The sequence below is a fragment of the Dermacentor variabilis genome, chromosome 1 (assembly GCF_050947875.1).
Source record: "Dermacentor variabilis isolate Ectoservices chromosome 1, ASM5094787v1, whole genome shotgun sequence".
NCBI classification, from domain to species: domain Eukaryota; kingdom Metazoa; phylum Arthropoda; class Arachnida; order Ixodida; family Ixodidae; genus Dermacentor; species Dermacentor variabilis.
The window spans coordinates 37836772-37908579 of record NC_134568.1 but is presented as its reverse complement, the minus strand read 5'-3'; the positions used below and the strand labels follow the sequence as shown (position 1 = coordinate 37908579).

General features: G+C 45.0%; 3 protein-coding genes across 4 annotated transcripts in view; all 3 read left to right on the top strand.

Annotated features, from left to right (window-relative positions):
* Positions 1 to 17404: 17404 nt before the first annotated feature.
* On the top strand, positions 17405 to 32529 carry LOC142576567 (uncharacterized). Its single transcript, XM_075686746.1, has 6 exons — positions 17405 to 17792; positions 21080 to 21159; positions 22439 to 22549; positions 26163 to 26270; positions 31120 to 31245; positions 32414 to 32529. Exons 1-5 carry the CDS (start codon positions 17692 to 17694, stop codon positions 31224 to 31226), a joined length of 507 nt encoding a protein of 168 aa, XP_075542861.1. The 5' UTR covers positions 17405 to 17691; the 3' UTR covers positions 31227 to 31245; positions 32414 to 32529.
* Positions 32530 to 50875: 18346 nt separating this feature from the next.
* On the top strand, positions 50876 to 64074 carry LOC142576557 (defensin). 2 transcript variants are annotated; one of them, XM_075686732.1, is made up of 4 exons: positions 50876 to 50960; positions 52466 to 52545; positions 54913 to 54972; positions 63632 to 64074. In XM_075686732.1, exons 2-4 carry the CDS (start codon positions 52503 to 52505, stop codon positions 63751 to 63753), a joined length of 225 nt encoding a protein of 74 aa, XP_075542847.1. In that variant the 5' UTR covers positions 50876 to 50960; positions 52466 to 52502; the 3' UTR covers positions 63754 to 64074. The 2 variants fall into 2 exon arrangements, with proteins under 2 accessions (XP_075542847.1, XP_075542853.1); XM_075686738.1 differs by having other exon boundaries at positions 50951 to 51036.
* A 5164-nt stretch (positions 64075 to 69238) lies between these two features.
* The window catches only part of LOC142570918 (uncharacterized), a 17293-nt gene continuing 14723 nt past the window's right edge, over positions 69239 to 71808 (top strand). The window contains exon 1 of the mRNA XM_075679219.1: positions 69239 to 69515. Within this exon, the coding sequence (XP_075535334.1) occupies positions 69427 to 69515 (89 nt within the window). The 5' untranslated portion in view covers positions 69239 to 69426. The remainder of the gene's footprint in view (positions 69516 to 71808) is intronic.

Below are 71808 nucleotides of genomic sequence, written 5' to 3'. Positions count from 1 at the left end.
CTGTATTTCAGAAGCAGTAAAGCAGAATATTGCGACACTTTGGACGACAAAATGAGAGAGGCGTAGAGAGAGAGAGAGAGAGAGAGAGAGAGAGAGAGAGAGAGAGAGAGAGAGAGAGAGAGAGAGAGAGAGAGAGAGAGAGAATGCCTGTCGTAAAAACCAAATTGGCACTCAGTCAGAGCGCTGCAAAAGCATACTTTATGCACTCACGCTTCATTCATTACAGGCCCTGCCAAGCAAGCCAACAAACCCCGCACACAGCGCAACTAAAATGCCATTGTCGGAACTGACTTTATTTCGTTTTGCCAGTTGAGAACGAGCCCCTATGCTTTACAGCTGCATTCGGTTCGTCTAGAGATAGTGCATGACACGATTGTCCGGGAAGATGAAACGGAGAGCCCAAGTCTTGCGGCACCCGGAGTACGATGAGAAGAACCATATGGTACTCCCTTAAACATTCCCCTACTGTTTTGTGCAAGAAATACTTTTAGTATATACAATTTACAGGTATCGTTTGTGGACATTTCAAACAAGAAAGAGCAACAGATAGAAGTAAAGGCCGAGAGGATAACCAACGGATAGGCTGCCTTTACTGGGAAAGGGAAAAAGATATAAAAGCTGACACAAAACTATGGTAATGAAGGTATGTAGGAACAATATTGAGTTTTTTTTTTGTGGAGGCGTAGACTATAATTAGAGCATCGGGTTTCCATTTCAACGAAGATTAGTAAGTATACCGGTGTGCTTTAGGAAGACGTGACTAAAGGTGCATTGTTGGGCTCTCTATAAAACAAGTAATTAAATTTTTGTGCTACGCCTAATTACGTAATTTGGAATGATTTATTAAGGAGAAACTCGAACCAAAGAAAAAAAAGATCTAAACGAGAAGGTTGCCGATCCTTCTGCAGAAAACGTCAAACTTACGGCGTTTTAGGCATTATTTTTTCTCATCCGCGGCGAATCCGGGTGACCCATGCTGTGGGCGCGTGAAGGTCATCGTTTTTCCGTCATTGGTCTTCCGAGGTCGGCCCGCGAGCAATGAGGCAGTCGATGTTCTAAACGTGAGCACATTTTTTGCATGCCTGAAGTGTTAGACCAGGTAATGTATGCGGGAACCAGATAAAGCGCGACACCATCGTGCGATGATGCAGCGCTGAAACAGTCACGCAGGAGCAACATCTCCTGCAAGCATACTTACAGGGGTGCTTGAAACGGAACGTAGAAGGGAGCACGACGATGATGATGATAATGATGATGAGGATCAAAACTTTCTTCAGTGGCCTTCAAAACTTATGGTTTGTCTCCCTATTCCGGGAATCCGCTTGATCTTGCAGTCGCTTTTGCCCTTTCGCAGCGCCCGCTGAACTTCCGGGTCTACGCTGGACCGCATTTCTACCCATCGCTCAATTGCCGGTTTTTCTTTTTTTTTTCTATTTCCGTGTTGTTCTTGATATGCCCACCCTGTGTGGTATAGGTCCGCCTCTAGGCCACAGTGTGCGCATTGTGGCTCACAGTCTTTTGGGTAGATTGCGTGCATTCTTTTTGGGCTTGAGCACGTGTTTGTTTACATTCATCTCAGTGCTATTTCTGTTCCCTTGTCTATCTCTTTACCCGGTGGCGCGTGTTTCCTTTCGCCCAGCCGGTAGCGCTGCAGGATTTCTCAGCGTGTTGTCAGCATGTTTGAGTAGTTGCGCTCATCCGTGTGTTGGGGTGCCCGGGGTAGGAGTGCTTGGCCTGCAGCATGTGCGCCTGCGTTCCCGGTCCTGTTGTCCAGCAGAGTGATGCGCTGGTGTCCATATGAGACTTGCTTGTCTTGCGGCTTCCTTGATGTCCTTCAGAATCCTGATGGCTGCCCGCCCTATCGCGCCCCTGGTGTAGTTCCTGCACGCTTCTTGCGAGTCCGTTATGATATATGTGTGTTTGTGTGTGGTTATAGCGCGCTCAATGGCTGCCTCCTCTGCATGGATTGGGTCTCTGCACCTGACCGATGCGTTGTTTCCGAGGTTGTCATCCGAATCTATCACTGCTGTCGTCATGATGCCTCTAACCGGCCCTGCCGCGTCTTTGTAGAGGGTTTTGCTGTCATTCTTCCGTTGTTTTTTTGTGGATATATAGCTCTGGCCGCTCTTCGTCCGTGGCGTACCGGGTACGTTGTTGTGGGCTTTATTTGCCAGATGTTGTCCAGCTATTCGGGGTCCTCATATTGGTCTTGCGTTGTGCTTATATAAGGAAGTTTGAGTCTGTCCAACACTGCTCTGCCTGCCCTGCTGTTGGCTAGGCGGCGTTTCTGTGATGCTAGGTGCGTTTCGGTTACTTAATACCGCGTATTGTGAATTCCCAGCTTAATTGGCTTCTCTGCTGACGCGCTGATCGGAATGCGAGGGCTCTCTTGTATGCCTTCCTTACCATAGCGTTTATTTTCTCCTTGTCTACTTTTTTTTCCATCTAAGGTATGACGCGCGTACACAATTCTACTGATTACGAATGCTTGTATTAGTTTCAGAGTGTCTTTCTCTTCAATGCGTCTTCTCTTGTTGATGATTCTGCTTATTATTTTGCTACACGTTGTGCCTTTTCTGTTACGTCTCTTATTACTGCTTGATTATTGTCGTTCGCAATAGCCAAACCCAGGACTTTAGCCCTTGGATCCTTTCTGAATTCTCGTGCTCTTAAGCCACACCTCGATGAGGCAGCCGTTTCTCACTTTGCTGAACATGAACAGTTCTGATTTGTTTGGGGTGCATGTCATCCCGCACTCTTCCGAGTACCCCGGGACCGTGTTCACTGCTTCCTGCAATCGGTGTTGTATTTCTCGTTCGTTGCCTCTGTTCCTCCATATTGAAATATCGTCAGCGTAGAGGGCATGCTTGATGCCCTCTATAGCGTGGAGTTTCTATGGGAGCTCCAGCATTGCTATGTAAAATAGCATTGGGGATACTACTGCGTCTCGTGAGGTTCCCCTGTTGCCCATGTTTATGTTTGTTGTAGCCAGGAGAGAAGAGCGAGACCTCCGAACGAGGAGTCACATAACCACACGTTTAATAGTCTCTCAGACGTGTTGTATCTAAAGAAGAAGAAAAAGCACGCGCTGCCTGATCGCTGACGCCGCGCCGTCACGGGAAGCTATCTCGCCGTGCTTTCACCAGATGGCAGCATCTACAACATCTCCCCTCTAGAGCAAGCGAAGTTCGCTGCAGCAGGCGGCTTCACGCACCTCCTACTTCTGGTATACATGTGGGAAGTGTCTTGGAAACACGAAAGAGCGTCTGCAGCACCTCTACTGATGCTGGCACTTTCCGCGTTAATGTTAAGAGGAGGATACTGAACTAGCTGGGTCCTATTCCTGCGTAGAGCACCAGTGTCGATGTTAACCCTGTAGGACCGAGGCTCATCGGCTGGGCCTTGTACGTCTGTCAACCAGACGCCGTCTCCGTAGAAAAGCTCAGGCAGGTCGCAGACTCCATGACGTCTGTTGATGTCTTTCCTTTGACGTTTCCAGTATTGTTCTTCAATGTTCCGAAGGCTCTGCTGATACGGCAGTTGGGGTGTCTGCTTGGTGGAACTAAGATGAAGCGTGGTTCTTAGCCGACGATCCATAAGTAGTTCCGCAGGGCTATACCCATTCTTCTAAGGAGACGACCTGTAAGCTAAAAGGGCCAGGTAAGGGCCTTTGGTCTTTGTCATGGACGTCTTGATGATTTTTACCGCAGCCTCAGGGAGTCCTTTACTATGAGGATAGTGAGGGCTAGGTTAATATGCACGAAACCACAGTCTTGAAGGTAGAGTGAAAACTCAGTCGACGAAAACTGCGAGCCATTGTTGTAAACCACTTCCTCAGGAATTTCGTGGCGTACAAAAAATGACTTGCAGTGGTTGACTACAGCTGCGGACTAGACCTTCTCCAGGAGAACTAGTTCAGGGTGTCCTGAATAATACTCAGCAGCTATCAACCACCACCGGCCCAGTTCAACGCGTTGTCAGACTCTTTCTGGAAATTCAGAGCTTTTTCATCATCATCATCATCATCATCATCATCATCATCATCATCATCATCCTGGTTACGCCCACTGCAGGGCAAAGGCCTCTGCCATACTTCTCCAACTACCCCAGTCATGTACTAATTGTGGCCATGTCGTCCCTGCAAACTTCTTAATCTCATCCGCCCACCTAACTTTCTGCCGCCCCTGCTACGCTTCCCTTCCCTTGGGATCCAGTCCGTAACCCTTAATGACCATCGGTTATCTTCCCCCCTCATTACATGTCCTGCCCATGCCCCCATTTCTTTTTCTTGATTTCAACTAAGGTGCCATTAACTCGCGTTTGTTCATTCACCCAATCTGCTCTTTTCTTATCCCTTAACGTTACACCCATCAGTCTTCTTTCCATAGCTTGTTGCGTCGTCCTGAATTTAAGAAGAACCCTTTTCGTGAGCCTCCAGGTTTCTGCCCCGTAGGTGAGTACTGGTAAGACACAGCTATTAAACACTTTTCTTTTGAGGAATAATGGCAACCTGCTGTTCATGATCTCAGAATGCCTGCCAAATGCACCACAGCCCATTCTTATTCTTCTGGTTATTTCCGTCTCATGATCCGGATCCGCGCTCACTGCCTGCCCTAAGTAGATGTATTCCCTTACCACTTCCAATGCCTCGCTACCTATTGTAAATTGCTGTTCTCTTCCGAGACTGTTAAACATTACTTTAGTTTTCTGCAGATTAATTTTTAGACCCACTCTTCTGCTTTGAGTTTCCAGGTCAGTGAGCATGCATTGCAATTGGTCCCCTGAGTTACTAAGCAAGGCAATATCATCAGCGAATCGCAAGTTACTAAAGTATTCTCCATTAACTCTTATCCCCATTTCTTCCCAATCCAGGTCTCTGAATACCTCCTGTAAACATGATGTGAATAGCATTGGAGAGATCGTATCTCCTTGTCTGACGCCTTTCTTTATTGGGATTTTGTTGCTTTCTGTTGCTGTTGCCGCTATAGATATCTTTCAGTATTTTTACATACGGCTCGTCTATACCCTGATTGCGCAATGCCTCCATGACTGCTGAGGTTTCGACTAAATGAATCGCTTTCTCGTAATAAATGAAAGCTATATATAAAGGTTGGTTATATTCCGCACATTTTTCTATCACCTGATTGATAGTGTGAATGTGGTCTATTGTTGAGTAGCTTTTACGGAATCTTGCCTGGTCCTTTGCTTGACGGAAGTCTAAGGTGTTCCTGATTCTATTTGCAATTATCTTAGTAAATACCTTGTAGGCAAGGGAGAGTAAGCTGATCGGTCTATAATTTTTCAAGTCTTTGGCGTCCCCTTTCTTATGGATTAGGATTATGTTAGTGTTCTTCCAAGATTCCGATACGCTCGAAGTCATGAGGCATTGCGTATACAGGGTGGCCAGTTTCTCTAGAACAATCTGACCACCATCCTTCAACAAATCAGCTGTTACCTGATCCTCTCCAGCTGCCTTCCCCCTTTGCATAGCTCCTAAGGCTTTCTTTACTTCTTCTGGCGTTACCTGTGGGATTACGAATTCCTCTAGGCTATTCTCTCTTCCATTATCGCCGTGGGTGCCACTGGTACTGTATAAATCTGTATAGAACTGCTCAGCCACTTGAACTATCTCATCCATATTAGTAATGATATTGCCGGCTTTGTCTCTTAACGCATACATCTGATTCTTGCCGATTCCTAGTTTCTTCTTCCCTGCTTTTAGGCTTCCTCCGTTCCTGAGAGCATGTTCAATGCTATCCGTATTATACTTCCTTATGTCAGCTGTCTTACACTTGTTGATTAACTTCGAAAGTTCTGCCAGTTCTATTCTAGCTGTAGGGTTAGAGGCTTTCATACATTGGCGTTTCTTGATCAGGTCTTTCGTCTCCTGCGATAGCTTACTGGTGTACCGTCTAACGGAGTTACCAGCGACTTCTATTGCACACTCCTTAATAATGCCCACAAGATTGTCGTTCATTGCTTCAACACTAAGGTCCTCTTCCTGAGTTAAAGCCGAATACCTCTTGATCTAGAATTCCTCTTTTTTCCCGCTTACCGCTAACTCATTGAAAGGCTTCTTATGTACCAGTTTCTTCCGTTCCCTCCTCAGGTCTAGGCTAATTCGAGTTCTTACCATCCTATGGTCACTGCAGCGCACCTTGCTGAGCACGTCCACATTTTGTATGATGCCAGGGTTAGCGCAGAGTATGAAGTCTATCTCATTTCTAGTCTCGCCGTTCGGGCTCCTCCATGTCCACTTTCGGCTATTCCGCTTGCGGAAGAAGGCATTCATTATCCGCACATGATTCTGTTCCGCAAACTCTACTAATAACTCTCCCCTGCTATTCCTAGTGCCTATGCCATATTCCCCCACTGTCTTGTCTCCAGCCTGCTTCTTGCCTACCTTGGCATTGAAGTCGCCCATTAGTACAGTGTATTTTGTATTGACTTTACCCATCGCCGATTCCATGTCTTCATAGAAGCTTTCGACTTCCTGGTCATCATTACTGGGTGTAGGGGCGTAGACCTGTACAACCTTCATTTTGTACCTCTTATGAAGTTTCACAAGACCTGCCACCTTCTCGTTAATGCTATTGAATTCCTGTATGTTACCAGCTATATTCTTATTAATCAGGAATCCGACTCCTATTTCTCGTAGCACAGGACGTGCCCGCTTTTTAGCACTGTATATGCTTCTTTTGGCCTCCCAACTTCACTGAGCCCTATTATATCCCATTTACTGCCCTCTAATTCCTCCAATAGCACTGCTATACTCGCCTCACTGGATAACGTTCTAGCGTTAAACGTTGCCAAGTTCATATTTCAATGACGGCCTGTCCGGAGCCAGGGATTCTTAGCACCCTCTGCTGTGTCGCAGGTCTGACCGCCGCCGTGGTCAGTTACTTCACAGCTGCTGCGGACTGAGGGCTGGGGTTTGACTGTTGTGTTCATATAGGAGGTTGTGGCCAAGTACTACACCAGGGTGGCCAATCCTGCTCTGATGAGGGAGTGCATTACCGGTTCTGGTCACCGGGTTCAGGCCACACTCCAGGCCTGTGAATGCAATTTTATCAACACGCGGATTTTTTTAATGCAGTGGAAAATTGCGCGGCACCCGGATTCGAACCACGGAACTCTCGCATGCGAGGCGGGTGTTCTACCTCTACGCCACCGCGGAGCTTATTAGAGGCATTTTTCTGCTAACTCTTGTTTCGACTAATTGCTGACATTGCTTCACCAGGGACCTGACGGTAGCTCCTATAATAGGCCACCAGACATAATCTCTGGCTCCAGCAAGTGTCTTTGTTATGCTGAAGTGGCATTCATGTAAGAGTCATAGGACTTCTCTTTGGCAAGAAGCAGAGACGACAATTCGAATGGTGGAGACGAGTAATTGGTTCTCCAAAGTGAGCTGGTGTGTATGCTCGCAGAAGGACTTTAGGTCCGCTGATAAATCTCGCCTGGAGGGCCATTCTTTCTGCTCAACCGGCGAAGGTCTGCACAAAGACTGTGTGTTGAGATACCTTTAACCGAAGGCAGTGTTTCTTCATGGGAATAGATGTTTTCAAATAGCGCACGAAAGTTTCCACATTTTCTTCGAGCTTTGTCTCCTGTTTTTCGCAGAGGCGCTCTGGAAAGAGTGTCTGCGCTTAGAAGGTCTTTGTCTGGAACGCATGTACTCTCGTACTGGTATCGCGCTATTCTCATCTTTAGCCTCTGCAAACTGGGCGTCAGGTCGTCAAGGCTCTTAGAATTGAAGATGGGAACCAAGGGCTGTGATCTGTCCCCAGCTTGAACAGCTTGCGGGCAAGGTAATCGCTGAACGTGTCCCATGCCCAAACTAAAGCAAGAGCCTCTTTCTCGATTTCAGCATAACACTTCTAAGTATCTGAAAGTAACCTTGAGGTATAAATAATTACAAAAAACTTGCCTGTAGTTTGCTTCTGCCCGATTAATGCGCTAAGTCCGAAGGACGTGACTTCTGCAGTGACGATTGCTTTTCTTGATGGATCGTAAACCGAAAGGACAAGGCGAGACGAGAGTACCGACTTCCATCTGTGGAACGCCTGTTGTTGTGGAGCATCCCAAGAGAAATCTTGTGTCTTTGACAGCAAAAGAGCAAGTGGCTGCAGGATCTCAGAGAGATTGGGAACGAATCCGGCGAGGTATGTTGCCATGCAGGGAATTCTCTGCAGCTCGGTCCTATTTCTTAGGCTCTCTATTTTCAATAGCTTCAACCAGTGTCCAAGGAATATAAGGCAATGGACATTAAAGAAGCATTTGCTTTCGTTCAGTGTCACTCGAGCCTTGACGAGTAGCTGAAGGACATTGCTGAGTGACTTGACTTGTTGTGCTCATGCTCGTTCGAACCCCAGATAAGGATGTCGTCCATGTGACAGAAAGCCCTGTTGACGCCCTGTAAAATGGATGAGATCTGTTTCTGAAAGTGATCAAGTGCAGGCCCAATTCTAAACGGTAACCGGTTGAAGTAGAAGCCCCCAAAAAGCGAGATGAATGTTGTGAGGTTTTTAGTATCTCAACAGAGCGGAATTTGCCAAAATCCAGAGTTAGCGTTCACTTTAGAGAACGTGAAGAAGGCAGATAGTGTGCTCCACAGAGGGGATAGGATGTCATTCTCTCAGAATGTGGCAATTCAGTTCTGTGAAGTCCACGTAGATTCTCACGTCTCCGAAGGGCTTTGGGACGACTGCCATTGGTGCACACCATTCAGTCGGGTCATGAACAGGTTATATGACGCTGATTTTCTGCATTATTTGTAGTTCCATGTTTTTTTTCGTATAAAAAATCGGGATTCACTTTGGAGAACTCAGCGCGAAAGGGTTCGCTCCTGCTTGCAGTTGAGTGTTCTCTCTACAGGTTGCCGAGTGCCTGGAACAACGCTGGAAATTCTTCTCAGCAATGGCGTATACAAATATCAAGATCTGGCGTTCTTTGATTGCTGGCTTGCCTAGAAACAAAGTGCGGACCTCACCTAGGACGTAGACATCCTGAGTAGTCGTACGGTCACGGTAGATGAACTCGAGTTGTGCCACTCCTGCGACAGGAAAAATTTTTCCATCTGGAACATGTAACTGGTGAGGAGGAGCTGAAAAAAAAAGCTCTGTCTTTGAGTGTCTGGAATATTTGCTTTGGGAGGACGGTTTCGTCGGCGCCTGTGTCAATTTTGAAGTGTACAGGCGGACTTTGAACCAAGACTGTTGCCTCTCACGGTCCAGCATCCGACGTCTTGATTGCCCCGAGGAATCCTGCTCCTAAAGTTACTTGTTGGGTTTCAACACAATCGAGGCTCCACGACATGCATACGGAGGCGTAATGACCCTTTTTTCGGCAATTCCTGCAGAGTTCCGAGCATGCTGGGTAGAGAGTGCGAGGACCACACCAACGGCACGGTTTCTGAACGCTGTTTTTACGAGAAGATGATGACGGCTTGTTTTAGCTGCGGGAATAGCTGCCCCTTTTGTCATGTTTAGAAGTACGCCAACTGGTTTGGGGACCGGATGCAACTTTGTTCAGAGATGGCACTTCCTTGTGGAGCTTGGCTTGTTGCTGATGGTCGCACTCGAGAGCATTTTGAAGAGTGAGGTCTGCGTCGAGCTGTAGCCTGGCGGATAGCTGCTCATTTTTTATTCCAACTACCAGGCGGTTGCGCACGAACTCTTCTCGAAGAGAGGCGAAGTCGCAATCTTTCGAAAGTGTGTGAAGTGCAGCACCGAAATCTTCGGCCGACTCACCGCCTTATTGCACTCTGGTGTTCAATCTGGCTCGTTCAAAGATAACATTGCGTCGCGGGATTTGTTGAACTGCTCTACAAGTTCATTGAATTTCTTGGAATTCTCTTCAGAGAGAGCAAAGGTAGCGTTGATTTCTTCGGCTTGCTCGCCCATGATGTAGAGCAGCGTGTCTACGTGATGTTTCTCGGGCTTCACGCACAACGTTGAAGAGGTGTGAAACGTTCAAATCTTTGTTTCCACTTCGGCCACTTGTGCGGCGAAGAAAAGTTGAAGGCGCTCGGTGGTTGAATTACGAATGACGCCATGGCCTCGAATGTTAGGCAGTCGCGTTGCTTGAGTTCCGAGATGTGCATATAGGGAGCGGCCCATTGGCGTTTCCTTGCTGGCGTCATCCTTCGCACCGAGGATGGCTAGGAGTCGATGTCCGCTAGTAGCACCTGTCCTTCCAACACCATGTTGGAGTCAGGAGGGAAGAGCGAGACGGCCAGATGAGGAGACACATAACCACACGTTGAATAGTCTCTCAGACGTGTTCTATCTAAAGCAGAAGGAAAAGCACCCGATGCCAGATCGCCGGCAACGCGCCGTCACGGGTTATCATCTCTCCCTGCTTTCACCAGATGGCAGCATCTAGAAGAGAAAACGTGATACTTTCACTTGTCTGGGTGCGGTAATGGAAAAGTTCGGGCAGCTGAATACGTAATAAAAATTACTAACATATATAATTGTTACGGCGAGATGTTTAGAAAATGGGCCTGCTTACACCATTTAAAGGAGGTACAAAGCGTGCCACAACAAAGATGCAGGACTACCTCGTTCTCTTTATTGTCCGCTGCACTTGAACTGCTTGTCCTACATTCGCAGGATAACTGACTCGTAACACTAACGTCTGGCGACGAGAACACCGACTCAGCGCAGGTTAACAAGGGCTGCGTGGGAAATGTACCACACAAACTATAAAGAAGTGCCAGGGGCATGACATGGCCTGAGGCCATCAACGTGCACAAGTGTGTGCGGGGATGAGCAAAAGGAGGACGAACGCGTCAGTGGAGTGATTTCATAAGTGGCATTGGTCACTTGGCGGCACACATGATATGGTTTGGTGCAGGGAAAGAGCAGCTTTTCGGAAAGGCCGGCACGTCGTGCTGGGCACCACGGGAATGCAAGCGATTCATGAGGGAGAAATTGGGTGGTCGTGCGGTGGCTAATATAGTGGGACTGTTGGCGCATCTGGGACTCAAAAATGTGAGTGCGGGCAACTTGACGTACATGGTCGGCACAGGCAAATAGTTTCTTGAGCATCATTCAGTAGTAGCTAGGGCACCCAGAGGAAGACACCAGGGCGTCCATGTGCAATGTAGGGTTTCAAACGTATGAGAGAAAAAAATGGTGAATGACCAGCGATCTCATGCCTGGAACTATTGTACGCAAATGTAGCGAAAGGCAACGCAACGTCTCAATCTTGGTGGTCAGCGGACGCATACATTGCCAGGATATCGATAAGCGTTCGCTTTAGGCACTCCATAAAGCCATTGGCCTTTTGATGGTAGGTCATAGTCAACTTGTGTTTTATCGAGCAAGATATTAAAATACCGTCGCTCACTTTCGAAAGGAAATGTTTGCCCCGGACGGCTAGGAGTCGCCGAGGAGCCCCCGCACTGGAATATGATGCTATGAAAGTGCCGTTGCGACAAAACCGCCGAAAGCGTCTTTATTACATGTATGGCCCTGATCAACAAATAAGAGAAAGCAAGCTATGTCGCTGTAACCTCATTTGTAAGTACAAAGTGTTTGTAGCCTATTGTCTCTATGCCCACTTTCTCTGAGCGATTTCGGAGCTCATTTCTGGCTGAGTAGTACGTCATTGCTACGGTCCAATCAGCAAGTTTTTCAGCTCCTCCATTCTCTAATTCATTTCGTCATGACAGCTTCACGTGTGTTTTGTGTAAACAAAACAATTCGGCAGTACTTGCCTCACAATGACTGTTGACGGTAATGCGTTAAGCATTGAATCAATATAGCGGAACAGTGTGTTGTCACCGTCAAAAGGAGCTATGTATAAGGCGTGTACTGCTGCTGGACTCCACTTTCAGGCTTCCCTAGGAACACTCGGCGCCATCTAGCGGCGTCGCCGTGAAGCCTGCGCGTGGCCTCCGAAATGCATGACCCGCCGGTACTTGCGAACGCTGAGAAATGCCCCATGGCGGGCAGCCCGGACTCCTCTGTCGCGCTTCTTTCTAGACACGGTACGCCATCTAGTGGCGCTAGCGAGAAGTCCGTACGGGGCCTCTGAGACGAGAAGCTTGGCGTGCCGGTGCCTACGAACAATGAGAATTGTTCGAGACGTAATTTTGGGCTAGTTGGTTCATATCGGTAGTAACATAGCGCGAGAGAACACAAGGGACCAGACGAAGAAGAACGACACACATAGAGCGCGCACTAACAACTGAAGGTTTATTCACTGGATGCGCAGAATAAGTACTGGCAGAACACGAATAAACAGAATATAGGAAGATATAAGACACATCAAAGAGCATCACATGGTAAAGCCTACTATGCGTGAAGAACGGTTCCTGTAAGGAATCTGACGTCTTTCTCTGAGAATATGACGAACAGCTTGCTGACACAAGAATCACCCAGTTCTTTTTATCTCTAAGGCTTCAACGCTCTCCCTTGTTAGCTATCTGTTGATTTTAATATGACGCTAATTTGAACAATACCACGATGGCCAGGTAGAATTTCCTGATCACAATAAAAAAGAAAGGGTAGATATTGATTCATGAGGTTTAATGTCCCAAATCAAGACTGTGGTTTTGAGTTGTACCGCAATGGGCATCTCGGGATTAATTTTCACAGCCAGCGGTCCTTTTATCGCGTACCTAAGTATACAAGAGGCGTTCTTGCAATTCACCCTCATGAACATGCGGTCACTGTAGACGACAATCGAAGCCGCGATCACGTGCTCCATAGCAGAACGTCATAGCCACTCAACTATACGGCGGTAATGTGGTTAAAGAAATGGGACAGCACAAGATAGAAGAGATACAGATGTGAAAAACAAATGTTAATATAGATCATACGAGAAGGAAAAGTTCATTATGAAGAATAGCAAATAAGTCTTAGTATAAAAGCGTGCAAAGTGGAAAAGCTAGTAATTTATTTCTATCAGAAAAAAGAAAGAAATGAAAATGACCAATATATTATGAAAGTGATTTTTGAATTAACGTAAACAAAAATTGCCAGGTTCCTAGCAAATCATCGGTAAGAGCTATTTACCAAGTGATTTTTGTAGTTCGGGTAGGCCAGCACAGGACTCTGAGAATTGTCGAATCTCTTTTCACTGCCACCCGCTGATTTAAACTGCAATAATCATCACCCTGCAACTACATCACATCGAACCAAGGTACATCCTGACTGCGTAGGTTCTTTCTGGCGTTCGTGCTTACGGGAAGATGTCTTGTCTTTTATGGAATTTTGTGTTAGGTTTCATTGATCACTCTACCTTACTTAACGAATGACGCCCATGCTCATTGTACTTTTCTTACTCGCCAGGGCGCACCGGCTAAGAAGACAGCCGATTTCGGTTGCACTTAATGTGACATAGATGGTAATAGCAATTGGCTATAGGGTACAGATTTCCGGTGAATAAAGGAAGGACCCCATTATCGCTGCTGTACGTATATCACAATTACACTTTTCCCGCAATACCTGTTTATGGAAATACTGACTAGGTGCGTTTCATTGAGCTTGAGTTTCTGCGAAATGGATGCGCCTGCAGAAATGTTGTGCAGGAGGGAGCTGGACGTCCTAACGATAGCGCTTTTCTTTTCATTATTGTCACTCTTTCACAACAAGCACACTCGTTAAGCAAATATATTCTTAATGCTCTGGTTGTATAAGCGACTGCCATCGAATGGCTGGCTTACTAGAAGAATGCAAGAAATAAAATAGAAAAGAATAAATCAATGAAAATTTTAAAGACAGAAAAGCGCTCGTTTGCTTCGCTTTGGTCGCATAATAAGGAATCTCAGTAGGCCGAAAAAAATAATACCCAGACCCAACCCACGGTGCTTCTAATAAGCCGTGAGCTGCTGTCGCACATTTTTACTGCGGTAGCAGTGAAGAGCTGGAACCTGGCCGGCCTGTTCTTCCTTTCCGTTACGCCGATGACGGTCGTTATTGCGTCGCTGTTTCCAGGGCACCTCGTTTCTCTGAGCTTTAATCTTGCTACAGGGCGAAGAAAAATCAGACTTTGGCACCTGAGACTATAATGGATGCGCCTGCAGAAATGTTATGCAGTACGGAGCTTGACGTGGTAACCATAGCGCTTTTCTATTCATTATTGCTGCTCTTTGACAACAAACACACTCGTTGAGCAAATATATTCGTACTGTTCTGCTGGTATAAGCGACTGCCTTCGATTCCCTGGCTTACTTTCTTAAAAATGCCTTCGACAAGCAAGGTCGTTTAAAAAAGATGCCCATTAAGGTTTATCAGGTCGTGCACTGCAAGCCTCAAGCAAGAACGAATGCTCTTTGCACGCAGGGCGAATGACCTAACGCTCATGCCTGACTGCGAGCGCTTCCGACACTGCATTATCGCGCACCTTTGGTGCTTTGTAATTAGTATGGGGTGTATGCTGGTCGCACAGACAGTGAGAGTGGAAGCGCCGGTGCATGTATTTCGGAGCCAAGAACAGGCACTAGTGCAGCCGACAAGGACTATGTTTGCGTTGTAAAGAAGTTTTTTCTTCTTGAGAATATGGTGGTGTCCGCTGTGAAAGCCTGCTGCTGTCGCAGTAAATTAGCAGAAAACAGCATGAATCGGTCAAGTCTGCTTGATATTTTTTGCCAGAGCTGCAGGGAATATTTCAAGAATGTTTCAGTAGGAAATGCACCTCACATCCTATTTACTTCGCGTTAACACGACTTTTTTATGCAAGCCGTATGCTCGGTCGCGGCATTCTCTAACGCCTCCGCCCACCGCCTAGGAATAGCCGCCACCCCAGCGTGCGAGCGCTGCGGCGAAGAGGAAACCATCGGGCTTATTCTGTGCCAGGCCACATTATTGTGCACAGCGATGGCACACGTCTACCGCTGTGCTTAGCAAGTTCAACGACTGAAGTCTGTTGAAAGAGACAGCCTTCCAACGTAGACGTCACTCTGTATGCAACAAGAAGACTGTTAAAGCACGGTTGTGTTTTTGCACTATACTGGGATTAATTAACGTATAATAGCACCTCCTACTTTTTATCTCTCGTCTCCTCTTCCCTTCTTTCTAACCCCCTTTTCCCAAACCCACGTGCAGGGTTACGAACGGGAGACTTGCTTCTGGTTAACCTGCCTGCCTTTTCTATATCTCTTTCTATCTCGCAAGTACAGAGCGTAAATGAAAATTCAGGCTAATTAGAACGATTTCAGAAAGTCAAAGGGTCCGGTGTCCCACATCGGCAGCGTGGCTAATAATAAGATCATCGTTTTGGTGCCTAAAACCCCAGAACCTATTCGTTTAAAGTCATTGGGGATTTTCACACACTGGCATTTTCACAGCTATAACAAGGACGGCACTCTTTGAATAACATTTCCTTTTCTCAGGTCATTCTGAGCGTGTTACGGTGTCATGTATAGTTTTTTTTTGTGACGGCACGGCTTCTGTTTCATTGTTACACATTTATTTTAGAGGAAGTCACCCATTCTGTGAACCGGTCGCTATGTGAATCTTGGAATAAATGTTGCGACGCTCTTCAAATGGTACCATATTATGCAATAAGTGCTACACAGAAGAGGGAAGAATCGAACTTTTGCATAAGTCAATACAGCGGTTCGCGCTACTCAGCACACGATCAGTGGTTCCTGCTTTCAACAGAGTAAGTTCCTCGAGCCGTCTCTTCCGGCATTTTGCTGTTTCGTTTTCCGACTGACATCATCTTGTCAAGACTGCAGTTTACACAGGAATGGATAGTCTCTATTTATTCTCTTCTCCGCCAGCGCAGAAGCAAAAGCATGCTCGCCTTCCAGTGCTGTTTCGCCCAATTACAGGCCATTTCGCACATAAAGTAGAACAGACGGCTCAAAAAAGAAAATACATACGCATGCGTGCCCAGGAAACCATTCTTGAGCAATGTTTCTTTCTGGTGTCACTTTCACGCTATCGAAATTGAAAGAAGAGAACGCTTCTGGTCTTCTTTTCGCTGGGGCAAGAATCTCATTCCAACTCGTCACGGGCACAAAAAAATGTGCCCGAAATGAAACGTGGGTCATGTACACGTCGGAGGAACTGCTGCGAACAAATCGCGCATAGGAATAACGTTCAAGACTACTGCTCGGAGGCCTGAGAAATGCGATTTTTTGCGGCAGCACGTATTTTCATTGACAAGATCCGTTGAATGCACATACACTGTGATCGGGAACGCGAGCGCGTTGCTCGTGTTTGTTCTGGGAACAAGCCGTTAAAGCGCCAGGCGCTTCGGGTCACGACGCGTGCGGCAAGTCTTGACCTGGTTGATGCCGGCTACTGATCGTTGCTATGAAGAGCGCCGCACAAAAAGCGTTGTGGTTGGAGGAAAGAGCGTACATTTATTGGCTCCTTCCCATTAATAGCATCGCGCCAACCAGGAAAGAGCGCGTCTCGAAAGGTTCGGCTCCCGAGAACAGGGTTTTGTCACCAGTGCGTGTGCCAGTGGCTATGTTCTCGCAGCATACGGCGCGAACCGGAAGGAAGAAACATCCAAAGAAAAGCGAAGAAGAAAAGGAATGGAGCAAAAGAAAAACAAACTCAAACAGGGGGTTGGGGGGCACTCGTATTCGGAAGACGACACCAGCTGCACGCATTGTGACTGCTCTCGGCGAGCATTGAAATCTCCTTAGTGTGTGTGTGTCTTCATTCTGCCTTCGCCTGAAAGGCCTGCCAGGGGACAGTTTGAACTGTCAATGAGCGAAGTGCAGCAGAAAATAAACTCGCATCTACGTCCGGAAACAATGCCGGCTCGACGAATGGTCCTATTGAGGCACGAGAGCGGTCGTATTTCGTTAGTGATTTACGGTGGCTGCCATCAGGCAAGTACTTTCCTTGCGCGGTATTTGAACGCGCCATGCTTAAAGTAAAAAAATAAAAAAAGAGAAAAAAGCAATACACAAAGCAAACCAAGTAGTAGTACAAAGCAGATAAAGTGAGACCCGTGTCGTCTAGTTGGACATCTTTTTTCTGTCCCACGGAGTTTTCTTCGATACGTTTCCTCTTGTTGACGGCGTATGCTGCACACAAGAGAACACGATGACGGTAGCAGGCCTGAGATGTACACTCGAACGGCTGTGCTCGCAGGTAGTGAGATGGAGAGAGAGAGAGAGAGAGGAAGAGAGAGATGTCGAGCAGACTGGATGAAGGGAAATATGATGAAGGCTTGAAATTTCCGCATAGGAGATCGCATAAATCACTTAACAGGGCGCACAAGCAGTAACAAAGTTTGTCTGAAGTGGGCTGTATAGTAGAAGCGAATCGCCAAAAAAAGAGATAGACGCGCAAGTAATGTAAAATAAGAGAATGGCTAAAATAAAAAGCGCAAAACCTACAGAGTGAAATTACACTGACGCTAGCTCTTCTACTTTGCCAGTTGCACGAGCGCTTCGCATAGTTTGCCTTGCGGTACGCGGCGTGCGAGTTGGTTCGGGACTCCCGCGAAAAGAGGCCCGTATTTCTAGCTTACCATTGGCTCTCCTCCTCCCCTCCTCCTTTTCCTCTCGCCATCGTGTTCGTCGCTCGTCGTGGTGCCTGCGCCCGTCGCGAGCACGAACAAAAGGCACCATCTCTTCTCGCGAGCCTCGACCTAACGCACTGGGAGAGAGTGCACGAAATTGCCCGTATATATTCGCATAGCCAGAGGTGGGAATCGCAACCGTGACACTCCAAACCCTCCGCGACCGCCCACCGCTCTCAGGCAAGCATGGAGCCGACAGCGAGAGCAGGATTGATCCACGTCCTTCTCGCACTGTCCTGCGCTACGCTCGCCTTGGCCGGCGGCTACTATCCAGGCAAGAAGAGCCGGTACGTACATGAGCACCGTTTTGGCCTTGTGGGATGCACATGTGTTCGAGTCAATTAGGCAGCGTTCCCGCGTTGCAGTGTGCAGTACGTGTTAGGTCAGCCATTCGTGTACAGTTCGTGCTGCGTGTGTTCTGTTCGTTTTCCTCGTGCTGGCAGATGCTCACAGATCAATGTTAAAGACGTAAGAGGCCTTCGGCATGTTTCCAGAAAGGCACGTGGCTTGCACAAGTGGCGCTTACTACAAGTTTACGCGACATTAACGAAAGTGGCGCATCGAAGCGTTTCACCTGAACTCTAATTTGAGTGTACCGTAAGCGAGTTCGCGTTGTGTTATCTTGAGAAGTGGTTCATAAATGCAGAGATAAGAGCCAGGAATTTTTCTCAATACTCAATAGGAAACACTGCGCAGAACGTGGAAATGTAGCGTGAAGCTTAGAATGCGATAGACGTCAGAGGCGAATGGCGCTAAACGTTTACGGAAAATGACGAAAACGCTCAAAATTGGTTTCATTGAATTTAACATATTGTAACTTACAATTTATACTGTTGTAGCCGACTTCTTAGGACGCTGTAGGGACCTTTAGGTCATTTCAGTTTGCGGTAAACTTTACGAAGTGCGGTGACCGTCAGTGGGTGCTTTGCCGCATTCACGTAGCTAATGTTTAATGTTAAAATAGCACAAATAGAAAAGTAAGAATGCCAGTGTCTCCAGAATGTAAGATTTTCTTCAATGCGCCTAGCACTTTGAGGACGCGAAAAGCATGCGCATTTCAGTGGGTCATAGGCTTCCTGGCAGGAAAACAGTGAGCGGAGAGTAATAAAGAAAATAAATTCACGCAAGATTAGTATATTTTACTGTCAAGACAAACCCCAAAGAATGCCAAAATTTTTATATTGTAGGGTTTAGGCCCTTGAATATTAAGAAAACAGACAAAATAGGTCATAGCGATTAGAGCAGCAGCAAAATTACGCCTTCATAGCGAGGCGCCACTTTGGAACAAATGCGAAAATTAACATAAATTACGGGGTTTTACATGTCAAATGCACGTTGGGATTATGAGTCACGCTATAGTGGAACACTCCGGATCAATTCTGACCCCCCGGAGTTCCCCCTTTAATGTGCGCATAAATTTTAATACATGAGCAGTTTTGCATTTCCCCTCCATCGAAATGAGGCCGCCGTGGTCGGGATCGAACCCGCAACCTCGAGCATAGCAGAGCGACACGAAAACTGCTAAGCTACCGCGACGGGTTTTTAAAATCGTTCTCCATAGGAAGTGCTTTAGTCAATGCACACCAAGTGGCAGGTCGTGTAAGCAGAAAAAAAGAAAAAAACGATTCGCGGAAACAATTTTTCGTTCATTTACGTAATTCCTGGTGGCATTAATGATAATTTGACCGAAAAATACTAGAGTTACCAACAGCCATGGCATGGTAAATATAGAACTATACGGGGCTGACATCCCTTCGGTGGAAGTGCACCAGACGCTTGCCAGATTGCAACTGACACCGAATGGCAAGAACACTTGATCTATCGTTAGACATTTGATTTTTGACGTTAGTCAGAAATAACGCGCCTGAAATGCCTGGTTTGACGTTCACTCACAGTGTAATCAATGCACACCGTGCTGATCGTGCACTGCCGCCGCAGGAGGGTTTAGCCTGGCGTTCGAATCCGGCGGCTGCTGTGCCTGGGGATCTTTTGCATTGTCACTGGGGTATGGCACCACACGCCCAGCTAATAAGCGTCGCTAAGGAATGCCACAGAAAGATATCAAGCTTTTTTGCTTGCTATGTAGGCCCCTTTGGAAACACAAGTGTTGCAGGCAGGCGTGCAGCAGACCCGTCTTTGAGATCGAGAAGAGCGTCCCTCTAATGAAGGTAGCTCGGCGCGACCTCAGAATGTGTTCGATGGTTGCTGTCTCGTTGCAAGAGCGAAGACGAGGGTGCGCTGCGTCTTATAACCATGCTTCTGTGCAGGGAGATCATTACAAGATGCAGTAGTGAGGTCTCCTTTCGAGAAAACCGCTTGGTTGCGCAGGGGTCATGTGGGGGCACCCAAAAAAGAGCCGAAAACGAGCCCACGTGTGTACATTTGTAAATTGGTTACTCCTCGGGAAGTTGGCCTCAGGTGTATGTCAGACTTCTACGCATGCAAGAGCACCATAATCGTCATTTCCAGCGATACCAATGCACAGCTGGATGTTATGCATTACCGTAAATTCAGTACTTGCCACTCGTCACCGTCAAAGCACCTCGAAGAAATTTGTAACTACGAAAATGTAACCATGAGCACATGCAAGAACCATGTTAGGTGCCTGCTATTGCGAAAATTTACCTCGAAATGAAATAGAACATTTAGTTGTCATCACTTCATACTTCCACCTAGTCCAAGTGACGTCCTTGAATGCTACGATGACAATGTTTTTATGTGGCACTGAGCCTATTCTCTAAGCATTAGCGAAATGTTTTCTTTGATTCTGCCGGTAACTTTAATGTTTTTTTTGCGTAACTTGCATATTTAATGATTTTTAATGCAATATCTCGCCTTGCAGTTGACATTATAGTGGGCCGAACCTACTTGCAATCAGGTGAAGCTAATGGATTGGTTAGACCCAACAAATGAAGGTATACGTGCTTCCCTAGCTACGATGATAAAAATATATTTCCTTGTTTCACCAGATCTAGGTCTCTGCTTAAGGTCCATGAGGAAGAATATTCCCACAACTGTATTTAGGATACCGTTTTGTGCAGCGAGAAGTGTGCAGCGACAAATGGCTCGCCGATTCTCTCTGCACATAAGTTTAAAAAGTTATTTAAAAAGTGAGTTTATAGGCTGATAAAGCGCCCTGCTACGCCTCACGTCATCTCACCCCTAAAGAAGAAGCTGCTCGGGCACTGAAACGTCGGGTCAGTAAAATTAAAAGAAAATTTCGTTCCAGTTTCTTTTTTCTTCATTTAACTTGTTACTAACTAGGCAGATATCTGCCGAATTCTTACCCTTGGAGTACAGTAGTAGCTTTACGGGCTTTTAAGGTCTGCAAGTGAACACGCTGGTTACACGTTAGCGCATACTACTACACGCATAAGTCATCGAACACTTTACCGTATACGGCAAGTGTTGAACGAAAAAAAAAATAAGCGAGGTTTTTTAAATTTTCATTGTTGCCTGCAGTTATCTAAACAAGGGCTTAAACACGATTAAGGTGAAATAAAGCAAAATTATAACGCCTTCTTTATCTTGGTCGCTAAGAGGTATGCGTATTTTTTCTTTACTTCCACTGTAGCGGAGGTGGCCAACACCAGCAACAACAACAAGTCAAAATGCCCCCAATAACAAGAACATGGCACATGACATCTGTGTCCGGTAAGCGGATAATTATCATATGTCCAGTGTATTTTGATTGTCGGGTAAGCAGAACATTTCAGGACCATCATACTTTCGTAAGAGAAGGGAAAGGGTTAGTTGCATTAAATTCACGATTGCTGAAATTCATCAGGAAGCCAAATTTTCTTATTTTCATGGCAAACATGTTTGTCCTCAACGCCAGTTGCTATGCTCTTTTCCGAGTATTTGGAATAAACGGCCAATTTACTAGTGGGACCAGCGAAAAATAATTTGTACGTAGCTGCACGAGACTTTCCTATGAGCTCTGAGCAGCTTGAGTTTCTATTCCTAAAAGCTTCACCAAAATCACCATTGATTTAGATGCTAAAACGTGCAAATATATTTAAGCTTATCCCAAAGCGGCTCTCGTGATAGAGCAAATGGGCTACGTAGAGTCCCTGGGTAGGTGACAAAGCTAAGCAAGCTGCAGTAAAAGCAAAAATGAAATTGTGCTTTTGAGGGGAAAAAAAGGGGGGCGGGTGCTAAACGGAGGGAATCACAGGGAAGACATAGCATTGCGCCTTTCTTGCTACCCTGCACTGATATGCGTTGTTTTGGGAGATTAAGGGAAAAGAAAAGTTAAGTAATAAAACCAGAGAGAGAGAATACGCGAGGGGCGTACACACAAGGCAGCGCTCACTAGGCGTTAAATGATGGGACTGTGGACCGGAACGCCGCAACACTATAGTAGTTTTCTGCTTAAACGTCGCTAGAAACTAGGGCCCCAAGGTAGACCTGTGCAAACAGTCATGTATGCATAAACAATGGACATTGGCGTAGAATTTCGCATCCTAGAATGAGGACCGCTAACAAAGGCTCTTTTGCTGAGCACGAGTTGGAGGTCTAGCTGGTTGAACATTCTTTGGGCCGCCAGGCAATATAGATAGAAAAAACACAACTTGAAAACGCACGCTATGCGGGCGTTATGTTACTGTATGCCTTGCCGTTCTGCCCAAAGAAAGTATGCCTGCTATAGACACGCACGGCCCAGACAGTTGTACGCGGAGCCAGAACGCATTCTTATCAGAAGTAAACAAGCATTAATGAGAACAATACTTAGTGGCAGGTGCCACTGAACTGACCGCTACTGTACAAGCCCTGCTCTCATGGTGACCAATCATTACCCTAACAAATTCTCTATTGCACACGGTGCTCTGTGGCATATAGCTTTAAATGAAGTAGAATGCAATCGTGTTATGGTAGTTCCGGTTTGTCGCGCCCAACGCACAGCTTTCGATTTGGTCATGCGCGTATGCAGATTGCAGCCTGGAGCGATGCCAGCAGATCTGCGAAGAGCACTACGGCGCCACCAAGCTCGACGTGACCGGGCGTTGCGACGGTGACGGCTGCAACTGCGAGTATCGTGAACGTAAGAAAAAAGTGCTCATTCCTCGTGGCAAAGACACCGGCTTTCCTGTTTCTGACGTGGCTTCCTTCCTATTAGTGAGCACGCTAGAGAGGATAGATTTCTGAGACTCACTGCACCTGTTAAGCAACTAATCGCAATTTCTATACCCCTCTATGCTACGGAACATATAACGCTTCAGGAATACTACCGACCTTGGATGACAGTGATTTGCACAATGAATGCGTCTCTTGTCAAATGCCGCCGAATTTTATCAGAGACAAGAAAACCGTCCTATTCAAGGCGCATAATACTGTATAAGGTTTAAGGCATTAGCGTCAGCTATGTTATTGAGGTGGCTACTTTTGGCATTCCGAATGACGCACAAGGCGATTCGTTAAAATACGGGTTTCATTAACATTTATAGTTATATTCCAAGCTACAAATACAAGCAGTTAAGCGGCCAAAGGTACGAAAAGTGAGATGACGGCAAAAGGCTGGTGCGTGCTTCTAGCTTTGACCAACAGCGGAGGCGCCATGACTTTGGTGTCCTGCTGCTGAGCACAAGGTCGTACGCGTGCTTCGAGTCCAATTTAAACAACAACCAGGTGAGCAAATTAATCCGGCGCCTTTCTTTACGGCGTCTCTCTTCAAGCCCCAGTGCTTGTTCGGGACGTCAAACCTCATCAATCAATCACCATTTACCTTTTGTTCGCGCGAGTGGGCGAATTCCCTCACTCTAATTTTATTGCTCTCACCATGCCGTCCGCTCCACTAGCGAGTTTTTATATGCCTACTTTTTTTGTTACGGCGTGACACCAGCCGCTTCGGCGTTCCCATCCATTCGTGTTGTGCGGTGGCTCGCTGAATGACTGTCCGCTTGCTCTGCTGAGTTGCGAGTAAAGTGAGGAAGAAACCGGACGCCGCTTGAATGTCTTTGTCGTGCCCGGTGCTTGGTAAAAGTGGTGCGCTGATCATTCGTGAGATACGACTTTGAGGTACGGCAACGAGGCGTGTGACCAAAGTCTTTTTTGGGAGAAAGGAAGATGAGGTGGAGGTAAACCCTTCACGAAACCCGGCTGACGAGTTTTGCAGACACGACTGTCACGTTCTCGTCACAGTACACCACTGTCATTTCCATAGTTTACGTGCGATGCGCAAGAAAAGATGAAAATACCGCGCAGAATTAACTAACACTGGACAAAAACAGAGGAGCCTCAATCTCGGAGCTAGCGTGTTGAAGCAAGCTTTTTTGCCTATTATTAGTCATTTCGAATGTCTGTCTTCGTATGACCTTTTTGCCGTGCCAAGAATGGCCTTTTTTGGAGTTCTCATTTCGTTTTGGGGGGGGGGGGGTTCAAGGGATCTGCGTGGCATCTCACTGCTACTTTCTGAGTACTTTCGTCGAAATAAGAGGCTTTCCAGTGCACGTAGAACGATAAAAGACTTCGAAATAAAACTTGGAGCAAAAAATCCGAGAACACCTAAGCACTTATGAGTTATGAGTGCGAAAGCATTACCGTCGAATTCAACGGCGCTGAGCACTTCTTCGAGGTTTGTGCTGCGAATAATGTACCATAGCGGTAGTGCTGCCCGAGCCAGCAAGCAGCAGCAGCTTGCAGTGCCAACACCCCATGCAACATCTGGTGCGCAACGCTGCAGCAGGTGTTCCCTACCGAGGCGTTCCCGAGCCTGCTCTGCCAACACCTCCTAGATAGCACAAGGCCTGTGCACTTCGATCCATGATGTCATGCTACCTTGCCCGACTGCCATAGAATATAATGGGGATGCTCCCGAGTAAGCAGCGGTGATTTTGACGGCCCCACTTTCCTCACACTGGGCTTGACATTAGAAATTTCGGCCCAAGTAACATGACGTCATAGAGCAGAGTGCGCAGGCCCACCATCGCTCTGCTTCGTCGAGGCACGCTCATGACGTAGCGTCGCATAGAGTGACAATGCGAGTTTAGATGCCTTTCGCTGCTACAGACGACAGGCGCGGGCTTTCTTGCTCAGTGAGCCATTTGACGCTTTCTCATCAAAAGATGCATCAAGGTAGCCCATAGCTATGTACGGAGCAGTAATAGCGCATAATTAGCCCAAAATGGTCGAAATTAAGCCCGAATACGCTCGTTCAGGCTGTGTGCTCCTAAATTCGGAACCGGAAGGATAACTTTACTCAAGGAAAAATATGGACCGATCACAAGAATAGCAAAGTCTAAAAATGTGGGCCGATCCCGATGGTAGTGCAGTCTCACTAAAAAACCCAATGGTAGTCTAATGCGTCCAAGAAAACATTTTCTTTCTTCGTTGTTGGCCATTGTTGCCGATATTTTTTTCTCTGCGAGACGATGCGAGCTTCGGTTATAAAAAAAATTAAGTTGGTGAGTAGATGAATTTTAAAGACAAAATATCGACTTCATTGTAACTTATTTTAGGTGAGCGCCAGGATACAAGAGGCACCAAGGCCAACTTTAATATATAACACTACTTGATCACCGTAAATTGGATGCACAGAAAAAATTAATTCCTCCGAAGCTTAGGCAAAAGCCTCGCATTTAAAGTTTTGATGGACAGTGGTTTTTTTTATTTGCACATCAATTCATTAAATTAAAATCCCCATGTCCCAACAGAGCCGAAATTCGCCTCTGTCATGGAATCCGTGTCCGGTGAACTTTGTGGCCTGCTGCACCTGGATTGTCGAAATTGAGACTTAATTTTTATTTGGCCATGTGGCTTGCATCGCAGGTTTGGAATTCGGCATGCCGTGCGTCATTAAAACAGCTTAAAAGGCCCCAGAGCTCCTGATTATGTACGAGATGTTCGTATTCACAGACCCTAACGATAATGCATGCATACAAGCGCAAAAGGTAAAAAACAGGCTGTTCTGATGGAAACGCTACTGAATCCTGCGAGTTTGTCACAGTACACTTTCATGAACTATATAAAGAAAATATTTGACACACTTCAGGGCAGTATCTAATACAATCAAAGTATGCCGGTGTCCCGGAAGAAATGCTCCATGATGTTGCACCCTCTCCGTTGTGTTCTCTTCGATGGTCGTGGGCTAGGCGAGTGATAAAATAGCAGGCGAAACAATGACGCTAATATTCTCAGTCTAGACGCATGCGTGTTGAGTGTGGAGGGCTCTGCAAGACAGATGCTGGGTGTCCACATCGTCGCAACGAAAAGATCAAACTGAGGATGATGGACGTATGATGCAGCACGTCAAACTGATATATGCCTAAATGCGTCGGTGCTACATGCAAGTAGGTGATGCAAGAGGTACTTACGATGACAACCCATTCCATGAAAGAAAGGTTACTTGTCACTTTTCCTGAAGTAATGGGCCGCATACAATTGCTCTTTGAGCACCCATTACTGACAATCAACTCAGGCGAGCTTCCGCATTAACTCTTGCCACTGAGTGTGCTGTCTTTTTCGTTGCCCATAATACCGAGGTGCCCAGGGACCAGCTGGAATGCCACTTTTTTGTTTTTCGTCAGCATCTTGAGTTCAGAGTGACATAGGACACTTTAAACACAAGCTTGATCCCTTAAGAAGTTTCATGCTCTTTATGTAGGAAAATTGGTAGCGTACAAAGGGCCTCTACTTACTGTGTTCTTGCAATTCCCCAGCGTGCAGGCAGATGCCATGCTACCAAAGCTGTCTGAGGACCAAGCGCGGAAAGCTGAACCTGAAGGCGAACTGCATCAGACACGAGTGCTTCTGCAAGTGGGACAACCGTAAGTGCAGGACCATGTCGCATTCTGTACAGAACCACTCAAGTCGGGTTTTTAGTGTCGTCTAAGAGAAGTATGAGTAGGTTATATGTTCTTGAAGTTGATACCATATATTTATGTGCATGTCTTTCAACATAATTTGTTATGGATGTGTTTCAACCAGGAGATTTATATGCTCGTCGTCTGAAATATGGAACGAATGGGTTTATGGCGAGATCAGTATCTCTCTGTGTTTGGGCAGCCAGTGAGTGCAGGTGGGGCCGCTGCCACAGTCGACGTGATGTTTTCTTCTTAAACACTATAGTTTTGACGCTGTAGTTGGCCACGTAGCTTCGGAAAGCTTTACATATAAACTGCTAGCGTGCGTGCGTTTCAATCCAGTCGTAAGTCGGAAAACTTTGCTCTCAACAGTGACTCTATATTTGAATCTTTGCGAGCTTCTTTTTTTTTGTTTGATCGTAAATGTTCTAATTGTGCGCCTTCACTTACGTAATTGGTAACGCAACTAAAGCGTTAGTAGTACTGTTCAAACATTATTTTATATTTAAGGCCGTCGTCACAAGTCGTATTGAACAAAAGTTAATACACTAAATATAAATAATAAAGCTATGTTATAGTTGCCTCAAAAATGAACAAAGAGCTTTCCTTCTTATTCGCTAACCATGAGTTCACTGTACTTTCTTAAGTGTGTTTGACACATGGAACATAGTTGAATGGCTCGAGCTGCACATTGTCTAAATGCTGCCTTTCCAAAACATAGGAACGAGCAGTCGCTGGGCATAGTAGACATGGGCCACCAGAGTGAATTCAGGCCCTTCATTCTTCTTTCGTTCTGCAAGCCCAGCTTTTCCTTGTGCGCTACGAACCAACCTACATATATACATTCCGTGTGACCGCCGCAACGGTGTCTAGCTTATGACATGAAAATGTCGTATTGGAGTACAAGTCGCAGATTTCAGGTTTAGTGATGCGTCAAATGCAGCAGTTTCTTCGGTTTGACTTCTCTTCACACCGGCCTTCTAGTGACAAGGTCTATGGCCACATCGAGAGATATCGTCTACCTCAGAGAGCGCATATGATTTAGCATGACCGGCGGCATAGACGCGTCAACTGTATTCATCACCACTGTGCCTTCAGATCCTATACGTCGTCCTTTGCTATTTCCATTCTATACTGAAGGCTAGCCGTCAAGAGTCTAGCCATCGGCCACAGCAGCGACTTTTCTGCATAAAGCGCGATAATTATTTATTGTAACCAGTTTACCTTAAGACGTCGGAAGCACACAAAAAGCAATAACGCGTGACCAACGCAAGTGAAGATAAGGACGGGAAAGAGCTTATGTTCAGTAAATAACGCCAAAGTTTTAGGCGGGACTGATCGGTTGGGTTTTAGGTGTCTTCATGAGGAAAAGTTTTTAAGGAGAAGATTATTGGACAAGCTTCTTCGGTTTTGCACATGAGGTTCCTGCGGATATTGTGATAATTTATGTGCGCCTGTGACGAAGGGAACGAACTTCGATGTAGATATTACGACGCGATTGGGAAAGCCGGCCATTTCCCGAATCCAGTAACGCTAAATCATGTGCGTTGTCTGAGGGAGACGAACCCGCCGTGGTTGCTCAGTGGCTATGGTGTTAGGTTGCTGAGCACAAGGTCGCGGGATCGAATCCCGGCTACAGCGGCCGCATTTCGATGGGCGCGAAATGCGAAAACACCCCGTTACTTAGATTTAGGAGCACGTTAAAGAACCCCAGGCGGTTTAAATTTCCGGAGTCCTCCACTACGGCGTGCCTCATAATCAGACAGTAGTTTTGGCACGTAAAACCCCATAATTTAATTTTTAATTTGAGGGAGACGATATCGCTCGGCGTGAGCATAGACCTTGTGAATAGGAGAAGGCCGATGTGAAGAGTGTTGAGAAGTCAAATAGAAGAAAGCTGCTGGATTTGACGCATTACTAAAGCTGAAGTCCGCGACTCGTGCTTGAATATGACCTACAGCCACCGGCGAAAAACAAAACAGAACCAAACAACAAAACACTTTGCTAGCTAGACAAAAAGAAAGAGTCGTGCGGAATTTCGTACGTAACAGCGTTATGGATCTGCAACTAAGTACAACTTTCATTCTGCACATTAACAGGTTCTCGGTGGCGCAGTCATCGTCTCTTTTACATTTATTTCTTTTCGTTCTAATTTTCCTTCCACCTTTTTTCCACACAAGTCTTCAGCAGCTGACAAAAATGTGGTTCTACAGGACGATTTTTACGTTTTTTGTTCGGCATAAATCTTTCCATTTTCTTTTCACACAGGTTGAGGTCTGAGTGGTTTATTCGGACCTGTTTTGCTAATGAACCGATATCTGCAGACTAGCAATAAGATAGCGTGGCGAAAACGCTGACTTATCATTTATGGCATCCAACGCGTTAATCAATTTCGATAGCGGAATTTGTCAGTGCAAGCGATAAAAGGATTTATTTATTTATTTATTTATTTATTTATTTATTTATGATACCATCAGGGTCAACAGACATTACAGAGGGAGGTGGTCAAAATACAGAAAAACTACAAAATTTTAGCTACAAGAAGAAGCAGCACAATGTTTCTAATTATGCAATAAGAGTTATGAAGAGGCAGAATACATGTTACAAAAATACTACATATACAAAAAGAAGTCCAGTGTTTCTAATTACACAATAATAGGTATAAAGAGGCCGAATACAACAAGATGTTACAGAGCATTGGCTAATGAAGTCACAAATTTTTCATGATCTGAAATTGTTACTACCAATTTGGGAAGGCAATTCCAATCATTTGATGTGCGTGGTATGTAGGACTGTAGGAATGATTCTGTTTTACACCACGGAATGCCAACTTTATGAGCATGATCTAGACGGTGCGAAACGTAATGGAGGGGGGGGGGAGTATTAGTAAATCGCGCAGGTAAGAATCATGATACAGTTTGTGAAAGAAGCTTAAGCGAAGCATCGCACGTCGAGAAGCAAGCGTAGGTAGTTTATCGTTAGCTTTGATTGCCGTGATGCTCGCGATTCCATTGTAACTAGAGAGTATAAAGCAGACCGAATTATTCTGCACCATTTCAAGCGAATTTACCAAATTATTTTAATGCGGATCCCAAACCGAAGCGGCATATTCTAACTTAGGGGGAATGAGTGTTCTATAAAGCATTAGTTTGAGAGACGAAGGCGATTCTGCAAAGTTACGACGAAGATATGCGAGCATGCGATTAGCGTTGTAGACAACATGAGAGATGTGAATATCCCATGTTAGATTGCCACTGATGTGAACTCCGAGGTACTTATATGAAGATACGCTGTCGAGTAGTGCATTATTTAAGTGATAAATGGGTAAACTAGTAATCTTTTTAGACATCTAGACACTCGCATGAATTTGCATTTTTTAATGTTTAGTTCCATAAGCCATGCATTGCACCACACAATGGCTGCGTTAATGTGAGCTTGAAGAAGAGCGTCGTCGTTTGGACCTGTTATTTCTCGGAGAATTACGCAATCATCGGCAAACAAATGAACGGATGAGGAAACGCAAAAAAGAAAATAGTAAATATTAATCGTTAATATTAATATTAACCATTAATCGATTAGGGCAAGACGTCGTTTTAGGAATGGTGCAGTTTAGAGTGGGGAGAAGCACAAATATAAAGACTAAAAAGGGGGAAAAGATAGGGCGGTCAATCACAATAAAAAATACGGTTCGTTACCCTACACTAGAGGAAGGGTAGATAGAAAGACAAGAAGGAAATGGAGAGAGAGACACCGCGCACATACATACGAGCACAGAAGTTGGCGTAGGTTAACATGATTCAAAACTAAAGCCGTAACGACGGCGCAGTGGTATGTTTGGTGATATTCAGTAATGAACGCGTAGGGCGTGAAAGGAGGCCACAAAGTAGGCAGACAACAAGCGAGCGCTTCGTTGTTGTTAGTATTCTTTGTGGTGTCTCATGCTTCATACGAAATCCGTTTGTGATGGGCTGTCGCCCCTAAGAGCGTAACATTAGATGCACTGTTACTTTGGTGTGTTAGGACTAAATAGTGAATTTCTGTGCCATTTCGCGGTTTCCAAACGCATCTGTGGGTGTTTTGTTTTTGTTCCCCGTAACAATGGTGTATCTATTACGTCATTTTTAAGTTTTTTGTAAGCTGTTATATTCGTGTTTCGTAACGTTATTACTGCAATTTTTTTTAGTTTTCAGCGCTCGTGAAAGGAGAACAAAATTCTTCGACAAACACTTGACTACACAATTCGCGCCGCCCATACAATCAGATTCCAAAACAATCGCAAGCCATGACAATCGAAACAAGCGCGAAGGAGAGCAAACTAGGCAAACCAAACAAGTGCGAGCGAGAGCTGACGCGAGCCGACGATAGTACGAAACGAGCGGTCCGGCTAAGACCAGATACGAGTACGCATCGAGTGGTCGAACGGGTCCGCGTGAAACCAGTTTCCCGCGCGCACGTCACTGAAGGTGCCGCTCTCATAGGTGTCCGCCGTTCGCGGCTCGTGGCTTTTTTTTATCTGCGCTCCGCGCTCGCTCAATCATGCTTCGCTGTTGTGCTCGTTCGCTCGGATACGCCGATACCGACGCCCACACTCGCCGCCGGAACGGGTGCCTAAAAGCTGCTTCCTAAAAAAAAAAAAAAAGTCGTCCGTCACTACAAAGAAAAAAAAATGTGTCGCTACACAGACAAAAAAGCCGCTAACTCTAGTGACAAAACTACTAGAATGTAAACACTGACTGAATGTAGAAGATCTCTCGGGAGGATATTCGAGTTTGGATATATTTTGCTGTGCATTCATAATGCTCTCTCCTCGCAGACTGCATAGCTTCCACCTGTGAGGCCTTGTGCCTTAGGGACCACAAGGGAAAGGAAGGAGTGAGGGGACTTTGCGTCGGCGAGGACTGCAGCTGCAGGTGGAACTGAATATCAAGATAAAAAAAGAGTAAGGTCCACGTGAAGCAATCACTACCACGATACTAATATATTCATTCGTATAAGATGAAGCAGTGGGTCACGGTGCTTTTTGCCTTAGACTTCTTAGCGACTGAATGCAGACGTACTAGGAAGGACATGCAACGAAACATGCCACGTTTACAGTCGCTGGCACACAGAACAAATGGCCCGGTGTTGAAAATGTTGGAAGATATATTACCCTTCCAACACCCATCAGAACTTAGATTTGATATCTAGATTTGGGGCCGTATTTTGCGAGGCTTCTGTTCCCCTGATTCTATTCAGATGAACAGAACCATCCGCCCCGCTGAGTGCTCGATCCTTGCGGTAGCTGAGGAACTACTTTGGACACGCCAATTATGAAGGGCTAATGAAATAAAAAGCGGAGACAGCCATGCAGACATATGGCCTGTGAGAGACTAGCTAAATAAAAAAAAATTATCGAACGCGCCACATTTGGCCTTTCTTCATATAAATAAATAAATAAATAAATAAATAAATAAATAAATAAATATGCAACAACTTGGTGATGAAAGGCACCACAATGGATAGGGTTCCGTTTTATTTATTGACCAGGTGGGCTTTGTGCCGTGCACCTAAATTCGGTACAAGAGCTTTTTCATGTACCAACCATTGGGATGAACACTTCCAACAAATTGGGTGTTATTTGTGCATTACCTTGAAGGATTGGTGACTCCGTTAACTCTATCATTGTTAATCATGCTGTACAGTGGTAACCTAGTGAATTTACCCATTACTACTGCTAATGCATTGTTGTAGAGGCATCTGGGTAGGATACAAAGAGAATCACTTTCCATTACCTCGTCTGAGCCATTTATTTCTATAGCCGAAGGTTTCATGCCGGTGCGTTTCTTGTACAATGTGCTTGTCTAAAAGTATCTCGCATGATATCTGCAGGATCTAGTTGTATACATATAATATGGCATACACCAAATGTAGACGTACGTGCATCTCGAAGGTCTAAAGAAGCAACATCATTCCCCAAGCTTTGGCTCGTCTTTCTGTATAAGACACATTTTAACGTGAAAGAAAAAAAAATGGAAAAGGGGGTTTTCAAAGCGTGCTCATATTTGAACGTGAACACGAAAATGACCGAGTGCTACGTAAAAAGCAATGTGTTTTGTCCTTCCGCGCAGGCCATCTCGCTTGCCTTCGTGCCATCTTCAGGAAAGAAGCAAGCGAAGAACTTCCGCTACAAGTCTCTCTTACGCTCTGTAATGTCTGTATGCTCAATAAAACTTATTTGCGATTCTTCCAATCTCTCAATGTCGCTGTCAGTTCTCGCAAACTCTCAAATGTCTGCTCAGCAGGTTGTTGCTTTGCACAAATGAAATTCACCCACTTTATTTGTGCCGCTAGCCGCTTCGTTGATTCTTGAAATAAAGCTTCAACTACAAATAAAATACCTGTAAATTTGTTTTTTTCCTTTAAATTGTATGGCGAAAGTCCCGAAATCAGTGGCGCCTCGAAGATAACTTTTCTTTTTGCACGCTCATAAAAAGGAAGAACATATTGCTGCGACGAGTATTTAGTCCGCAGCTGCTGGACGGAAGCGCTCGTATTATCGCATATCACGTGATATAATCAGTAGCGATCGCAACCCACTTGATTCCCTTGGTCGACGCCAGGAAAGGGTCTACAAGTCCAGCTGGACGTGATAATATGCTTAGATATATAGCGGACGCCGGCAATACTTGATTTTCTGTGTGACTTAGAAAGGGGGGTTCTGGGGCAACAACTAAGCTGAATATGACATGGAACTTTAACCCACACTGCATCTGCGTCTGCGTCAGCTCGCACGCGAGATTATGCAGGCTCTGTGGAACACCAATGAATTCACGAACGCACGTCTCCACTGATTGGATGCACGTCTGCAACTCTGTCTTCCACCACGAGCGAAAGCAACACCTATGTGCCATATGTGACTTGACGTGGCATTCATGAACGCCTATTCCTTCCGCAATGGAAGGGCCGAAAGTCCTGCTTGCGACACCAGCAGCTACGAGGAGACGATCAAGCATCTCCTCTGTGGTTGTCACCGTTGCAATGTACCAAGAAAAGTTCTCGCGACCGCGCTCGAAAAAGTGGGCGATCGCCCCGTCACAGCAGAAGAAAAAGTTCTAGGGCACTGGTCCAGATGGGTTTCGGCACTCAAGTCCTTAAGGGCTAGTGAATTGCTCGACCGTCTTTGAAAGTTGTAGCACGTAGCATCGCGTTATTGTGTGAACTTTTCTCACTTTTTATTCGTTCACCTTTTACTCCCTTTAACCCTTTCCCCAGCACAGTGTAGCCAGCCAATACTTACACTGGCTAACCTCCCTGTCTATCCTCCCCTTTTGTCTTTCTCTCTTTATTTATTCTGATGCAAAGAATAGCGTCGATGTTGGTAAAGTAGACGTGTTTCAAAGCTTATTAGCTGCTTTAACTACCCTACGTAATAAAATATACCTGCACTTAAGAGCGAGTACGTTAGAAAACCCAAAAATCACCCCTTCTGGAGAAACGCACAGCTGTTTTACGCTAATGCACTTGAACTTTTTCATGTAGATAATTCTATAATAAGGTGACGTGCATGATTTCATAAAGTTCAGTGAATACCCTATCGTCAGTAGGCGTGTTGCACACGTGAAATACAGCTTTCTGCGGAAACTACATTATTAATACGTTTAGCATTTACCTACTTCAGCAGTGTTGAATCTATCTATCTATCTATCTATCTATCTATCTATCTATCTATCTATCTATCTATCTATCTATCTATCTATCTATCTATCTATCTATCTATCTATCTATCTATCTATCTATCTATCTATCTATCTATCTATCTATCTATCTATCTATCTATCTATCTATCTATCCTCTTACGCCAAGCCAGTGGGCCAAGTTATTTCCAGGGCTGGCCATTGGATATGTGCTCGTAGTCGTAATGACGTCGTGGTCTTTCCATCGCCTTCATTCAGCTTCGTCACCTGACTGTCGTCATGCCGTCGTCTCCATGCCTTTTTCGTCGACCCAGTGGCCCAAGTTGCCTGATATCTTGGGTGACTGGCTCGTGCTCTTGAGGCCGTCGTGGACATTGTGTTGTTGCCATTCTGGCTTTGTGTTCCGGCACTCGTCATGCCGACGTCATCGCGCCATCTTCGTCATATCGTCGTCATACCGCCATCGTGGTGCCGTCGTCGTCACTCCTTCGTCGTCATCTGATTTTCGTTATGGAGTCGTCTTCACGCCATCGCCGTCACACTCTCGTAGTCAACCCATTGCCCTCACACTTTTATCATGCTATCGTCACTGAGTCATCGTCATGCATCCATCGTCACGCATTCGCTGTCATACGTCATCGTGATGCTGTCATAGTCGTTCCATCGTTTTCTTTCTAAATGCGTCAGCCGACTCTCGTCATGCCGTCGTCGTCACGCAATCATTGTTATACGAGTGCAGTGATGTTTTCGTCGTAACTCTGTCGTCTTGCCATTGTCATCACTTGAGAAACGTGATCCAATTGTCTACGTACCGTTTTCTTCATACTGCTTTCGTCATGCTATCTGCGTCATTTTTCGCCATTCTATTGTAATCATGCTGCCGTCCTTCAATCGTGATTATGGTGCGATCTTTTGCTATCATCGACATTGCGTCGTCGTCAGACAGTCGTCGTCATGCATTCGTTGCTATATTGTGATCGTAATGGTCGTTCTATCGTTGTCATTGCAGCTTCGTCATCCGGCTGTCATGAGCTGTAGTCATGACACCATTGTCGTTATACAGTCTTGGTGATATACTTGTCACGATATCGTCATCACCCACTCATTGTTGGCCCATTGTCCTCATTACGTCATGCTCATGAACCACCTTGGCAAGCGAGCGCTATAACAAATTTGGTCGATACCAGATACAGTGTACGTCGCGTATAGCGGACGCAACGAAAGTCTCACAATGACCACTAACTAGTTTAAGTAAGCGTTTCTTCCGAAATAAAGGCAGCGTATCGCTACCTTGCATCAGTGCTAATTGCATTACCGTCGGCACTGATCGGGACATGTGTTCTGCCGGAATTTTAATGCGTTCGCATTAAAATTTCGGCAATAATTTAACGCGAAACTCCGTTGGCCTGGGCGTGACCGAAAGATCGTACCAAAAATGGCCGACAGCGCAACGAGCAAAAGCAAATCAAAATATGCTCGGATTGAAGTCAAAAGTTTTTCAGGGAGGTTCCTGTAAACATAGTAAAGGAACGGCTTTGAAAAGTCTGTAAATGTCGGTCTGGGCTGGAATGCGCACGCTTCCCCAACGCCATGGCGACTCCATGGTTCTGGCTGGCTGAAGGTGTGCCTAGTGCGTGCGTCATTGCACACGTCATGCCTCAGCCACGTGGCTGACTAAAGGTGCGGCCTAGTGCGTGCGCCGTTGGGCACCTGACGATTAAGAAATGGGGAGGAGATGACTCCACGTCATGAGTGCATAACATGAACGCATTCATGGCGTTCCGCGGTGTGCAAACGGTACAATGCTTTCGGATTCTCATATGTAAGCAGTCTTAAGTGCCACTGCCGATTTTTTTAATATTCTGAGTTTCTGTGGTTTCTCTCTCCATCCAATGCTTTCATACAATTATTTCTCTAGTGAGGCTTGCGCTCAGAAAAAAAGTAATGCTTGTGACGAAGTCACTCCAAGATTTAGGAACAATTTGCGTAGTCGACGTTTACACAGACCCATCCTGGCCAAACCATGTCTACCTGAGAGGAGCCATCACCCCATCACCCATCCCAACTCAGCTAGCAACGATACCGTGGCCAAACAAATACGTACGGCAGCGCCTACATAGATAACACGGAAGTAGAGCTGCAAGTTACTGCCAAGACGATCGACCGAACAGCACGATCTGTGATGGCGCTATGACGGCCATTATTTACGCAAATTCTAAAGAAGCATACCGCACCTGAAAGAACCGCTATAGCACAGATTCAACAGTTCTCAACATCAACGTCATCTGCGAAGCAGCTGATGCACTTCCCAATGAACTCAATAGAAAAAGAAAGGAAGATCGTAATCCACTGGGATCCCCGGCTGCGCAAGCATTCGAAGGAACGAGATGGATCTCAAGTCAGTGCTAGATCTTTTTCTGTCCTCGCTTTGTCCCCGCCGCTTTCTTCCTCTAACCGTTACCCGCTGGCTGCACCACCCCAGATAAGATCCTCAGAGAGCCTTGTGTCACATCGCAGTGGAAAGGAAGCAGCGCCTCCGCGATGTCACGCCGCGGAAACCGCATAATCTATACCAGCTGGTTTTCCACGTGCTGGTCCAGTCATACTGTTCAGATTGCAGTCTCTCTTTGCTCTAGCTCCAGACGGACTAGAAAAAAAATAACAATATGCAAGGAGATGGTGAAGGCAAAGATGATCAGATGACTGACGACATACCCTGATGCGGTATAATTTTTCGCACCCTTTTAACATGCCGGGTAGGGCCTGTAATGACATCGCACAGGAACCACGGCGCTGTCCAGAAATTGCACCACCAGTGAAATTACATCACTTTCCGATTGCGAGCACTAATAGTTTTCTCATTTAATATTAGTTTTCGAAGGTTCAAGCTAAAGGCATGCGCTGTGAATGTTATATTTTATGCAATTTGTTTGCGGGCTGCCGTTGTCAAAATTTTGACGATATAATTCTGTCAAGAACGTAACACCTGGTCTGAGCAACTTTAGTCATTGAATGGTGCTATATAACCTCCATATATGGCATAGATAAGCAAATAGCATACATTTATACAAATATGTGTGGAGCCCCAGCACGACGGCGATGGCAACGCCTACGGTAACGACGACGGCGAAAATTCGCTTGGAGCGTCCATACAATCGCGATAAAGAAGTTGCAGTATCACCCGCAAGTCCAAGTGTAGCTTGAAATAGCAAATTAGTAGATATCTATGCGAAGTAACGATAGTAGTTTTATCAGCCGTATAAACTTGTAAACATTCGCTTACTAACTAAAAAAAAACAAGCATGGTGTCACGCGCACACAAACAAACATGAACACATATTACTCGACGACCCCGCACACTCGCTGTCAAAATGCTGGATGGGGAAAGCGTGGCATTAGCAACGACCAAATTCCTTCATGCTGCATCTCGCTGCAACTGGAACTCAGCAGCGAGAACAGAGCGCACATCACTTTTAAGATAGAGCCCGGGCGGTCGCACGCGGCCGCGCCATACACAGCGACTGCCGGAGTAGAACGCCCTACCCCCTCCCTCCCCTCTGCCCGGTGCCGTGCGTGCGACGGAAGGTAGCGCGCTTCCTGACCACTTTCCTTCTCAGCGCGCGCGAGATTGAGCCACCATCGTCGGCTCACCCTCGACGCCTTCACTCGCACGTAAGAGCATACGGCGCGCAGCGACGATGTTATCGCCCTTGGACTTTCTATGGAACATCGCGCCGACGGCGACGCCAACCACGACGGCAGAAATGCGCCAGGTGTGTCCATATAATTGTTATCGCAATAATAAATATCGCGCCATAAATTTCTGGTGACGATGATGGGCACGGTTGACGGTGGCAGAGGCGGCAAGTCACTGCTGATGCTGACTCATGCACAAGATGATGCCGTGATAGGGTACAGGGTGAATCTGCGGCCCGACGTCAGACACAATATGCGACAAAGTGATCAGTGCAGGCACAAAGGCACATGTACCGAAAGAGGCGAAATTGAGTCTACGTTTCCCCGCTGTATCTGTCCGTCGTACGTTGCAAGAAAAGCACAAGGGCGGTCGGTAGATTGCCTATATCTTCTCCTTCCCGGGAATGTTGGAAGAAGCCAGCAAGGAAGGCTTTTGTGCTGGCCGTGGGACGGGACATAAGAGGCCGAGGCGGAACCGGTATACCTCAAGGACGAGCTTTTGGAGCGATAACTACCGGGCGCCGTAATGGGACAGCACAGGCGAGCGCAGACAATCGTAAGGCCTTCGGGCTAGTGGATGCTGCCGTACGGAGGGGATGATGTCCAGAAGAGGGGCTCCCTTAGCGGTTCTCTCGTGACTTCTTTGAGCTGGCTTGCATAAGGTAAATTTCCAAAAGTGTTTTATTCCGACTTTCTAGGGCGTGCGTCCGTGGATTAGTGTTTACAGCATGGGGCTATTGTGCTGTGGTGACCGGGTTAGAAATCAACTTTCGGAAATGTAATTTCAGATGGTTGTTTCCACTGGTTGACACACTGAATGCTGGACCATTCCACTGGTTGATTTCAGTCATGCACTTAGTGTCCCACGTAACTTGTACCAAAGTTGAAAATTATGCAAGTTCCACGTAGCTGGGGAACAGAACGAAGGTAATGTTCGCCACTGCTTGGAGCTAGTCAAGCTATATTTTGTATTTCGTCAAGTTCTGCTCGCGTTTGAGCGGTTGGGCGCTATAACATAAAGCTATTCAAAACTTTTCTATTCCAATTCTGCAATCAACCCTCCATGACTGGTCAAAAAATGTTCTTCGCCTGTCTCTCATGCGACGTCACGATAACCGCGAAAACGCCCCACATGATATGTGTACATACTGAACATGCAGGATTTGACCGAACAAAAGAAATATAATTATTTCTCATTCAACGCCTTTTTCGCCATAATACTCTGCCATTGACAAAACGTTTTCGGGTTGCGCCCACTTCGCCTGTCTGTCACGCGACGTCACAAAACTATGAAAACTCTTAGCGTCAAAGCGACGTGAACGTTTTAACGACCCATTAATATGCCGAACACAACTAGTTATTTTTTTCTGAATAGCGCCAGGCTGGGGCTCTATAACGCAACACTGTTCTAATACGTTTTTATTCCAGTATCCTGGCGTGAAATTTACGCAACCGCCGACGCAAGCATCGGGCGGTAACCAGCAGGGTTGCCTGAACAGTCCAATGAAACGATCACCTCGTTTACAGGAAGTCACTTTCGTTTCCTTTGAAAACGAATAACATGGCCTACATTGAGCGGTTTTTCTTACCTAATTGGCTGACAAGAGGCGAGGTTCGACGGGGCCAAGCCAGCGCATTGAAAAAAAAGATAACCGGATGAAGAGGGAGGTACCGGCGTCTGTGACTGGTCCGCTTTCTCCTTACTTAGCTTGCGGCGGTTTGTTTAAAATCGCGGCGGTGCGCGATGGACAGTTAAAAATGCCGCTGAAGCGGATCCGCCGCAAAGAAGAGTTGGCAAAGCGATGTCGTATACGTACCAAAAGGGCTCTGCCGTTATACGGCCACGCAAGAAGTTTTGTTATAAGGAAATGCACCAATGCTCTCCGGCAGTTGTGAGTAGCCAGTGATCGGCGGCAGCCTTCTTCTATTCTTTTCAGAACGGGGCAGGCTCCGGCTATTCAGAAAAAAATCTAGTTTTGTTCGGCATATTAATGCATCTTTAAGGCATACACGTCACTTTGACGCAACGAGTTTTTGCGGTTTCGTGACTTCGAGTGACATACAGGCGAAGTGGGTGCAGCCTGAAACCTTTTGACCAATAGCCGAGGGTTAATGTCAAAAAGGCGTCGAGTCAGAAATAATTATTTTTCTTTTGTTCGGTCGAATCATGCATAATGAGTGCGTACACGTCATGTCAGATTGAGAGCTATCGCGGTTTTCGTGACGTCGCATGACAGACAGCCAAAATGGGGGTGGTCCAAAAAAGTTTTTACCAATCGCGGAGGCCTGATTGCAGAATTGGAATAGAAAAATTTGGAATACCTTTGCGTTATGTCGCCCCTGTCCCGTTCCGAAAGGAGTAGGGGAGGCCGCTGCCCACCGATTGCTCTAGCACTAGCTACTGGGAGTGGCTGTGGAGCATGAATTTATTTGCGTATAATAGAATTTTTTCCGTGGCACGATGACGTTATCGAGCCCTTTCGGCACGTATCCGACATCACTTGGCCAACTCTTCTTTGCTGAGGACCCGTTCTGGCGGCACTTCTAATGTTCCGTTGCATGCCGCAGCGATTTTCGACCAGCCACCGCAAACCTAGTAAGGGAAAGCGGATCAATGACAGACAACGGAACTACCCTCTTCAGCCGGCTATCTACTTTCACTGTGTAGTTTCGGCCCCATCGAATCCTTTTCTACTTGAGAGTGCTCCTCGCCGCTTGTCAGTTAATTCGATCAGAAAATCTGCTCCAACGTAGGCAATGTTATTCTCTTTGAAAGCAAGAAAAGTGACCTCATATAAACGAGGAGCGCGCTTGATTAGGATTTTTAAGCACGGCTGCGGGCTACCGCTTAATGCTTGCGTCGGTGGTTACGTAAATATGACGTCAGGAGACTGGATTAACAGCATACTGGGATAGTTTTACGTTATAGGGCTCCTGTTCAGAGTGGGTTTCGGCTTCATATACCAAGCTTGTTGCAAATGTCTACTTGCTCTGACCGTCATTAGGGTCGCCTGTCCGCGTGCAGTTCAAAACCGCGCTGTCAGAACGAGTTATAAATTTCTTAAGCATTTCTTTATGCTCTTTTCTCCCCCGCCCCCACCGACGCCGCCAGGGACAGGACAATGGCGCTCGCTTCTGACGCAAACAAAAAATACTTTTCTACATATCGCAGTGAGGAACGCTCCGATAGCTTTCCCAATTCTTTATAGCATAAGTTAATCACAACTTACCATCGTCTTAGTACCTTTAGTACTATTAACCACAACTTAGTACCCCTCTATGGCGGACAATTGGAGTTAGTTCTTGGGCATCTGCGTTGCTCTGGGCTGGGCTTCGGCACCTTAAGGTGGCCTCGCCGCATTTAGTGTCAGCGGATTGAACTATCTCGGATGCTCGGTTGCTATAGTCAAAAGTTCAAATTCTAGCTTTTTTTTTATCGTCGGCCTTCTAAGCAGAAGGCCGTACGTTCGAATACTCCTCCGGTGCGCTACATCTCCTGACTTGAAACGGCGCCTGGCACCGGCAGAAAGCGCCGAGAGCCAGTGGGGCTATACTAGTCTAGGTGCAAGCAAATTAGGAGGGCCCACTGCGCTTGAACAAAACACACTCCCTCACCAGAACAGGAATTGGCCTCCTTGGTGCAGTATTCGGCCACTACTTCCCTCATGACTCCTTCAATAAACCCACAGCCTTCAGTCCCCAGAAGCTGCGGGCCACCTGACTAAGGTGGCGGTCAGAGCTGCAATGCAGCAGAGGGTGCTAAGCATCTCTGAACCCAGAGAGGTCGCCACTGGAAACTGAACCTAGCAACGTTCAACAAACGAACCTCTTTGACTGAAACTAGCTTAGCACGACTCTTTGAGTAACGATCAGGCATTATGTGAGATATTATTAGAATAAAGCTAAATACGAGGCATAGCATAAAATTCGTACAAGCCTACGGTCCAACCTCCACTCAGAATGATGAAGAAATACAATAGTTTTATTATGTTAGATTAGCAGTGAGAAAAATGCTAACTCAGTATAATGTAGTCATGCGAAACTTCAGTGAAAAAGTGGGCAAAAAGCAGGCTGGTGAACAAGCAGTTGGCAACTCAATTGATGGCAAATTCTAGGAACATTAGAGAAGAGATGCTAGTAGACTTCTCGGAAAGCAGTAAGCCCCGAATAATGAATACCTTCTTCAGGAAGCGTAGCAAAGAAAGTGGACCTGGAAAAGCCCTGATGGAGAAACAAGAAATGAAACTGATTTCATATTTTCTGCCGATCCCAGCATAGTGCAGGTTGTAGAATTGTTATGAAGCACTAAGTCCAGTGATCATAGGTTAGTGAGGTCTAGGATTTACTTCACTCTGAAGAGAAAAAGAGCAAAATTAGTCAAGAAGGAACAGGTCAACCTAGAGGCAGTAAGGGTAAAAGCAGACAAATTCAGGCTGCTACTTGCAAGCAAATATGCAGCCTTCGAACAGAGAGATGAAGATGACATAGACGTAACGAACGAAACCGTAACTAGACTGGCTTCAGAAACAGCAATTGAAGTAGGAGGTAAAGCACCGAGGCAACCAGTAGGCAAGCTCTCCTAAATAACAAAGGACCTAATAAAGATACGACAAAGAATGAAAGTGTCCACCTCAAGAGATCAGATAGAGTTCGCGGAGCTGTCGAAACTGATTAACTAGAAGAAAGGAAGGAATATTCGAAATTATAACGCGAAAAAGACTGAGGAAGCCGTAAAAAAATGGAGGCAGTATGAAAAGAGTGGGAAGAAAATGTGGCATAGTATAGTCGACGATGTATGCCCAGAAAGATAAGCAGAGTAATATCATCAGCAATTTCTACGATATAGTAAAAGCAGCTGAATAGCTCTATACTGACCCAGAGCAGCCACGCTACCTCCATTCGAAGTAGTAATAAACAGGATACAGAGGTCCCTTTATAACTGGCGATGAAGTTGGGCCTTGCAAGACATGAAACGAGGAAGAGCAGCAGAAGATGGAATAAAAATCGATTTAATCAAACATGGAAGAGATATCATGCTTTAAAAGTTTACGGCCTTCTATACGAAAGTTCTCACGAATCCAAGGGCTCCAACGAACAGGAAAAAGGCCAACATTATACTAATGGCAAAAAGGGAGACTTTAAAGAAATAACAAATTATTCGTCCATTAGCTTACTTCCAGTACTGTATAAAAATATTCACCAAGAAAATTTCTAATAGAATAAGGGCAACACTTGTCTTCAGTCAGCCAAGAGAACATGCAGGCTTCAGTAAGGAATACTTTATAATGAATAACATCCATGTCATCAATCAGGTAACCAAGAAGTCTGCAGATCACAACATCTCTATATGGCTTTCGTAGATTATGGAAAGGCATTTGATTTAGTAGAAATACCAGCAATCATAGAGGTATTACGTAATCAAGGAGTACGGGAGGCATGCGTGAATATCTTGCAAAATATCTAGAGACAGTCCACAGCTACCTTGATTCCCCACAAGAAAACTAGAAAGATACCTATAAAGAAAGGAGTTAGACAAGGAGACACAATCTCTCCAATGATATTCACTGCATGCTCGGAAGAAGTCTTCGAACGATTAAACTGGGTAGGCTCAGGAGGGGGGATGAACGGCCAATATCTCAGCAACCTTCGGTCTGCAGATTACATAGTCCTGTTAAGCGACACTGGGGACAAACTTAGCGACCTTAGCAGACAGAGTGTAAGAGTGTAGAAAGACCTTAGCGGACAAAGTGTAAGAGTGGGGTTGAATATTAATATGCAGAATATAAAGATAATTCTCGATAGCCTGGCAAGGGGACAAGAGTTCAGAATCGCCAGTCAACCTCTAGAGTCTGTGAAGGATTACGTTTACCTAAGTCAATTACTCACAGGAGACCTGATCATGAGAATAAAATTTACAGAAGAATAAAAATGGGTTGGCGCGCATTCGGCAGACATTGTCAGATCCTGCCTGGAAGCTTACCATTACCAAAAAAAAAAGAAAGGTGTACAATCAATGCATTCTACCGGTGCTGCCATACTTGGCAGAAACTTGGAGGTTGACAAAGAAGCTCGAGAAAAAGTTAAGGACCGCGCAAAGAGCGATGGAACGAAGTATTTTAGGCGTAACGTTAAGAGACAGGAAGAGAGCGGTGTGGATGTGAGCCAAACGGGGATAGGCGATATTCTAATCGACATTAAGAGAAAGGATGGAGCTGGGCAAGCCATGTAATGCTAGCGTGGATAACCGGTGGACCATTAGATTTACAAAATGGGTGCCAGGAGGAGGAAAGCGCAATCGAGGACGGCAGAAAACTAGGTGGGGTGATGAAATTAGGACATACGCAGGCCCAAGTTGGAATCAGTTCACGCAGAAAAGCGATAATTGGAGATGGCAGGGAGAGGCCTTCGTCCTGCAGTGAACATAATATAGGCTGATGACGATGATGGTGACACAACTATCCATTATAAATTATTATATTCATATTAAAAGTGTTATAGAGAAAATTGTAGGCCATTCTGCATGAAAAACTCGCCATGCAGATTTCTGTTGCTCAAAACGTGCTATGCAATTGTTTTTTCCAAACCTGAACAAGAGCCCGCGAAATTCAAAAACGTGCCGCGTCTCTAGTGGGGCGGCATCATTTTCGTTAGATTTTTTTCCGTAACCAGTCTGGATGTAGGAAGATATTGTCCAGCGTCTTTTGCGCTTTGTGTCATCCATGCCTTTCACCATCTGCATTGCGTTTGTAGACTGCCGTATTTCAGTGCTGCTTCCGACACGTGCAGACTCAAGGCCAGTAGGTTTATCCAGCACCTCTGAAGCAAAGTGACGGAAACCGGACGCATCCGGTTTCGTCTTGGCGCTTTGCGATTCCGGAGGAAGACGTCTGGCAACGATAACGAGTGCGCCCTGTGAGCTGCGTCAAAACTTCTGGGTCATGGTAGCGGAATTCAAAGCATTACGCCGTTTTCTACTGGAGATCTTTTCACGCTGCGTCGATCCAAACTGCGTGTGTTCAGTTGAGAAAGTTGAATTTAAGGGAGTTCAAGTTGCCATATTCACGTGGAAGTATCAGATTAGTTTGTCGGAAAGACTATTATGATGAATGCAGCCCTGCTGCCGTTGTACGGCAGGAACACGAAATTACACTTTCGACAAGAGTTACATCACTGATGTTGGCATGAACTCTCGTAATGCCTGTAGCAGACAAAATGCCAAAGCATTTTTGCCGCTGAATTTCACATCAACCACTGCTTTATATTAAGAGCATTCGATATTCTAAGGCACTCGTTCATGTCTTCTGACGCTTCTGGTTTGGGAACCAGAAGCTTCCTTCGGTTTATTTTTTTCTGTGAAAGTCAAAATTTCTCCGATATGAGTGCATGGCAAGATAAGCTACCTCGACGCTTTTCTTTTTAAAGGGCAGCGGGTCCCTTCTTAAACCATACACGAAGAACCGCCATTTTGTTATACTTTGCATCTCAGTGCAGCCCCTCACGCTATACTGGGCTCCCTAACCATATCTGATGGCGTGTTACAGGTAGTGTAATTAAGAAGACCAACACGACAATCAGCAGAATCGGAAAGGTGCAGCTCAAGATGGAAGCACTCCGGCATTGACTATGGGTAGCTTATGGGCCTCGTACCAGCGGCTACTAATCTGGAGGAATAAACCTGCTTATAATTGGCCGAGTTGCTGGGTATACATTACAGCTACGATACTGGAAGTCCACCGCCAGACACTGCGAGCTTCAGTGCCAGAGGCCGTCGAGCAGACGCCATCGCCACCGCCTATTCATCATCTCTGCTGCTCTTTGCACATCTTTGCACAGCTGCAACACCAATCACCAAATCGATTGCTTGTGCTGCGGAACAGGTAGCCAGTTCAGTCCTAGTGCCGAGTACCACATCGGACCCAACATTTCTTGGATCCGATCCTTGTTCTTCGCGTCAGTCAGACTCGCAGGTCGACATGGAAACAGGTCATGATACCAGGCCGCAAAAGCGAACTGGGTCTCCAGTAACTGCTTCTTGTCCATTTACCAAAAACAAAAAGGGTAATCCAATTTCTCATTCTGGAATTCAAGAAGTTCAATGCGACGGTAGTCGCTGAAGTAACTATATCAATTAGATCATCACCATAGCGTCTTTAAAAGTGCTACAGTGGAACTGTCGTTCCCTGTTTTCTGCTTCAACAGACTTATATTGCTTAACAACTCATCTTAATCCTGACGTCTTAATCTTACAAGAAACCTGGCTCACTCCTGAGAAAAATTTTCATTTTAAAGATTTTCGATCTTTTCTATTAGATCGCCTTTCACAAGGAGGTGTCTTAATGATTTTGTTGTCGTCTAAATTCTGTCATAAGGCGAAAACAGCCTTCAAGTTAATGTCTCCGGAATGTGAAATTTTGGCAGTGCACCTTAGCATCCGAGGCTACCGTTCATTTTCAATTATAGATGCTTATTTCCCTACTGGCGTGCACAGTACATACCAATTGGATAGTGCGCTTGCCAGCTGCAAAAATGACGTCATTCTAACTGGTGACTTCAACTCGCATCACGTGTCTTGGGGTTACAAAACAGATTCAGGTGGGACACGTCTGTGGAACTGGACCATAGATAAGAACCTTTCATGCCTTAATATCAGAGGACCTACATTTGTCCGCGGACAATCTCGCTCAGTGTTAGATTTGATGTTTTCTGGCACAAGTGTCAGTGTGACATCTTGGACAACGATTTATTTCTGTACAAACAGTGATCATCTCCCGGTATACTTTGAAATTGCATGCCCATTAACATCAGTTGAACGACAAGGCAGAATATTTGTGAACTGCAAAAAATATAAAGACTGCTTGCGGTCCACCATTGCGTCACTAACTAATAGTAATGACGAAGAAACTGGCTTGAATATTTGTTCAACATTACAGACGTCCCGACAAAAGTCTGAATTTGTAATTCAGACAGCTAAGCGTTCCTAGTCTAGTCCCTGGTGGAACAGCGAGTGCACACGAGTTTATAGAAGGAAAGCTGCTTGGAAAAAACTTCTACATATTCAGAGCCCACAAAATTGGAAAGATTATCAATTTATTTCGGCAACATTCAAACGTACTATTAAACATGCAAAAGATGAGTACGATAAGAACCATTTTGATTATCTATCTAAATCCAAAAACAAACGTGCTTTATTTAATTACCTTCGTTTTAGAAACAAACTCCCAATGAGCAATAATGTAGACTCAATCGTCTATACCTCACAGGAAATGCAGGAGTCCTTAGAACTACTGGCTAAAGGACTGGAGAGTCGGTTCGCAACGCGCCTTCAAACTTCTGTTTCTTCTCCTGCATTCTCGGGCTACAAGGAAATATCCTATTCGGAAGTAGCAAAGGTTATGTTACAGTTGCCAACTACAGCGCCTGGCCCGGACGGCATAACAAAAGCAATGGTAAAGATTTTCTTTCAAGAAGCTCCACGTGAGCTTCTGAAGTTGCTAAACTACTCTGTTAGTAACGCATGGATTCCACAAGAATGGAAGATCGCCAAAATTATTCCGTTACTTAAAAAACAAGGGGCAGGGTATACTACCGACAACATCAGACCAATTGCGTTGACATCAAACATAGTGAAACTTATTGAAAGAGTGCTTCTCGGACATGTAATAGAGTTTATTGACGACAATCGATTGTTGAGTCCGTGTCAAATTGGATTTCGATCTGCCTATTAAATATGGCACGCGCATGTAGACCTTGAAAGTCGCATTAACATCGCCAGACAGAAAAAACAATACGCGGCTCTAGTTACGTTAGATATATGCAAAGCCTATGACAGCATTGAACATACAATTTTAACGAATCGCTTACACAGCCATTGCTTTCCAGGCTATATTGTAGCATGGGTGCATGAATTTTTAAAAGACAGGGAGTTATATTGTTTTCGAAGCGGCTATTCTTCCAGTAAATATAAGCAAACAAGAGGTGTGCCTCAGGGATCGGTACTTTCACCAGTATTATTTAATATTTTACTGAGCAGAATCCCCGTTCACCCAGGTGTCAGTACATACGTTTATGCTGATGACATTGCCTTTTTTGGTATGGCTAGCGACATATACTCTCTTTACGAAATACTGCAGTCGTATCTAAGGGTACTGGAAAGCTGGCTGGATAGCTTACACTTAAAGCTGAACGCTAATAAGTGTGCTACCCTTGTTTTTCCCGTTAAAGACCCAGTATACATATCGCTTAACTATCATCTCGAAGATATCCCACAAGTAGAGTCACTAAAATACCTTGGAGTTATTTACAACGGAAATCTTAACTGGCGGCCGCATATTGAATATATTGCGACAAAAGGAGCTCGTTCAATGGGCATTTTGCGCAAGTTGAGCAACCGAAGAACAGGTATGCGAAGAAAATCCCTCTTGATGGTATATAAGATGTATGTTCGTACGGTGTTAGAATTTGGATGCGTTTTATTCTCAGGTGTTCCAGCATACAAGCTTCGGCCGCTAGTTTTGTTAGAACGAGAGGCGCTACGTCTGTGCTTAGGCCTCCCAAAATACGTTTCGAATGCCGTATTATACCTGGAGGCAAGAATCCCACACATAATATGCCGATTTCACCTTCTGACAGTTCAGACTTTCCTAACGCTATATGAATCCCCATTAAACCGCCTTCAAATTATTTTCCTCTCTGATCCAGATTTATTTTTTCCTATTCATTAATAATAATATTTGGGGTTTTACGTGCCAAAACCACTTTCTGATTATGAGGCACGCCCTAGTGGAGGACTCCGGAAATTTTGACCACCTGGGGTTCTTTAACGTGCGCCTAAATCTAAGCACACGGGTGTTTTCGCATTTCGCCCCCATCGAAATGCGGCCGCCGTGGCCGGGATTCGATCCCGCGACCTCGTGCTCAGCAGCCCAACACCATAGCCACTGAGCAACCACGGCGGGTTTCCTATTCATTGGCCCAGGTTTCATAGACCACAGATTATATTTGTGCAAACATTACTTGAACCACTAAATGTGCAAATTCGCGAGGTGCTTCATGATAATACGCATCCAAATTACCCAGAGATCAGGTTCGATGACATTTTCCCAAACCACGCGAAATTACTCCCTTACGGCATCTTAAACGCCATGTTGCAAGACCACCTAAGCAGCCTAGAAACAAACGTTATCATTGCAACAGATGCCTCACAGTGCGAGGAAAAAGCTGGGATTGGAATATTTTGTCCTGCACTCGACTGGTCTTTTTCTTTAAGGTTGCCTGATTTTGTGCCTATTTTTCTGGCCGAGTTGTTAGCAGTAATCCTAGCTTTACGTAAATTAGACCCAATGATTACAGCGGCTGTCATTCTGACTGACTCCCTTTCAGTATGCTCTTGCCTTACCGCTACTAATGAGTCACCCATGCTAAAACTCTTCCACTTACTAGTTCCAGCCCATGTGCAATGTGTTCACTTGATTTGGGTGCCAGGGCATAAAGGTTTGTTTTTTAATGAAACTGCTGATTCACTGGCAAATGCATCACTATCCGGCCCTGTTCTTCCTATTCTACCAGTGGCAGCACAGATCACGGTGGCAAGATTTCGGATGCGATCAATAAGATTAGCCTTATCAGACCCACATTTGACTGCTTCTCCAGAGTATAAGCACCTGGCATTTCCCTGGCATAGCGAATCCTGTGACACAAAGATGCTTGAGGTCTGCCTCACCAAATTACGCTGCCGCATACCCTCGCTGAATTTCTATTTACACAGGTCGGGTTTGGTTCCCTCCCCCCTCTCTTCTTTTTGTAATGAGGAAGAGACGATACACCACTTTCTTCTATCTTGCCGCCGCTTTACTGCGGTGAGAAAAAGATGGTTGGAAATACCTTTTCGAAGAATTGGCCTGGACTTGACAGAACCTACAATTCTTTCGTTCGGGGCGTCCACTTTGGGATTCAGCCACAGGGATGCATGCTTCGCTGTCCGAACGTTCCTTACGGAATCTAAACGAATGCCCGGCTAAATCTTTTCTTTTTGTTTTTACTTTTAAATTAATTATTAATGATTCAATTGACCTCGCTGATTTTATTTAACATGTAATTCTGCGCTATTAAATGCTATTTCAATAGCTATTAGGAAATTTATGCTCCATAATAATTTCGAATAATCCACCCATTTCTTGGCCAATCCCCCATCGTGGGTAGGAGCCACACGCATCACAGGCTACAACAACAACAACAACCGCAAGTACTCTGATTTCAGAAGCATCAGTTGAAGTGGGGGATAAAGTACCAAGGCAACTAGTAGGTAAGCTCTCCCAACTAACGCATAAGATGACGTCACTAACGACGACTAATGTATACCATGACATCAATATTAGTCGGACCCGCGTATAGTTGGAACACCAACCGAAAAGTTCAGGCGCAATGCTAAACATTACTATCGCAGTCAGTGATTCGACCTTCGAGCAAAACTACCATATTTCTTTACTGTAGTCTCGACTTTCATTACGCCATATCCTTTGCGACTAGCACCATTATTTGGGTCCTAATCACAGGACGTCCCGCCGACCACGGTATTCTCGGTTAACTAGCCACCGCGTCACTCGCCGTTTGCCGGAGAAATGTGAGGACCGCGGTGCAGCAAGTCGGTAGCCGTCACATCATTTCCACAGAAATTTCTCCAAACGAGCTACTTTTCGGTCGCCTAATGTCACGTCAGCTTCCTTGTTTCCATCGTTGCACTGTATGTCACGGTAAACCTTCGGCAGAAGTAAAATGAGAAACAAATTTTCGGACATGAATGAGATACAGATTCTACATCTTTAAAGCACGTATAAAAATCCTCTTCTGTTAAACAGTGTTATTTACAAAGACTGAATGAGATTACTGCCATATGGATATAGGTGTTTGAGACTGATCTGTGCGGAAAAAAAAAAGCGCTCCATTTTATTCGATCGGCTGCATATGGTGCGTCATTTTGCGCATTACCAAAGAGCCTTTCGTGCCAACTTATGTTTTGCTCTTTGTGCTTGAATTTACGCTTTTTGCCGTTTATTGCGGCAAAACAAGGTGGCGTGAGCAGATAAGTTGCTTTGAAAGAAATGTTTGCGGAAGGACGTCCAGGATACCATACTTCCCGGTAGTTATAGCGTCCGCGTCGACTGTGGTGGCTCAATATTTCCGTTCCTTATTGCAGCAACAGGATGTCGCACGTGAATAAATTCCATCAGCGCAGCACGCGTGCTCTGACTGCGCTTTGAGACGACAAAGAAGGTCTGCCATCGCACAGGTAAGAGTTGCGCACGGTCCAGGAGAAGCGGTACGTGTGGTGCAGGCGCCTGAGCATAAAAATTAGAGGCACCGAGGTGAGCGCACGAACTATTTTACGCAATTGCGTCTGAGCAGACCACGTCATCGTTATATATATATATATATATATATATATATATATATATATATATATATATATATATATATATATATATATATATATATATATATATATATATATATATATATATATGCAGTGTAAACGGGATAGGCAAGGCAGGGAGGTTAACCGGATGAGATCCTGGTTTGCTACCCTTAACTGGGGTAAGGAGAAATGAAAGACGGAAAAAACATGAACACACAGCGCTCAGTGTGAACAGGCAGCCACACACAAAAAAAAAGAAAAAAGGAAAGGAAGGACAGACCTCTAGGGCGGCTATCAATGCGAAATTATTTTTAGCCTTCCGATGTCATAAATGCTGCACGCGCATTCAGGAACTCTGCTGCGTTATATGCGCAGCGTTTGTAAAAAAATATGATGAAAGGTTAATGGTATCCGTCCTGTACTTGGTGGCCGGTGATTGTGTTCTTATATACGTTTCCGCGTTCTGCATGTTATCATAAACATAGGAAGTAGCTCATTGCTATATCTTCTGCTGGTGTTATTTCTATCCTCTTTTTTTGATTTTGTTGTATCGACTTGAGGCAACAATTTATGTTCATTATCAAATGGCATAACAATATTTTGCATGGCAGTCTCTATGCCAAAATTGTTTTTTCTTGGTTGCATGTAGTTTGCGAAATTTGCATGTAGATTTTTTTACAGCTATTTCATTGTGCTTCGTCATAATTAAATTGCTGCACCACAAATACAGGGTGTTCCACATAACTTCTGCCAAAATTTTAAAATATGTGAGTGCCTCTTAACTGGACAGAACCAACGTAATGTTGTTCGCCGTTGCTTGGAGCAAGTGAGACTATTTTTTCTATTTCGCTTAATTACATAATTAGCTATTATAATTAAAGAACTTCTCAATTGGTATAATCACAGCAAAATTGTAAGTCAGCGAATTGCAGGCCATAATGAAAAATTGCCGATATGTCTTTCTGTTGCTAAATGCGTGCTACATAAATGTTCTTTGCAAGCATTAAAGAAAGCCCCCAAAGCACAAGAAAAGTTTCGTGCTTTTCTTGTGCTTCCGCGGGTTTCTTTTGCATTAAGCCCACATCGAAACACAGCTGCAGCAGTCGGGAATCGAGCCCATGACCTCCTACTCAGCGCCACACGATCGGGCAAAGGCGCTGTTGCCGAATAGTTATGAGAACATTTTAGACCCCGTTGCTAGCGTCCCAAGTTTCATTTAACTAGCTGAATCTACCAAAGCCGTGGAGTTAGAGCAGCGTGTCTTTTTTAACTGTAGAAAGAACGATGAAGTAAGATTTCTTGCCTATTGACGCATTACCATGGTCTCCTGACTAATAAGGCACCATCTTTTTTTTTTTTGCTTCTAATTTTTGATGCAGCTGATTCACCTTTTGGGACTGAGTGAAACTTGCGAAAATGCGCGGACTTTGCATCTGCCTTGTCTTTCTCCTTGTTTGTGGTAAGTTACAGTTCACATATAACTGCTAAGGCTTGTTTTTCACTAAGGCATTTTGATCTCTTACGTCATACGTACAGAAACGCAAAATATATGTAAGACGCACTCAAATTGTAATAGTGCTACTAAGTTTTTGATTTTTAGGGTAAATATAAATAAATATTGGCTCAGATCTACTTACTTTCATCTATTTTTTCATTAATGCATATCCGAGTGACTTGCAGTTAAACTGTGACAAAAAGGCGATTGTCAGCGTGATACCTAGCGCGACATACATAAATCTGTCATCACGGTGGTTTTGTTTCCACGGCATGCTCGTAACTGCACTGGTTGACAAGAACTTGATGATTTCTTAGAGAAATTCTTAGCGCGAGTACCAGCGGCTTTTTCATCCACAGAAAGGGACAGCTTGGTCTCTCTAAACACTGTGCACGTTTGCAGGGTGTCGAAAAAAATGAAAGAAGAAATAATGAAATTTGATTGGTGCAGAGTTTTTTGCACGCATGATATCTGTTACTGGGCCATGACATGCCGAAATGGATTATCCAAGCTGCTTGCTTCTGGCTGGAACAGACAGACAGACAGACAGACAGACAGACAGACAGACAGACAGACAGACAGACAGACAGACAGACAGACAGACAGACAGACAGACAGACAGACAGACAGACAGACAGACAGACAACGCTGATATTACTGAGCGGTGCTTCGTGTACTGCATTATGGGAGGAAACTGAATTGCGGATAACGGATTATCTCAGTAGAGCAGTGAAACATTGAAAGCCGGTGGCAACGACGCCAGTTTTCTATGTTTTAATTTCTTTCTCTCTTTTCCGGATCTGGATGGCAACAAAGTCGCCAGCTCGAAGACGATTTTTTTTTTCTAGCCCATGTGAGTGGACTGATATAATTTCACCAACGACGATGTTATCCCACTCCTTGAGAATGTAGGCTGGAGTTTGAGAGTAATCAGCGCTTCGAATGGGCAGTTTCTTTCTTCCTGTCTGTCTTATTCTGCGCTAGAACTTGAGATTTACTTATTTCAATTTATTAATTGTATATTGCCAATCCCAATTGGGGCTATTGTAGAAGGGCAAAACAAAATGAGAAAGAAAAACAATTACAGATAAAGAAAGTGCAATACACGATTACAGATTTTCTAAAAAATTATTTGACGTTGAGGGATCAAAAGTGACATGGTAAAAAATTTATGAATAAACATAAAGCACATAATCATCACATTCTGTAAAGTACCAAGAATTACACTAGCACATTAGAAAACTACACAAGATTTTGACTGTGAGTGGTACGTAGGTGGTTTTCAAGCAATGTTAAAGATTTATTCAAATTGTCACACCTAGATATACATTTGGGTAATCTATTCCATTTTCTAATTGTCTGCAGAAAGAAAGAATACTTGAAACAGTTTGTGTTGAAACGGTATTCTTGCAAGGCTGGTGAATGTCCATGGCGTGATTGCCTAGTTACAGCCTTAAATATAAACCTTGAACTATCGGTCTTAAGCTGTTCATAAAGAAGTTGGAACAACATTTTTTTTGGTGTGCAAATTTAGCGTGATTACATAATGTTAAGAGTCCAGATCTTTGAATTAATTCTCAGGGGGAATCGAATGAACCATGTTTCTTGTAGACAAATCTAACGACTTCTCTTTGCGCAATTTTAAGCTTGCTAACTAAATTATTTGTGGCCGGGAACCAATCTACGTTAGCGTACTCTAGTATAGGTCGAATAAAGGTGCTTAGGCTAAGAGCTTCGTTTTAGGTGGTGCAGATTTGAGTCGCCCTTTAAGGAAGAATAATCTATTCAAGTCGTACGTACTTGCCTATACCTGTACTTTGCCTGAATGCTGCGCACCATGGCTGTCCTGACAGGTGTTGCTTCAGAGAATCATATCGTGGGGCTTCGCATTTGAGAACGGTTGACTGACACAATCTACCTTTCCGACTTTACTCTTCTGGACACTTTAGAAGAGAGTAAGATCGGTAAAAAATGTGCTTATATAGACATCATTAGTCCCGCTGTACCGTTGGCGCCATGTTTTGTCCCTTCATTTCCATACCTCTGCTTGCGCCACACTTAATTCCTACCGGCAAAGTGTGTTTAACTTCACTATGTCCCGTTGTCGACTACGCAAATGCACACCTGAGCCCGCTTCATTTCTACGACGCCCATATCCCACATTGTTGTGCCTGTAATAAAGCATTTTCTTTCGCATGGTTCAGTAATATGACCCTCATATCTTCCTACGATCATTTTGTTCAGGTTCCACTTCGAGTGGTTATTATTCAGGCGTTATTGCCTAGTGGCACCATAGACACTCGTGTCAAGGAGTCTTGTTCGTGCTTGCAGGTCTTGTATCCGCCACGGCTGCCGCCCCGGCTGAAAGCGAGGTGGCTCACCTCCGTGTTCGTAAGTCACACGTGCAACCAGCTCCTTGGTGTTTGATGTGCGACTCTGTGCTGTAACATGTGCACACCGCATAGCGGATAGTAGTGTATTATATCTTACACGCGTGGTGATGCTGAACGTCACTTCTATAAGCAGATGTCACCCGACAGCAGTGGCTTCTTCATTGCGTTAGCGAAAATGTTACGCTCCCTGACACGGGGCCACGCGTGGAGGAGGTAGAGGAGAGTACATTGCGCGATGGTGGTCTAGATGTAAGGTATTCTATGTTGATTGTTTTGTGATTATTGTAGGTAGATTTGCGCCCGCAAAGTTACGTAGTTCACTAGAACTATAGTTCCAGGGAACTTGAATTACGTGCTTATCCCGGTCAAACGAGTGGAAATCATCGCACACGCAACCCGACATTTTCCAGATAGGCAGTTTCTGCTTCCTTTCTGTTTCCTTTCTGTGATGATTGCGTGTGTAAACAACTGTTTAGGGATTGTGTGGTCGTGTTTAGAAATAGAGATAAGGATACGAGGAAAATTGTAAAAGCAAGCTTGACAGCGAAAGAAGGTGCTAACTGCATCAGCGCTCCGTCGATTACTCTAAGAAGAAAGGAAACTGCCTATCTGGAAAATGTTGGGTTGCGCGTGCCGTGAATTCGCATTCATTTGAGCCGGTATAAGTACCATGCTCTTCTGAAATAAAATTCAGTTGAATTCCGTTGAACTACGTATTTCGCTGCAATTCGATGGGAAGTTGTGCAGCTGGAGGACATTTGAACAGTGATGCAGAAAGACTAAATTAACTGTATTGGGAAACATACCGTACTCACAAAAAAAAAATCTGATTTCTTCAAAAAACTCGAAACAACGACAGCGATGCATAACACGGCATCATGGCACGTAAGATACGCACTGTGTCGAGCAGTATTACTTGCCTGGAAGAAACATTTGCAGTGACGCGCCAGAAATTCGCGCGACTCCGTGAGCCAAGACTAATGCTACGAATGCACTTCACACCGCATTCTGCACAGACCGCCCTGAAGAGGCGCGTGGTCATTGAAGAGCTTGCGGGCCTCGCCGAGTGGGCGCTCGTAGGCGAGCCTGAGATCGGTTATGCATTGACGACGGCCCGTGTAGCTGCTTGTCGCCGTGAACCGGGCATCGCTGTGTTTCATCACACAGCAAGTTGTGTTTTAGGATCTCAAAGCGCCGCTCTTATGCGCCCGCTGCTGCGGCGAGCGTCGGCGTCGTACCTCGTAACCGAGCGAACGAGTCCAGCGAAAAACGAGAGCGAACGCGCAGCGCTGCGGGTGATGAAAGACGGCGAGAGCGAAGATGGCGCGAGGAGGAAAGCGGAGGACGAGGATATGGTGAAAGCAGGGTCCTTCAACACTTTTTTAGTCTGGTCATGAAACTTCCCCGAAAGTCTCATATAGGGACGGAAGTGGGCACCAGAGACGCTGGCGTAAGCGAACGATCTGCCGCGTCAGATGGCTGGACTGCACGATGATGCAAAAATTTCACATTTATTTCAGCATGTTTGTAGAGTGGACATGCAAACGGGACTGTTGGCAAAATAATGTAATGTGCGATGCGTTTGTGTTTAAGTTATACAGGGCACCGTTTTATGATTGACGTCGCCCCCCTCACCCCCTAGTAGCCTTCCATGCACGAACTGTTTCATTCGGCTGTCTCTATCTGTACTTTGCCTAGTTAGTTGGATAAGTCCTTTATACTTGGTTAGCTGGTTCAGTGTGTTAGTTATTGATTAGTTGGTAAATTATGTTTGATTAGTTATTATAGGTAGATAAGTTATTAGTGAATAAATTTATTTCACTTGGATAACTTAGTGAATCAGTTGGTTAGGTTTGTTAGTTTAATTCGTTAATTAGTTTTGTTAGTTATGTTATTTATTCAGATTATTTGGTGTATTACTGATTATGTTCTTAGTTTATTGGTTGAATTGCTTTGGTTACTGCAGTTTGTTACGCTACTTATTAGTGAGCTTAGTTAATCTAGTTGTTTGATTAGTTAGCAAACTAGGTTAGTTAGTTACTAGTTAGATCATTAGTTGAATAATTATTCCGTTGCTCAGTTACTCAGCTGGTTCACTTTGGTAACTTAGTAAGTAGTTGATAATGAGCAATTAATAATCAGACGTTAATTAGTTTAGTAACAAATAGTAAGAATTGAGTCATTATTTACTAATAATTAGTAATACGTTTAGTAATTTGGTAGTTAGTTGAGTAATTAGCATAGTAATCAGTTAGTTATTTTTGTTAGCTTCAAATGCAATTTTTTTGTGCGTAATTACATAAAAGTGCGACGTGAACTTGCTCTGCAGAAGGTTTCCAACAATGGAGCAGTAAAACTGTACAATTTCACATGAATAAAGCCGCTGTTGCGAACGCAGTTGAACCTGGAAATGAAACAAGGGGTTGTAGTATTATTCGCGTTTAAGTGTCTGAACACTGTGCAGTAACAGAGCGGCGATTTGCACGTTGCGGCGACAATATTCACACTCCGATAAAGGCAGTCGACCGCTGCGTAATAAGCGAGCGTAAGCAGAAAACGCCTGTGGCGTCCCTTCGGCGTCTGCGCCAGTCCACCTTCTACTTGCGTCAGCGCTGCGGTGCGTCCACTGCGGGCGCTATATGAAGCTTTCCCATAGCGTTACGCGCAAATATGACGACCAGATGAAAAGTGTTGAAGGACTCTGGCGAAAGCATGAGACGAAAAGCGTAGTGCCACACAACACGGACTACAGTGACGATGGCTACGAGATGGCGCCAGAGTAGCGCGCGTCGTCAGGGTGCCTCGATGCGCTCGCTCGCCTTTGCACCGTGCGCGGGAGCACGTGGATCGAGGCACTCTGGGCGCTGCCTGTTCGCCAAAGCGCTGCATGAGTGGAGATCTGTCTGTAGTGGCTGCTGTGAATCGTGCCCACCTGATCTCTCGATTGGCGAGGCAGTCGCACCACACTTCGCTCCGTTTGAAACGTGCCATAATAAACAGATTGTACGCTGAAGTCAGTACATCACGAAATGAAAACACGCATGAAGCTGCACCCAAATTTTGCATTAAGGAGTATTGTAATCGTCGATGAATTTTTTTGAGCCCACGACAGATCTGCGGCGAGCATGTGATTGTGAAGTCTCTTGTGTACGTACACAAAAGCATAATGAAGTATTCTGTATATAGTAAAATGTTTTCAAAAGGCACTAGGTATACTTAAGCAATTGAATATGCCTGGGAACACTTTGCAACCATTTCGACGAGTTTCGAAAAAAAGAAAGAAGAAAATTTGCGACCTTTCCAGTTTTTAAAGCACATGGTCGAATGTCGAATCACTCGTTCACAACACGCGATGTACTTTTTTTGGCAGGCTAGTTGGTTCATACTGAGTTCTGCAGTGTACTGTACGAAGTGTACATCACAAGGTGCGGAAGAAAGGCTGCGCCCTCTTTCCTCTCGCGTCTCTCTTTTTTACCGCAATTTGTGGCGTACATTTCGCGCAGTACAATATAGAACTCTCAAAACCATTGGGAACGACACCTAGTTTCATGAATTCATAAACATCGTATTGTTTTCTTTAGAGCCCTATCAGTCGCCCTCATTTCTAAACGATTGGATTCCACTCAGCTTCGCAAAAGTTTTAAATCGCGAGATATGAGAAAATTAATCAGCCACCAAATAAAATGAGACCACCAGCTAATGTAGGCAAAACTAAACAAAACAACAACAAAACACACATACACGCACACACACACGAAAAAAAAAACGTATGCAGCAGGTGGTGCCATAACACCGCTTTATGAGATAGGGTATCATGGAACCCAGAGCTCCATTCCTTTTCGTATAGGTTTTAGTGGTAATTAATCTCAAAGACATTTGGTACTGGTGTGAGCGCGCAACTCCGGTACAGCGCATCATTCGGCATTGGAATGATGGATATTCCACCGATGTGTCTAACCTTCGCGCTTTCACTTTACGCAACCTTCTAATTTTAACGTATAATCTTTGAACGGCTTCGAGACTAATTTTGCGCTAGAAATTACATGATAGAAACATAAGGGCTGAATGTGAAAAGCTCATCTATCTAAAGACATACTGAGTAGCTATGATGCAACAGACCTGACAAACAACAGACAATAAAGGAAGCCGCAGTTAACTTTATTGTTGAAGCAGCATCAAATAATAGGAAAATCAATGTACCACCCACCATTTACGTGCGGGTTGAAACGCTGCAGCTTTCGATCTCTTTCAAATAACCTTAAACCTTTGTCACACGGAAAATGTAGTGTGATTTTGAGCGTATGCCCTTCGCCACAGTGAATCGGACTTTGTCGGTTGGATGCTTGCTTCATACGAAAAGTGTTGTTTGGAATTTATCTTAATGCCAATGTGGCCATCAGTAGTCATAGGATTCATTTGAGGCAGTGTTTGAAAAGTAACACTGCAATTGAGCCAAAAGAGTAGCTAGCAATTATTGCAGCGAAAATGAAGTCATTGGCTGTAATCAATTGTCGCGAGCCGAGAGAGGGCAACGTCGCATCCGAGAGAAGCAGAGCAAAAAAAAAAATGAATTAAATTCTTCGGTTTTAGGGGCCAAATCCATGATATGATTGGGAATCGCGCCGCAGTGGGCGACTGCGGACTAATTTTGGCCACCTGAGGTTCTTTAACGTTATACCCAATGCACGGTACACGGGCGTTTTTGCATTTAGCCCCGATCGAAATGAAGCAGCCGCGGCCGAGATTTGATTCCGCGGTCTTAGGCTTAGCAGCGCAACCCCAAAGCCGCTACGCTACGAGGGCGGGTAAACTGAGGAAAAATGGCTCTTCCAGTTGCGTATGGCACGGGTACGCTCATAAGACTTGAAGTGACAAGAAGGTGTTTTGAAATTTATGCCAACTTTACGCTGAATATTTTTAAAAGTAATTTTCTCGGAACAAGGCTATCGAGGCCACAGACGTCGACACAAAGAGGCAAGTTCGTCGAGCGCGCTTGCTGGCGAGTGTGTTCGAGAGCGAGTGTTCCAAAACCTTCCCGCGTAGAAGCAAGCGTATCACTCACTGTCAAGTGTCCGCGCTTCAAGTAACGCTAATGGTACTTTCGACTGGTTGTTTCAGAGCGCTACGGCAACGTTTCAAAGGTCGTGCAAAGGGAGCGACTAAGTTTTATTGCGATGATAAGCGGGATTGAATGGCAACAGCAAAACCGGAATATCGCTGGTATTCCATTTATTGTAGCGATGTCTTCAAATAATTTCTTTTAGCACAGCCCCAAGCGGTGTAAACCAACCGCTCTCGAATGTGGCAGGAATTTCCCCGCGTTACAACAGTGTCAGGAAAGTTAGCTTTCTGTTGGCTTTCTCAGGTGGCGGCGCAGTGGTTAAGTGCTGCCGCTAGGTCTGGCAAGAAGCAACGTGTTTTCATAAGCAGCGAATGAGCATGCTAGCTATTCGGAAAGAGCAGTCGCTCAGTCAATCTTGTTTCTGCCCTTAAAACAGCGTGCGTATCACGCTCGCTTAGCGTTGTTGTCTGCTCGTTTAGCCGTACTTGTAAATACATCCGCGGGACCAGGCCACACGCTTCTTCTTCATGGAAAAAAAAAAACGAAAAGGTAAAGGAATTAGAAAACGCTGTATAAAGAAGTCTACAATGAAACGACAAAACGGTAATGAACAAGTTTATGGATAATGGAGAAAATAGGGAAGAGAGAGAGAGAGATAAAAGAAAAACCATGCGATGACATGCGGCCCACTCGCCATACGACGTACTGTTGTCATTGAGTTGCGCTGTTCTGCAGCCCGTCGTTCGGATGCAGTATGGTATATGGTACACCAGGGGAACTTCCTATAACTATCCAGGCTAACCAGGGGAGGGAAGGGGGGGAGGTTGGGCAAACCCAAGAAAAGTGAAGAAGTGCTTGTTCAAACATCAAGTAGATCGGACTGGTTTGATAAAGCTTTCAGTTTTGTTATTCTCATCGGCAGCACCACTGTGGCTCTAAAACAAAGCTTTCAGCAAAAAAAAAAAAAACTTCAGTATTGGTCTTAGGCGTTGACTTCCTCGTGGCGATCAAAACCATCGATTAATGGATGCCTGGTTAGGCTGTGACAGGGAATCCTAAGACACAGAATGCAGTACAACCCGCCGCGGTGACTTAGATGGCGTTGCGCTGCTAAGCAAGAGGTCACAGGATCACCGCGAGCGCCTTTAAATAAGGGGGGGAGTGAAAAAAAAAAAACCACTCGTGCGCCGATAGACTGGGTGCGGGCTAAAGAGCCCAATGTATGGTGGTCAAAGCCGGTCAAAATTACTTCGGTGTCACCCACTACGGTGCGCCTCCTAATCATATTGTGGTTTCGGTGCGTAAAAGCCCGTAATTTAACAATGTGATAGGCATACAACGAGTCGACTTTCATAGGTATTTGTAATACTTCTACAACTCTACCGTTTTCCGGCTCATTTATTTTTGAAAAATAAAAAAAATAAACAACAAATGGTATCTCAATAAGCTCACTGCAACAAATGTGCAGCTGTGCCTTGGTCCCCAGTCGGTTTCTCGACGAGTAAGGCTGACCGATCGCTCAGATGGCATTGTGCCATCCGCGGTCGCGTGTGTTGCCTGCGCGATGGAAGCAATGCGCATCACGCCACTCTCTTTCGGGATGCGCGGCGCGCTTGTCCTTGCTTCACCGTTTAGGTGATTTACCCAAAATGTCACGCAACGGAATTCCAGCGCATTTCAGAGAAACTAATAAATACTCTCTTTGACATTCCCTATCTATGGCTTCCGGTGGAAGTTTTTATTGATGCGAACGTCTCAAATGACCCATCGAGAAGGAAAGGCAGGCGGGGTCTGTAAGAGCGAAACGGCTCCCAGATTCGCACTGGCTGTGGCGCCACGTCACAAGCGTGCCTCGACGGAGCAGAGCGGGTGCAAGGGCCTGCTGGCCACGCTGGCACGTCAGGTGTTGCGTGAGGGGAGAGGGCGTTGCCGCGTCGCGTCACCCGATAGGCCTCGGTGGCGTGCGACGTTGTCACCGAAGGCTGCTGCTGGTTGCTGGACCGGGCAGCACGTGTCGCTGTAGTACATTACCCGCAGCGCAAAACTCGAAGGACAGCTCTACGACGCTCAATCGGACATTAACTCTTTGAAATTCACAACTCACAACTCGCTTAAGTGTCCTCCGACTTTGATTCCCATTGTAACAAAGGAAAATAAAGCAATAGATTTCAAAGCGCACTTTATTACATAATGCTCCTTTGATCACGCTTGCCTTCAGAAAAAAACAAAAAGAAACGCATCTGAGCGTGCATTTATTTATAACGTGATGTTTATGGGGCGACTGGTCCTACTAGGCTTTGTTACACTGGAAGTCGCGATGCGTTCCTAAAAAAAAAAATGTTTTATCGCTCGGAGTTATTGCGTTGAGGTTTAACGCGAGAGGGCGAACACTCACGAAGCTATTAACTTGTTGGTAATGTAGTGCACAACCCTCGAATCAAGGCGAGTTCGTAATTAGGCGCGAGGAAGTGGATGACGCCATATTACCTGAAACTCGATGGTGGATGTGTGCGTTATCTCGGCGCTTTCGAATTTTGGTCAAGCATAAGCACGAACAATAGTATATGATAGGTACGCAAAATGCTAAAAAGTATTATTATAAATTTCATCTTGTGTTTATTACTTTAAAAATGTCACTCGAACTAGCTACTGTGCCGAGCAGCAGTTTCACACGTGAGCCTGCAAGCTGTAACAATTAATACGTATGGAGTCATCGTAACGGCTTAACCATGGCGATGCTGGGCTGCCGTGTGTAAGCGTGGGACCTATATAGCGTTTGTTATATTAGGATCGTTGTAGCTCGAACCAGCCTGTGATAGCTATGAAGAAATTTCTGCTAAAAAAGCGAAAGGCCACATGATTCGTAGCAGAGCTGAAATATGTACTCTTCATACTTTGCATTGGCTTATAGTAAAAAACGAAGCAACGCCTTATAGCCTTCAATTGCACTGAAAACATCAGCAACGTCACGGAGTGTCTGTTATTACGTGCTAAAATAACGTACGCAGAAATTAAGTATCTGTAACAGTCACCGTCGCAAAACTGTCCTATATGTTAAAGACTTCGGAGCGTGGGACGCATAGCCTAGCTAAAAATTGCATATGCATAATCAACGCATGTCATTGCGTTTTACACAGACATTTGCATCAGTAAATGTTACAAGAAAATACAGCACGGACGAAAACAGAGAATACATACATTTCGCGCGTTACTTACATATTTTTTTGTGTTTGTGGTTAGCTTTCTTATGTTTTTAAGGTGAAATCGTAGTGACTTATTCAGAACAGCATGTTACTAATCCAGACACTTGCGGTTTTTAGCCACTCTGAACAGACAACCAGAGATTAGGTAATGAGCGCTCTTGCGCGCGACTCGGGACAAACACGCAGTTTAATTCAGCTCACATTGCCGATATTATTAAATAAGATGGGCCACCGAACGAACAATATCATCCACCAGGAAACTGATTGCACAGAGAAGGTGCATCACAGTGCTTCTGAAATTTGATTTACCACAGGTCCCCTTGGCTCTAAAGACGGCCGATGGGCCGCCGACTTGCGGTGGCAACTCTGAATGCGCCCTCGCACTTTCGCAGGTCGAGGCTTCGGATGCCCACTGAACCAAGGCGCCTGTCACAACCACTGCCGCAGCATTCGGCGCCGAGGCGGCTACTGCTCTGGCATCATCAAGCAGACCTGCACCTGCTACAGGAACTAATGCCTCCGCAGACGTGACCCGACTTCCCCGCAAGCTTTCCTCAGGGAATATTTGCTAGCTGCGTTTACTGCCGTCGTTCGTGTGCTACTGAAATATTAACCCCGGAATACTTGCAGAATGCAAGGTACACATTCGGCAGTAACTACGATTTCGAATATCCTGCTACTAACTCAGGGGCATTCGCCAATGGGAGAAGCTCACACGCGCGCTTTATGTTAGCAAGCTTACAACGCTACTGCGACTCCATGTTTCCGAAGCGCTTTGTTGACGTAAACATTTTCAAGAAAGACAAAATGCATATTAAAAATGGTTATGCTTTCACTGCATTGACTCGACAATTTTTTATAGTGTTGTCTTGCTTGGCTAAGGGCTGACTGCCGTTAACGCTATGTAAGAGCGCTAACAGCAGTCGGAAACACCGACTTCTTAACGCTGTGCACAATGATTCGTAGAATATCTTGCTTCATAGCTCAGTGAAATATGACGCTGACTGATGTAGCCATTTAGCAATTAACAAACACTCAGTTCAAGATTGATACGAATACCCGTCCTCAGTTTTATCAGTCAACGGCCTTATACTAAGCGGTTGCCAAGTGAACGCGTAGCATAGCGTGTCATCGTGACATTTGACTGGGGTTAGTTCTGTCGGTGCCCACTTGATTAACGTCCTACGTGTGTAACTTTTCAAATTTTGCACACTGTCGTTTCGCAGATTCGTACGCCACAATGACCTACACTTATCGCTGTCGCTTCTTTGAGTAAACATTAGCTTGCGCTCCCAGGTTGCTGAGGGTTATCAATCTTGCGAGGATATTCACTTGGCACTGCGTGCGAATGCTCACCAAAAAAAAATCTAAAATTTGGCCTCTTTGGTGGTAACACATGAAAATAGCGTTTTCCTTTGAGAGATATGTCCCTGATTTGAAAAAATACGGCCAAATTTACAATTGATCGACAAATCACCTTTTTTTAGGCAAGCAGCTACCTGAACATCTAACGCGCCAACAATGTGAAGAAATGAATGACAGGCTTGTGCAGCTTGTGCTGCTGCTTGAGCAGTTTGTGTTTTTCTCGGCAACCGTTGTTACTTTACTAAAGAGAGACCTTGCCAGGAGCTAACCAGAAGTGTAGCTTGTTTTCGAGCAGCAGTGTGAAAAACGACTCAGTGCATCTTCAATATTGCGCCTGCCTTTTCCTTCAAGTTTATTTGACGTTAGAGGTACCAACATTTTGACAGGCTGCTTCTGTATGCGTGATGGACCGCGTTAGCAAATAAATAATTTCCGCTTCTTCAATAATTTGTCGTTCGGACGATAAAGTTTAGGCGATAAAACGCAATGAGAAAGTCGAACCGCTTACTTCGCTTAATAATAGCGGCACATTTATGCCAAATATGGTTTATGTGAGGTTAGGAGACGGTACAGTGGTTTCAGTGTGCGGCATGATGAAAATTATTGGCTGAGGGCTGGGTCGATAGAAAACCTCAGCGGAAGACATGGAATCTAAAAGAAATTCTTACACAGATTTTGTGACCAAATTCACCGATGTTACAGTGAACAGTTATTGTGAAGTGTGAAAAAAACGAAATGCTCATGGTGTTAACGTAAATGTAAACGCACTTAAGCACAGCTTTTGACGGCGTGTTATTTTAAGTATGGATATTTGTACTAAATCAATACGTAATCTTCAATTACACAACTGGAGCACGTGTCATAAAGCGAATGACTAACTAATTAGCGAAACTCCTTATTACCTAACATGACACTTTCATTTGTCATGGAAATAGCGTCGTCCTCTTCAAGTAATCAAGCTAATCTGACAGAAGGGAGCGATTTGGCACAGGCAATTTATACTAAACGTTTGCTCTAGAACCAGATCACCGGCACACAGAGACGAAGGAGCGACAAAGATTACTCTCTTCTCTGGCAAAGATCACTACCAGGTCCGTTGCTGAGGACTTTGTCGAGTTGTTTTGCGTAACAGTACGGGTCATTAAGCTAAATCTGTTGAGGCATCTCGCTTGGTTTCACTGACCTCTTGGAATGTTCAAATGCCGAAATTCCTTGTTTGAACTGACGTGCAGGGCGCTGTTGTAACAGCAGCCAGCAAGGAGCTCCGTTGGGACAAGGAGCGATAGTAGCAACTCTGAGAGTTTCATCACAGACAAACAGAATTTGACTATTTTTTATATACACAAAAAAAATTTTTGACAATGACTGTCCAAAGAAAAAAAAGGAATGTTTTTTTTTCGATTGTTACTCTTCAGAAAGCATGAGGAACAACTGCTTATTTATCTTGCTGGCTCTCGGTGTACTTATAGATGTACAGGCAGGTGGCAGTAGGAGGAGCAACACAATAGATAACGTGTGTGAACTTAGGCGTGCACGTCTGTCGTCTTTTGGACCGTTTTATCTCAACATATTTTTTTAAAATTTAGCACGCGTATGCAACCTTACTTTGAAGGGAGTTGCTGAACTTTCGCGGTGTGTACTTTACTTGTGTATGAATGCCAGTTGTAACAGCTTAGTAATAAAGAGGAGGCAGGATGAGAGGGGTGAAGGAATGCACGAGATTAGTAGTTTGTAACATTACAGCAGTATTTTAAATCCAGAACGGCACCACGGAGGGTGAAGTTTTCTTTTTCTTTTTCAATAGTAGAGATAGGGGGGTGGAGGAGATAATTATTAATGAAATGCTGATAGGTCGGCCTGAGCTATAGCTTCCTTTGGCCTGCTACTCAGCGCTGGGGAAAGGGGAACGGTAATGAAGTAGTGAGGAGTTGTAATGGTGAAAACAAGAAATGCAGTTGATGTATTGCTAAAGGCGTGGCTCAAGCCCAGAGGCTTGAAGAAAAGGTAGAGCTGCCAGTATAATAAAGCTGCGCTATCTGGGTCAGGCGAAGGACTCAAAACAATCTAATCAGATATTGGTCTCCGATTGATGTGGGCAATCGCGGCGACTAAATTATATGCATGAAGGCCTATCGTTAGATGTATAGGCGACTACCTGTCTGAGCGCCAGCGGTTTGTACAGTACAAGGACCACGCTTCTGATACCGTATCGGTGGTTTCTGGCCTTCCGCAGGGTTCACTGTTGACACCATTTTTATTCCCCTTATTTATAACGGCATAGCACACCAGGTCGATGTTCACATACGTTTGTTCGCAGACGACTGCGTATTCTATCAGCAAATAAACTCTCCCGCAGACCAGGCAAGATTGAACACGGCGCTCAACAACGTCGTACAGTGGTGCAATTGTTGGCATATGGCTATAAATTCAGAAATAACTGTATCAGGCTCAGCGACAAAAGATAAATCAAAGGTTAACTACTCTTATTGCTGCGGCAACCTCATTCATGAAACCAAAAGGGAGAAGAAACACCTCGGCGTAACTATCTCACATGGGCTCGGTTCAAGTACTGATGTGCAGTATATCACCAAAAAAGCTATGCACAGACTACTCTTTTTAAAGCGTGCCCTGCGCTATTCTACACATGATACCAAACTGCTCGCTTATAAGGTTCTTATCCGACCAATACTAGAATATACGAACATCGTCTGGTATCCGTTTCTACAAAACAATTATAATCATGCTTGAGTCCGTGCAACGGAAAGCGGTTCGCTTTATCTGCAACAGGTATAAAAAATATGGGGTTTAACGTGCCAAAACCACTTTCTGATTATGAGGCACGCCGTAGTGGACTCCGGAAATTTAGACCACCTGGGGCTCTTTAACGTGCACCTAAATCTAAGCACACGGGTGTTTTCGCATTTCGCCCCCATCGAAATGCGGCCGCCGCGGCCGGGATTCGATCCCGCGCCCTCGTGCTCAGCAGCCCAACACCATAGCCACTGCGCAACCACGGCAGGTGCCATGTAACATCGCAGGATGCACTGGAAAGCTTTTCAGCTCGCAGGGGAGTCTGTGCTTTCTACAAGCCAAACTCTGAGTTCGTATTCACGGCCATTTTGTTCTTTCCTTTCTTGATTTCAAGCCAAGAACCAAGTTTCTTTAATTTATGTTCGTTTAGCACCTGTTTTGTAAAAGGAAAAGCTCATTTTTTTAGGTGCACGCCAGAACAAGTGTTTGTATTTTTTATTGTATGCCTCATTGTACGTTTAGTCTTCACTGGATAGCATACCTGTTTGAACTGAATTGTATACCTCTCGTATGTGAGCCCGCTTCTGTAGCAATTCCAAAGTATAGGGATTATTAAATAAATAAATAAATAAATAAATAAATAAATAAATATTGCTCTCGCGCGCACTTCGAGCAAACACGAAGCAATTATGCAAGTGTTTCTCGCTCTTGACAGTGTTCGTAATTTTCACCAGTGTCACTACATAACGCTTGGTGAACGTGGCACTAAGGCGAATCAGATGCACCCCACTTTGGTTTCCTTTTATATTAAATGGGGCGGGTGCTTAGGGAACTTCATTGCTGGGTATCACTTGTGCAGTCTTCTATGGCGTTGATCTCGTTGGGCCCAGTTGAGTTGCGGATGGCGCAACTAAGCACGGCGTTCGTGTCCGTTCACGAGTACACAACATGTACTTCAGAGGCATCGTTCAAGGCTACCATTTCTTCTGTGTCTGCCTGCTAATTCCGGAACACGCCACGCCATGAACATATCCACTGAAATGTGATATTGTGGCCATTTCTTTGCAAAAGGTCGACAGGCTTTGTGATTTCTAGAGCTAATATATGAAAATGCCTCGTCTAATGACTCAGTCAATGAATTGTAAAGATGGCTTGGCATCGTAGAACACCGTCCATGAACGAAGGTTCTCCCCGGAGATAAATCAACCTGCTTCCCGGCAAGTATTAATGGGATGCAACTTACGTTGTGCTGCTTGTCATCCAAGGGCTTTGTATTGTCGAGCCTAGGATGCTGATATTGCTGTCTACGTGGATGTGAGTGGGCAGGTGCGCGTGTCTGTGGCTTTTAATTTGCGAGAATTAGCCCCGCATACACATGATATTTAGCTTTTACACGAAAGGTAAGACACGGTGATTAAATGACGAGGAAAAAGATGTGTGGAGCATCAAATGAACAGGAAATATTGTCAGTTTCAACTGCACGATGCAGCGCGGTTTTTATGACCTTTCAAAAGTTTCGTTGGCGCGAGGGCTGTGTGCGGCTTTTCAAACCACCGTAAGACTGAACGTAGCAATAGAATGCTAAAACGCCTGGGTATAGCTCACCGCCTTTCTATGATGTACGACTTTTCTTCTAGCCCACTCGATAAGGCGAGGGAACTGTGAGCCACGCAACCGTCGCAGTCAAAGGGTGTGCCAGCCGTGTCGAGCTACGCCGTAACTCAACTCTCGCATGATAGGGAAGGAGCGACAAAAGGCTTTCTCAATGCGTACAACAGACAGACTAACGACAGTGACGTGCTCGACACTTCTGTAGTGCCTGGTGCACATGGAGGCTTGCGCAACGAAACGTGCCTACACAGAGCGTCTTGTTGGCGCTTGCGAGAATTCACGCAGCCAGCTTCACTCTTCATCAGCAGCAGCGCCAGCTATCAAAATGTCATCGTAGAAGACGGTTTGTGCTAGAGCGACGACGAGAATGTGGCCAAAAGAAATTGGGAGGATATAGTCATATATAGATGCATGAACTTACCAATTCGTATTCTCCTTGTGGTTACTTCAAGATAGAAGTATGCACTTCGTGGCGAAAACTGTTTTTCTCTCCGCGGTCTTCGTGCTTTTCTTCATGACTGACCTTTCGAGCAGCAAAAGGCGACGCAAGTAAGTTTGGAATTCCTTCGTGCAGTTCTGAATAGTCGGTTTGATGTACCTAATCTGGTGGACTACACAGTGACATTTGCTCATCTTGATGCACCCTGGTAAGCACTACAGCGGAAGTATTCCCCATTTTCGGACGATCATTTTCGGCGGTACTATTCCTTTCGAGTGACGTAGTACTTAACCAGCCAATCACCTCATCTGGTCTTACTAGAGCAGCCAATAAGCGCGCACTGAAAGTGATATCGCCGAAAGTTACCATTTGAGAATGCGTCCCCAGCTTACACAGACTGGAGGACAACGCGATTGTGTTTGTCATGGCTAAAAATGAGCGAGAAGATTAGGGAGAGTCGAGGGGCTTGAGCTTTTGCTGGTACGAACCATATATATATATATATATATATATATATATATATATATATATATATATATATATATATGAATATTCCTCGGACACACCCTCGCCAATAAATTTACATGTAAGCTCGAAAATTACACAACACTGTATCTGACTGCGTTGAGTATATTCCTCACAACTACCTTGGATGCCAACATCAGTAATCCACAAAGATTTCATGAGTGAGTGTGTTTCCTTTTTTACTAAATCCTAATATATCCATCGAGATAGCAAGTTAAGCAATATGCTATGCGCTAGATGCTAAGTTAGGCCATATGTGCAAATTGTACCAATAACTATGCACTCAGTAGTATGTCCTTCTTCTATAATATGTACACGACAAATGCACAGTGTCGCGTGCACACAATGTGGGAAACATACGCACCGCGGGGAGTGTTTAGCATCGATACCCACGCCCGTTCTTAAATATAGTCGAAAATAATACCACTGCGAACTGCATCTTACGTTTAGAACAACCGAATCTGTGTGATTATCAATGCAAAATACATCTTTGATATCAGCCTTTATAAGTTATATGAATATATCAAATTTTGTGAGCTCACGGGAACGCTAAAGTGCTCTTGCCTTTTTTTCATATCCATCGGTGTTCCTTGTCACCCACACTAGGCAAAAAGAAGGAGGCCACCGCTTATCGCGACACTAAACATTTAAATCAACAATTAGTGACATGAAAGACCGCTCGTTGCAATGATAGTCGACTAATTCATGTTCATTCAGCTGATGGTGCCTTTAAATAAATATGGACAACAAAGAAAGCACTCTTAAATACTATTGCATATTTACTTTCTCCTTAAGGTGGTGTTAAATATGGAATGTTTATCGGCAGCGTGAAAGACACTTAAGTCAAAGTTTGGTTATATTCGCCATTCATGGGGTGTCGCAGATATCGCAAATTTACGCTCACCTTGCCCAGTCTCCTGAGGGACTATTCGTCACAGCCAAGAAACCGACAATAGAAAGCTTATTAGGATGGCCCAACGTGAAATGAAGCTTTGGACTTGCAGACCTTCAGTGAACTGCTCTGCGAATTGAGCTGCAAGCTTATAAGTCCCCATACTGATTCAATAAAGGTAGTACATACTGCAAAGGACGTCATCTTGTTGGGAATGAAGAAACAATAAATTCAGTGGTGGTAAAAAAGCCCGTGGTGATGACACCCGAAAAAGGACAAAGAGGGCTCAACGCAGCAAAGCTAGCGGTAGGAAGCACCGGGAATGAAGATGAGAAGAGCCGCTTATTTAAAGTATACGAGCAACAGCAACAATGTCGGGATCTTGTGTGTGAAGCATTGAACAGCGACAGCAAACTATGCTCTTGGCATTGGCTCCTGTAAGGAATACGAAAGAAAATTATTCTGTAATGGTTAGTAGAAGACTGAAAATAAGTACACCTAACTGTGCAGCGAGTGCAACAGTACCTAGCAACAGTACTTTTGGAGTCCTATAAGGGCATTTCCCGGTGGAGCGCAGTTACAAATTCTACATGGAACCACAAAATGAGTGCTTTCCAACTGAACATTTATCCTGACAAACGCGCTTCCAAATTCGATGTGCCACTGAATGAGTTTAGTGTTCTCGTAGCACTTTTTGTGGGACATATAAATTATAATAATGATGAGGTCAGCATGCTATAGGGTGATTGCTACACCCACAAATTTCAGTGGTCCTATCACAACTTAAATTACCTCCAGTTTTCAAAGTTTACAATTGAGTTCTCTACATATGGAAGTGGGCAACTATACTCTGTGTTGGTCATTTAGCTATGTTCAAAACTCGCTAACTCTGTCAATAATTTTAATAGAGGACTTGCAATTTTAATTAGCTTGTCGTTGCAATATTCGAATCTGCCCCCTTGACCCGCATGGGTCTCCTAAATAAG

Coding starts and splice junctions, on each gene's coding strand:
- LOC142576567 (XM_075686746.1), top strand. CDS start 17,692: ATGGAGCCGACAGCGAGAGCAGGATTGATCCACGTCCTTCTCGCACTG. Junction 17,793..21,079: donor TATCCAGGCAAGAAGAGCCG/GTACGTACATGA, acceptor CTTCCACTGTAG/CGGAGGTGGCCAACACCAGC. Junction 22,550..26,162: donor CAACTGCGAGTATCGTGAAC/GTAAGAAAAAAG, acceptor GCAATTCCCCAG/CGTGCAGGCAGATGCCATGC.
- LOC142576557 (XM_075686732.1), top strand. CDS start 52,503: ATGCGCGGACTTTGCATCTGCCTTGTCTTTCTCCTTGTTTGTG. Junction 52,546..54,912: donor TGTCTTTCTCCTTGTTTGTG/GTAAGTTACAGT, acceptor TCGTGCTTGCAG/GTCTTGTATCCGCCACGGCT. Junction 54,973..63,631: donor GGTGGCTCACCTCCGTGTTC/GTAAGTCACACG, acceptor GCACTTTCGCAG/GTCGAGGCTTCGGATGCCCA.